Source organism: Pelecanus crispus, chromosome 2 (genome assembly GCF_030463565.1).
Source record: "Pelecanus crispus isolate bPelCri1 chromosome 2, bPelCri1.pri, whole genome shotgun sequence".
In the NCBI taxonomy this organism is placed as follows: Eukaryota; Metazoa; Chordata; class Aves; order Pelecaniformes; family Pelecanidae; genus Pelecanus; species Pelecanus crispus.
This window is the reverse complement of record NC_134644.1, coordinates 83,663,346-83,735,434: the sequence shown is the minus strand read 5'-3', so window position 1 is coordinate 83,735,434 and position 72,089 is coordinate 83,663,346. Positions and strand designations below refer to the sequence as shown.

The 72,089-nt window shown below is 39.8% G+C and overlaps 1 protein-coding gene across 3 annotated transcripts; it reads left to right on the top strand.

Annotated features, from left to right (window-relative positions):
• Window positions 1-20,792: 20,792 nt before the first annotated feature.
• Window positions 20,793-71,847, top strand: LOC104033696 (cadherin-6). Of its 3 annotated transcripts, none has more exons than XM_075706377.1 (11): window positions 20,793-21,023; window positions 47,556-47,850; window positions 49,323-49,442; window positions 51,486-51,653; window positions 53,183-53,370; window positions 54,833-55,086; window positions 60,920-61,056; window positions 65,651-65,772; window positions 66,550-66,667; window positions 66,755-67,006; window positions 71,363-71,847. In XM_075706377.1, exons 1-11 carry the CDS (start codon window positions 20,793-20,795, stop codon window positions 71,845-71,847), a joined length of 2,370 nt encoding a protein of 789 aa, XP_075562492.1. The 3 variants fall into 3 exon arrangements, with proteins under 3 accessions (XP_075562492.1, XP_075562490.1, XP_075562493.1); XM_075706375.1 differs by having other exon boundaries at window positions 71,357-71,847; XM_075706378.1 differs by lacking the exon at window positions 49,323-49,442 and having other exon boundaries at window positions 71,357-71,847.
• The last annotated feature ends 242 nt before the right edge of the window (window positions 71,848-72,089 follow it).

Genomic DNA, 72,089 nt, shown 5'->3' with positions numbered 1-72,089 from the left:
CTTGTCCTATCACTACACGCCCTTGTAAAAAATCCCTCTCCAGCTTTCTTGTAGGCCCCCTTCAGGTACTGGAAGGCTGCTATAAGGTCTCCCTGCAGCCTTCTCTTCTCCAGGCTGAACAACCCCAACTCTCTCAGCCTGTCTTCATAGGAGAGGTGCTCCAGCCCTCTGATCATCTTCGTGGACCTCCTCTGGACTCGCTCCACAGATCCATGTCCTTCTTATGCTGGAGCCCCAGAGCGGAACACAGTATTCCAGGTGGGCTCTCATGAGAGTGAAGTAGAGGGGAAGAATCACCTCCCTCGACCTGCTGGTCACATTTCTTTTGATGCATCCCAGGACACAGCTGGCTTTCTGGGCTGCAAGCGTACATTGCTGGGTCATGTTGAGCTTCTCATCATCAACATCCCCAAGTCCTTCTCCTCAGGGCTGCTCTCTATCCATTCTCTGCCCAGCCTGTATTTGTGCTTGGGATTGCCCCGACCCATGTGCAAGACCTTGCACTTGGCACTTGTTGAACTTCATCAGACACATCCATCTCAAATTTCCCTGGTGTCAACATCATACAGCGAGAAGAGGGTGCCAGATCCCAAGGGCTCTCTGTGCCTTTTGGCACTGCAATTAAATCCCCCAAGTCTGATTCCCATTTCATCCATTTCTGCATGACTGAAGCAAGAGATGTGGTTTGAGGGATAAAAGAACAGGAGATACTTTAGCTAAATCAATGTAGCTAAGTCTTAGTTATACTTTGTTATCTTCAAAGAGAAGACATAATATATAAATTAACTGCATTACAAACAAAAAAAATGTGGAGAATAGGGAAGGGTGGAAGCATACAACTGACAAACCAGTAATTTGGTAACAGGGAGATGAAATACAACAGTTGATTTGTTTATCAGACCATTCTATTAACCTCTAATGCAATATTTCATCTTTTATAATTGAGCTTTCCATTTGGTTATTAGACCTTAATAGCTAAATTAGCATCTTGCAAACCAGGCCAGGAAATACAAGCGAGCACAGGGGTTCGGACACAATTCAGTCCTTCATCCATCTTGCACAGAAGTTGTGCCAGCCCCTGTTTTATGACGCAGATGAAGTCTTCTTCCTACATCCTCTTCTGGCTGCGCTGGTGAAGGACACCACTCCTCCACCTCCAGGCCACCTTCCCAGAGCTGTTCCCATAGACCCGCTTCTGGGATCCCTCCCCACCTCCTTTGTATCAAGATTGTATAGGTTCACTAGAGAACTGCAAGCTACAACAAACTTATTTCAGCTGAAATAGGTTAAGGTGTAGTACAGCTAAGAACCTCCTTTCCTGGCCAGGTGCACAAATTAGTGAGTACCTGGTGACAAAAAGGCTCTTAAGCCACCACAGCTGCAGCTGAGAGAGAACATGTGGACAAGACCTTGCTCCCCCACCTGAGCCCATTTGGTTGTGTAAGGCAGAGCTGCAGCTTATGCTCTATCCATTTAGGCAGGAGCAGGGAAAAGAAACACAATCGGACAGGAGAAAGCAATTGAGCCAAAACTTTCTCTTTGCTACTGGACCAAAGAAAGGCTGGAGAGGAGGCTTAGATGTGGTGGTTAGGGCAGTCAGATGGATGGCCTGGGTGCTATGAATATTAGAGTACGTTACACAGCCTTAGCATAACAAATTCAAAAGGATACAGCTCAGAGAGTCCCACTGGAGCACAGTGGCTGGAGGTGGGAAATGGGCTTGAATTCTGTTCCAATTTGGTGGACACATTTTGATGTCTCAGCTGAGGCTCCTGAGGGGAAATAGGAAAAGGAGGGTCTAGCTCATGAATTGTGCCAAGCGTTAGCTGCCACATTGCCTGCCTGCATCAGATTTGCATAATTTTGTCCTTTCTCAGTAGCAGAAGTGCACGCACCTGGAGGGTTTTGATGGCAGAAGCATGAGTGCCTGGGGAATTCTGGCACCGCCAGGGTCAGCTGGGAGCTGAGAAGAGGTTCAAAGGCTCTAAATACTGAGCTTCAGGGCCCAAATTCTCTGTCCAGGAGACAAGACAGGAGAATTGATCTTACTGATGATTTTATTTCAATGGTTGGACAAATATCACTTCCATAATTTGATAGTTGCTTTCACAGTTCTAAACCCTCTTTGTCCCTCAAATGTCACTAATCCATTAAAAATCTCACATAATAACCACTCTCACTCCATTCCTTTCTCCCATTTTTTACTGTTCCTGATATACTCATCCTTTTAAAGGAGGACAAATTAATAAAGCTTGTTCCCAAAACTCTGCCAATTATGTAAGTGGAGACTGTTATCATCCACATTTGGGAGAAAAAAAGGCATCAAATTACCTATGCTGTCAGCTAATGCCACAGCAGATTATATGTAAAATTTGTTATATTCACACCATTGATTTCCTGCAACAAACTAGGTCACTCCATGGCCATCCTTGTATGTGTAACATAAACATGTTTCATGAGATAGGGAAGGAAGAAGAAAGTACCATTTGCTAATTGGAAATGGATTCAACCCTACTCGAAGTCCATGCAAGAAAGCCTCTGAATTTAAGTAGATACAAGAAAAAGGCAAAACCCAATAAAGAATAAAGTATGATTTTGTGGCCACTAAGAGGCTTTTACTAAAATATTACTGAGTAGTAACAAACAAACATGAAAGCTACAGAAATGCACTTGACATGAATGTCTTTTTTAAAATAAATAGACATGTTTGATTATTTGTAATCCAGTATAATCCACTGTGCAATGTTAAATATTTTAAGAGAATTTTTCTTCCATTTGTTCTCAGCATGGTTGGCCTGAAGCCAAAATGTTTTTATTTTTAAAGGCAACACACTGCTAAGGGTTTTGAATTTCTTTCATGTTGGCTCTTTTTATAGCATTTTGAAATTGATTGTGCATAGCAAATTCACAAATGGCAAAAAAACTATGGCAACATATATCTCTTGTGTAGGTAGACTCCTGGTCTCATTTCCCAGGGTTCTGCAGCAGCAGGAACTCTACAAAGTAGTTGCTAGGAGAAATAAAACAGACCTGTAAGTATGGAAGAACAGTTAAAATCCTGTCTTATACACCTACAAAGCCAAAATACAACCAGTTCCTCTGCACCTCTCCCAGAGGAGGAGAAGGGGGAAGATTTCTTAAAAACACTGAGGATGCCACTGGTGAAAACTGGGCTGAGCCTTAGCCAAGTATAGAGGTCTGGAGAGAGTCTGGGTTGCCTATGGACTAAAACCAGGGCCCAGGCTTTACCATACAATTTTGAATAGACTGTTTAATGGCATTTTGGAGCCAAAAGATGAAGTAAATCAATCTCTAAGAAACTGTTTTCCTCAGTAGAAGGTAACACAGCAATTTTTCTCTGTTAGCTTTTCATTCCCTGGCAGAGAACATGCTTTTGCTCCTCCTGGGGATGCAGCTAGCAGATAGAGTTTGCTACAACTATTCTGTTCCTCCTGGTCCCAACAGGTATTTCTCGCCCCCCGCTTCCTCCATTCTCCTCCCTATGACATGCTGCTGCAGCCCCTTCCATCTGCTGTTCTCAATCTCAGCATGTTTCAGATCTTGAATTTAAACATCCAGAATTAACCATGCCACACTTGAAAGTCTGGGGCCCAGCCCCAACATGTATTAGTTTGGCTTTCCGCTCAGGAGGTATTTTGTCTCAAACAATGAAAACACGTTCTAATTACAGATCGGCTTTCATTGCATTCCAGCTCTGGGGTGGCTAGGACGCAGGTTATATTTCCAGAGATTATTTGGCAAACATCAGACTAGAAACATGCTTTTCTAAATGAAAATGGAGATTCTCCAGCAATCACCCATCTCCAGGAGCTGGGGCTTTAATTAAAGTATCAATTATTGCAAGACTTGTAATGAAATTGCTAGTCAGCTGTGCTGAACATCTCTCATTCCTGCCCTACTCATGCAGCCTTCTGAAGAGGTATCATCCCTTTCTTCCTAAAACTTTCTGCAATGTAAAAAATAAGCTGCATGAGCAGTCCAATTCTCTTGTAAGACATTTGTATAGGCTATAACCTCTTTCAGGGATTTCTTCTTAATTTGTATTCATTCACAACCAGCAGAGAGAATGAAAAGTGTGGCAGGGAGAAACTCATTCCAGGAGTTCTGCAGCACCCTGCAGTTTAGCAAAGGTAATTTGTGTAGTTACAGCTCTTCTTTTATTGAACACATCTGCAGCAGTCATTGGATTGGGATGTTTCCTTTATGCCTCCTTGAGAGCAAGAGCTAGTACATGTCCTGGGTGGAAGGTTGAATTTGAAAAAATGTTCATATAGCCTGTGACCCACTGTGGGAATACAAAAGCCAGACAACTTTAATCCTATCAAAACCACAAAAATACTACAACACACACACAAAAAGAGAAACAATAGAAAGGACTCATGGGTAAACAGCTATTTATTTGTTATGATCTCACCCTAAATATTTTCTCGTTAAGACTTAATGTGGTTTGGTACAGAGGTGAGCTGGGACATGAGGTTGGAGATCAAGCCTATAAATAATAGCAAGTAAGAAAAACAGTTTAAAAAATTGCTCAGAGCTTTTTTCCTTGTCTAAAAAAGAATTTATAGTAGAAGGACATAATCTATGAGGATGAAAATAAAGTAGGATACAACAGCCTTAAAGTGCAATTGGAAGCAATTCAGGAAAAAAAACTAATCATGACTAAAATAAGTGCAGCTGCAAGCAAAAGGCAGAAGAGGACCCACAACCACAAGGCTGATGTTACCCAGCCAAAAGTATGAGGAATAGGGTTAGATACTCAGAGTGCTCATGGGGTACTATCCCCTCACAGTGCCTAAAAGACATGTGATGCCAGCACACATTCCTTTTTAAACGGAAGGGAAAATTCTGTTTGACTGAGCCAAAGTTGTCTACTGCTCCTTTGCCGTCCCTCCCAGGCTCTGAAATGTTCAGAATTAAAATGGTGACCCATTCTACTTCTGATTTCTTCCTGCAGTTTTGCATTTTAACATCCTTCCTGCCACACCTAGAACTGAGTATTTCTTTCCCTGGATATATGTGAACTTAAAAGACAGACATTTAAAAAGTGTAGATTCCACACTGTAGAAGCTTGTCAAAGTTTTGCACAATAGACCAACTGACAATCTTCCTTTCTCCCCCAGCCGCAAGCTGTGCTTACAACCCCCTGTGTCAGAAAAAGCACATTCATCAATTATCTGTCTCTTTCCCATCCCACTCACCAAACAGCTGTAATAAAAAAAAAACCCTTATAAATTACTTCGGAACACAAAGGGAAATCTCTCCATTTTGTAACAACTTTGTTAATTTTAAATGGAATGGGGATTCTTTTTCCCTCATGTTTTATGCTAGCGTATACTTTCTAGGACATCATATTTTGTTATCAATTTACAGCAAGTATTCATCCAGATTACTACAGGGTCCTCCAGCAAATGCAGAAACAAATTGACATTAAGAAGCCACACATTTTCTGTAGGAAGTCACCTTCTGCAAACCTTGCCTGCCCATAAGTATGCATAAAAATGCAGCACCTGGGAAAAAAAGATTGAATTCTTATCCTGGGGGAATGGAGGAGTGAAGTCATACTATTAATAAATCCAAATGTTAGGCTTAACTCAATATGCAGAGTTTAGGCAGGGATGATATATTGTACTCCCCCATTTGAGAAGGAATGGCAAGGCAGGCCAGGCATTGCCATTTTTCCTTGAAGACAACTCATTTTCCTTCATATGCTTATTCAGGACACATGGCTCAGGTGCCTTTTAACTGGGAGCCCGCAGAAGAGCCGCGTCCCAGCCCTTTCCCCACCATGTCAGTTCAAGGGTATGCAACTCCACTGAAGTGAAATGCTCTCCTTCCCTGTTTAGCTTTCAAGAGCAGTGAGGGATGTTGTTTTTTCTTTTTTTGTGATTGACAAAACCAACTCATGTGTCACACCGTATGTTGCAATTGGATACGAATAGGGAGCCATCCATCACTCTCCCAAATTGCCTGTGTTTACTAAAGGGTCTGTTTAAGGAGCTGTTGAAGGAGCCTTAAAAGCATCAGACACCACCAGGAAGGACACGTTCCCCCAGACTTCATCATTTGCACAGGAACTGAACTCCAGCGACTCTGCTCACCTCTGTTATCAGCACAGGGAGCACGTCCAGGGTGGTCTTGGACTGCAGAGATTTGGCAAGATAGAGCCTAAGCAGCAAAGCACAGGCTGCTGTAGTGACTACAGAGCTCCCCAGGACTGCCTAGGCTTTGTCAGGGGTCACTTCAGACCCCAGGGCATACCAGAAAGCAAGGCTGCTTAAAGTCACCCTCATCCCCGTTTCCCTCAGGCCTCCAAATTATGGGCTGCACCTCTGAGGTGCGGCTCTGAATTTCAGTCAGCCTTGGCTGATGAATTGATGCTGTCTATTCTGGCATGGGGCTTGTCCCTGCGGTGCAAAACTGCTGAGAATAGGGGGCTGCTTCAAGAGCAAAACTGATACTGTGACCAAGAGGGCAAGCACAGCCCTCGTGACTGCACACAGTCCCCTGCCTTCGATGCCACTCCAAGCAGACAGCACAGGGAAGGGACTCCCACTCAAATTTCTTGCCGGGCTGGAGCCTAAGAAAATACCTGACCCCTGCAATGCTGGTCAATATGTCAGAGTGCCACCAGCATGACCTTACTATAAATGCAGTGGAAAAAGTACATCTAGGGGGTGTGCCCTGAGTCTTCCTCATCTGGCTGTGTCCCAGGCTCACAGCTGGATAACCAGCTGTGTCCAAACTCTGAAGCACTGCCAAGCTAGGAGCCTCTCTGCTGCCACTCCTTCTCTATCTCCTTGCTGCTACTTCTCATTATTTTCCCTTTTTCCACACTTCTGCTGCATAAAAATTGCCCATCTGACAAAGAGTGTTACAGTCAAAATCTCATTATGGGCACAGGGGAATGCACCTTATATGCAGAGCCAACAATTAGAGTTTATTGTTAGTCTAATTAATGTTTCAACAGTAAAATCAAAATGAATAAAACAGTTATTCTAAGTCCAGTTACAATGATACTAACATTTATAGTCCATATTATCTAATTATTGCTAATTCCCATTAATAGTACAATCCAATTTGTTAGTCACCAACTTCCTGGTATCTACCTCTTTTTGTCATGTCATGCTCACCTTTCTTATGAGTAGCAACAGCATATAATTAGTGCTCTAAGTTCCTCACTGGGAGGATTATGCTGTTGATGGTCAGAGTTTCTTCCTCTTTGGTCCTGGGTCTGCTTGGGGTTTTCACATAATCTGTTCCTATCGCTTTTTTAATTGGTGCCCAACTTTAGTTACAGAATATTCACTTAGGAGTTGCTAGAACAACATACATGGTATAATTTCTTTAGGGTAAAACCATGCAATTTCACAGAGGTAAGCTAACACAAAAAATATGTTGGACATAAGTCACCTTTTGGGCAATTGCTGGTTCAGCTAAAGCAAGCTAGCATAAGCCTGGGACCAGACAAGGCCTGAAGTGACCTGTGTTAAGGTAAAACAAAATCTGCAATTTTTCGGTATCAGTAGCAACATCTTATTTCCTAAGGTGCAGGGCTACAAAAGCTGTGTTCACACTGGTACTGCTGATTCATATGCGCTCTCATACATACCAATTACATCAATGCTTTTGTCAGTAAAACTCTGCTTACCTGATCTTTTTCCAGTTATAGTCAAATGAACTGCAGCCAAGGTGTTAGATGTTATTCCCCCAAAACCCTGAGGTTTTCTTTCAAGCTGAAGCCACTCAGCTCTACTTACATCTGATAGAGTCACACTTTCATTTCAAGGAACAGAGGCCTGTGGTTTTAAGCCTCCATCTTATTCTGGATACTAAAGTCAAGGAAACGCTTTAGCCATTCAGCACTGAAATCAAAGTTCAATTCCCACGGGCAATAGTAGCATTACTATAGCCATTACTAGTATAGGTAGTAGTGTACAGCACACAGGTGCAGGCATAAATATATATTTTTTATATATATATAATTGTATATACATATGTAAGCTCAACACTTGGAATATGGTACTAAGTGACAATATATCACACTTCCGACAAACTTCAGGCATTCATACACAGAAAGGAATGAAAATCTAAAATCATAAATCTTAGATTGCCCATTTAATGAAATGCCGTATTTTTTCATAGACAGCATGAATCTTGGATAATCCCTACTGCTTTATAAGTGCCCATACTTGAAAATAAGCCCTCTTACAACCTACAGTGTAAAATAACCTGCAGTAAATCAGAAGAAAGTGGTACTGGTTAGAGATTATGGGGAAGGAGCAGAGGCAGATAACTCCAGGGCAGACTTCCCCTCATACTGCCTGCATATACCTAAAACCTGCATTGCTGCTAAGTTGCAAGGGCTTTAAATAGGAGAGAGGATCTAATTTCTGGTTTAAAACAGATAAATTATGGATTGGTTATGTAGCTGAAGAAACAACATTTCATTACAAGACGATCAATTCAACAGATAATGTGTACATGGAGCTAATAAACTGCTGGTGTAATTTTGATTTTGTTTTGAAACTTGTCTTCATCCAGCAGGTGAGAAATATCATAAAATTGTAAATGTCTTACAGCTTATTTAAGAAAAGATCATTAAAAACAGAGTTGTCAAGACTGGAGTAGAATTACGTGAAATCTTACAGACTAATGAGAAGGGCACTAATATATATATTTATGAGTTTATCCACATTCAGTTTATAATGATTCCTCAAGTTTTTTAGTGTCCATATTGTCTTCTGTTTTGAATTAGCTCTTAAGAGTAATGGGATAAGAGGCTTAAATGCCATTGACCTGATTGCAGTAAGAGTTAGGTTTCTAAATATCTTTGAAGGTCTGGTCTTTACATTCACTCTGTTTCCATTTTCAGGAATGGTAGTTCTGCAATTCTCACAAAATTACTCTGAGGATAAATACAATAAAGATTATTAAGTGATCGAACTGCTTGGTAATTGAGACTATGCGGGTACCTTAGGTGGATAAACACTCATGTTTGCCTTCAGGGCAATTTGACAATTTTCAGCTTACATCAGTTTGCCCATAATTAGAGGTGAGAAGGAAACAGGAAAGCAGAAAGTGGGAGGACTTTAGGATCAAAGCTAAGTGACCTTGACAGGTAGGAGGCTTTTATCTCTCCAGAAGGAAGCAGCCTAAGCTGACAGTCACTATACACTAGAAGTGCATGTAATATTTAAGATACTGGGGGGGAACATACTATGAGTGCAAATAAGTGCAATTTTGGGGAATGTTTCAGATTTACTTAAATGCAACCTTTGTTGAAAAAGCATGGATTTCTCTAGATATAGTCAGTAAACATTTGGTCACTTCATGTGGTATTTGAGCTCCAGTGTCTTCAGCTGTAGTCATAAAATCAGGCTAACAGAAATTTTGCCACTAAAAAGAATAGCAGCAATTGAAAGAAGCAATAGTAGAACTAAGAAACATTAAAAAAAAAAAAATTAGGAGTGACATACTGGCTCTAATTACATGAAATTCTCATCAGTTTCAACAAGACTGAAGCTAGTTGTTTCTGTTTAGCCCTTTCTGTAAAAACATCGGAGAAGTTTAGTTTTGGCTCAAGAAAATACTTAAGACATATGGAGTAGTCTTTCCACTAATGGAAGAATAGCAGATTTACACCTCTCTGATGTGAAGAGTAGTGCCAGAGATTGTACTGAGTCTGTAGAGACTGTACCAACCTCAGTTGGTCAGGTTTGATTTCTTACTGGAAATACTTTTCTTGAGCATTAACTACTCAGGGGAATACCTTTTAGATGAAAAGGATTTTCTGAAATAAGAAGGAAGTCTCTCTTGTCCAGATTAGTATCTCCTTGTTTTTTTAAATAGAGACATCTGTTTATAGGCATGAAAGCACAAATTAAGCAGATAGTTTCTGCAAACAAATAGTTTCTTTTAATTCTGCTCCTCCCAGACCACTTATCCAGTGTTTTTGATCTTGGCTATCAATCCTGCCAACTCCATGGAATTAATTCAGAATCAAAACCAAAACTCCACTGAGCAAAGGAGGCCAGTTTTGCTGTCTTCAGTGGCTTGCACAGAGCAATGTTCCACCGAATTCTGGACCAAGAACAACCACTTGGCATCACATGTTTTGTATTTTTAGGATTAGCTCCTTCAGTTGTCTAAAACATAATAGCAGAGCTGTCCTAGAAGCTTCTAATCCCCAATTTGCTGCATATGATGATTGCATAGTTATTTAGCATTAACAATATAGTTAAGAGTTGCAGCATGACTTCCGCTCCCTTCCATGGAAAACAATAGCAAAGAGTCTGTCTGGAACAGATTTTAAAAATAAAGCAGCATATTCAAGTCTCCATTACACAAGGGGAAGATTTCAGTAATTCCATTAGAGACCCCACTTCCAAAAATTATGAACTCCATTTATATCCCAAAGAGTTTCCACATATAATTGCAAAGAATTTAACAATACTATGAACATCAATTGTTTTAAGTCAGATTGGAATCTTTCCCTGTTTTTTTTTTTTTTTTTCACTCCTAAGAAATAACATGCTTACAGGGACTGGATCACATACCACTGAAAGGAACTTTCTTACTGGTTTCAATGCCCAGAAAGGTATGCTTTAATAATACAAGCAAAGGGGTTAGTCGCCTGTACAAGTATTTGATGTTCATAGTATATGTATGCAGAGCTGTGTGAACCGAGAGGAAAAAAAAAAAAAAAAGTGATTCAAATTTCCTCAATATTCCTAATTAAACAACTCATTAAGGTTTTTCAAAGAACTAGTGACATAAGTGGCATTATTAAATACTTCAGAAGCTATTCAGTCACAAGTAACATTATTCTTTTATACATTTTCATATTCTGAGAAACATAAAATTACTAGCAAAAACATATTAAAAGGCCCTTTTCAAAGAAGAAAGCCACCTCTCAGATTAGTGATTTGAAAAGCAAGTATGCATGTTTCCTATTCAAGAAACTTCAAGAGTTTCAGAAACATCACTCACTGTTCACAAAACCTCAGTTAAGTAATGAGTCATCGTGGCTGGAAATACACACTGAAGCGGTAAAGTTTATTGTCTCACCTGAAGTCACAGGCAGAGTGTAGATACTTATGGCATGCAGTTGTACGATGAATAAGTATGATTCTGCCTGGACAAGAATGTCCTACTAGTCAGACTGCTAGAACATCGCTGCCATCATGGAGTGGTATTTATTCACCTGGGATGAGCTGCAAGCATGCCTTGCTCCCACTTTAATAGTCATTATCCAGTCCTAGTAACTCTGAAGTCACTCAGTAATGGCCAGTCCCTCTCCCTGCTGCAGCTTTTTATTACGCTAGCCATGAGGATAGCCCAGGAGGACTTACCATGGGTATTTCCACCCTCTGCCATCCAGTCTAGCCCTGCTTGAGAAGATCTCCTAGATCCTTAATAGGATCCCAAGTAGGATCAAGAGATCTGAGAAGGCCAGCAGATCTGCATTAGCTCTCCTGTCTTTTGCTACAGCTTCTTAAGCTGAGCAGTTAATAGGTGTAACATTAAGAGGCTTTTAAAGAAGCTATAGCGTTTTAGTATAGCCAGTTACTATCACGATCAAAGAAATAGTAGATTCTTTCATCAAAAAGAGACATGACCTACTAATCTACAGTTCTTTTAATAGCACATTCGTAATGAAATGAGTCTTAATGGGCATCCCTCTATTTTCCAGTTGATTGCTCCTGTTGGAGCGTATTTGCACAAATGGAGTTCACTTGCCCACAATAAGCTGAGCATTGCATGCTTTTCTGATTTGGTAGCACTCAGCATCCATTTCACAGTGGTAAATGACCATGAACGTCTATGAGAAATAAGAAAGCCCTTGACAATCAAATACAAAGCCAAAGTTTAGCTGTTTCTGTCCTCCCCAGGTCCAGTGCCTTATATCCCACTTCGCGATTGTTTTCGCCTAACTTCAGAGTGGGAAATTAGCATACGTTTCTGTCAAGAAGTGAAGAAAAATACAGTGAGCACTGTGCCTCTAGCAGAGGGAAAGAAGCAAATAGCAGCTGGTGAATGGAAAACTGCTTAAGACAGACAACTGCTTTGCTCTACCACAGATGAAATGGGGCACACTCGGAATGGGGGTAGCGAGGAGAGTCCCTGTAAGGGGGAACTGCAAAAGGCAGGCAGAAGAGATTAGGATCACTAAAATAAAAAAAAAAGACAGTGGCAATCACATGTAGGATTGTGGCTATCCTAGAAATGTGAAGTTACAGACAGTTGTAAATAAAAAATAGAAAAGAACAATCTCTCTTGTACATATGACAAGTGCATAAGCTCTAATATACCTAAATTAGAATCAGATGAACTCTGCTTACCTGTTTGCCCTCAGTTGTACCACTTGCTATAGCAATTCTGTTATCTTAGTCTGTGAGTTTCTTCTGTAGAAAATAAATCAGGATTTTAGCAATTAATATCATGTTTGACAACAATATACACTGCCCAAAGCACAACCAAAACATTCCTGTCAAAGAATTTTCTGTTACTTGTGTCTGTTATTGAACTGCCTAATTACTACTGTCAAAAATAGTCAGTCTTTGACATGAAGATATGCTAGTGCCTGTTGAAAAAGAAACCTTACCTCCTCCTTTCTTTTATTCCTGGCTATGCATGTGGCAGTATAGCCTCTGCCTTCATTATCACTCTGCAATACTTGAGGGAGAACTGCAATGACACTGAAACAGCTGCAAGCCCAGATTTTTCTCTTAAGTTTGGAGAGTATCACTGACACCTTGGCTTTGAGTAATTGCTGATCAGCACAGAAAAGATCTGTTGTCTATGGTTCTGTTTTATTTGGGAGCTTGTGGATAATTTTCCTCTGATAGCATGGAGGTAGGTGCCTAATAAATGGTAGGGTGAGTGTGCATGGAAAAAGCAAAGCAGGATCTCTCACCTACATTAAGAAAAGCAATTTTCAGCGAGAAGCTGACCAGGGTTTTTTTTAATGTGTCTAAAGATTTGGAATAGTTCTCTTACTAGAGATTTTTGCGTGGTGGCATCTCATACCTTTCTCAGAATGGAGTCTTGTTTAGAATAGCTCTATTTTTGCTTTACAATGAAAAGCCTAAAAAGTCACTGATCACTTCTAAGAGCCTGTCTAGGAGACTTTCAAGTACCAGAGTCTAAAAAGAAACAGAATAAGAGGTATTCAAACCATGTAGCTTTTTCAGTGGAGAGACAAAATGCCTTAACTTAAGCACTTCAAGTCACCCAAGAGCCTTTCACTTTCTATTAACTGGGTAGGGAGGCTAGGCTCCTTTTCAGACATCAAATTTCAATGTATAAGTTAGACTGTATTTCCTTTTGATGACACTCCTGCTTTGAAGAACCTGCTAGTTCTCTATCCTTAAATAAATAAATAAAAAGGGTTAGGGAAAACCCCAGCTTTATAAAAGCAACTGCAATTTTGATAGTAGCTTATTGCATGTCTGAAAGCAACAGTAACTTTCACAGCAGGGTGACAACACTGAAGACTTCCATCAAGTACTGCAACAAGGAATAAGGCTTTCCTACAGCATTTTTTTGTGTGTTTGAACACTTTTCATGTGTTCAAGGATATTTTTGGTACTGCTGAAAACCCTTTGGCTATGGTTCCATGCACATCTGCTACTCTCTGCCATTAAGGTATTGATCAGGAATAAAAGACCCATGTACCGGATACGCACAGCAGTAGGAGTGCTACCGATCTGTTCTCCTACTAAATGTAGTTGATTGCTTAACTGTTTTAGTCTTCTCTCCATCAAGGAACAACTTAATATAATTTACAGTATTATTCTGTATTACCGGCTAGTCACATACCTGCCCCGTTTTAGATTATAACGTGGCATTAACTGAATGCTTCCCTCTGCAGGGGGACAATGAAATACCACAGAGGTCTGTACCCATGTCACCTGCAAAAGGCAGAAGCAGCTAGAAGCCTTTCACAAGACCAGCTCCTGCTTCCTCTTAATGCCACACAGAGGTAGCTCACAAAGAGGACAGGACCAGCTAGAGCTGGGTCCTCTCCTTCCTCCATATAGCTGCTTGCAGAGGTGACTAGCATGTGACACCTACATAAGGTTGCTGCTCTTGCAGCAGTTACTGGTCTTGCCTGCACACCCAGGGAATGTCAGATCCTTTTCCAGGTGCTCCAGCTACAGTGTCCACCCTCCAGCATACACCAACATCCAGCCAAGGTGCACATGGTGGTTAAAGCACAGATATTATGTCTTGGAGTGGCACACCATCAGAAAGGAAGAAGAATAACCTTGTGATTAAAGTGCCGCTGTATGACTTAGGAAATCTAAGTCCAGGTTCCAGCCCCACAACAGATATTCTTGAATGACCACAGAAAAGTCACCTAATGCAACCATACAATTGAAACAAAATTTCCTTTTCTGTGCCATTCCTCTGTCTTGTGTGTTGAGACTGTTTATGTACAGTGGATAAAAGATACACTCCCAGTGTGGCTAAATACAGAGACTTAGAGGGGGCATCTCTGAAACAAGATGACACTAAGGAAGGCTCTTTTCAAATGCCAGGTGAAAAAAAATCAAAATATCTGAGAGCAGACAAACAATATCATCAGTTCACTCACCAGCTACTGAATAAAGTCATACAGTCATCTTTTGCCACCGCTATTCATGAACTAAAGAAGGAGATATACTTCTCACTTTCCCTCTTTTGTCAGTGTGTGCCTTTGTGAAAGCTGGTGTTCGTGTGCATTCAGGTCCACTAGGGTTAAAGCAGTTGCGTTGTTCAAAAGGGCCGTGTTAATAGATCCCAATGCAGGATGGAGGTAGTAGTTATCTTAACATTTCTGCTGCATTTAGTTATTTTTATAGCTCTGGACCTCTTTTCCTGCTGAGAGAACTGAATTAAAAAATGACTTTGAAAGACACTATAATCAACCACTGCTGGCTGCAATTACGTTGTGTACTTGATGTCTTCAGAAAGTACCTCTAGTTTAAAGCCACAAATCTTTCAGTTTGAATTCTCTCTTAGCTCTGTTCTGTTTTGTTATTTCATAGGTGTATTTACAGGAATGATCGCTAGAGTATATGGGTTTATATAACAAAGTTATCAGAAAAAGTGAACATCAGAAGACTAAAATTTCATCAGCTATCTTTACGCTGAAAATTGACTTTTTTTTTTTTCTGTTTATGAATGATATTTACAAAGGAATTCCTCATGGACAACGAAGGGAAAAAGGCATTTGGATTTCAGAGCTGTAAAAGCTAATTCACACTTGAGAAGATTATTAGATGGAGACTTTCAGATCTGACTGGTCATAAGAGAGACATAATTGTAAAGTAAGCTCAAACTCAACAACTGCTTTTTAAGTCCAAGTCAATTATGGACAAGTTTGCAGTGTTACAGCTTCTGAGCACATGAAACTTTGCTATTACTGAAAATATCTATCAAGGAATTCTTTGCTATATATGAAAATGTATCAATATGATATATTAAAATATATGAACATGACACTGAAAAGAAATGAATATGATAAATTTGGAAGCCTCTATTTTTTGAAGTTATCTAGAATATTTTCTTTTCTTTGTGCAGCTATTGCTACATTAACCTTCCCCCCCGCCCCATGATGAGAAAGTAATTTTTCTGCAGATCTTCCTTCCAGCCTTAATCCTTTCCTTGCAGTCTTGCCTGTGGGGTAGCAGAACCACATAATCCATGTTTGTGAGCACAGCCCCAAGGACAGCCTAGGGTCCTGACTCCTCTGGGACATTCAAGTACTCTTAGGGGCTTGGACATTGTTTCTTTGGTATGGCTTTGCAACAAGGTAAAAATCCAAGCAAATAATCCCCAGACCCTTACCTAGCATGCCTCATGCCATACCACAGACTATCATGCCTTACACAGCAAACACAGGACTCACTATTTAGCCATATATTCCTCCTCCCCCATCAATGCTTTCCCCACCTTTCATTCCTCAGGCTTTGACAATGAAGTGTTGATGTCTTCCTCTCTCTCAGGCTTGATGGGTTAAACACTTGCACCTGATTGAGCTAGGGGAAGGTCTTTCCAGCAGAACCATGCAAGCAAGGAGAGCGTCTCACTGCATGGTCTTGCCAGGGGACTAGCTACTGACTCTCCTGCACAGGGAAAGTGTGAAGCTGAAGCCTGCGGTCCAGTTACTGTGGCTGGCAGTTTGCTCTGTAGAGTTGTTTGGGATTTAAGCAGGGTCATTTTGCCTGGCAAACTCAATTGGTGCTGGCTGGGTAAGCATCTAGAAGACACGATATCAGAACATTTTAGTGCATTCCCATATCTTCTACAAAATTAAATATAAAAATGTTTTCCCTCTCCTTGCTGATGCCTCTCATGGGAAGGCTCTTTGCTAGTCTGGTTTGTTTAACCACCAACTGGGAAGAGCAGCATAACCCACAGTGCTGAGAGGGAACAGAGGTGGAACCTCTTTGGGGTTCCTCATGTCAAGAACCTGCACCTGATGCTGGTCACTGTGCCAGAAAGGCATCTCCAAGGCAGAAGTCAGTGATTCATAGGAGTGACTCCAATGGATGCATTTTCTCTTTGATTTATAGTTGAAATAATTAAGTATTTCTCTGGAAGGGTGTAAATTTGCACTGAATTCTCACATTGGTGGCATTAAGACATTACCTACATTAACGAGATACTGAGGGAGAGGGTGAATAGAAAGGTTGACTATGAATATCATCACCTAGGGGAAATAATTTCAAAGTAAGTTGATATTTATAGTGATTAAGCAATTGTCTGAGGTTTTGATCCTTCAAAGAGGCATGAACATAAACTTTAAATCTGTGACTTGTCACACTGAAGACAGTTCTGTGACTGCAAGTGACATTACTTTTATGTTAACAATCATCATACCTAAAGTTAGACTGGGGTTTTTTTAAGCTTGGGTATGCAGATTCCTCCTTTTCCCGTAAAAAGCCCAGGTTTGCTATATATTTGAGCTGACAGAGCTAAGCCTGTTGTCTGAGGCTGTTGTACAGTAAAATCATTTTTCACTCTTGACAGCTGATTAACACAGTGAGTTCCCCAACCATCTGACCAGCTGACGGTTGAGAGAAATGCCATGTTTAAAGCGCCTCTTTTGTCTTGTTGCCTGTCTTTGTGCGATGTGAAGAAAACAAAGAAATTTTAGCCCCCATCCCAAGGTCCCATCAGTTATATTTTCACATCTCCATTTCAAAAAAAAAAAACATCCCTGGTGAATGACTTGTTTTCAAAATAAAGAAAGGAGATTGCATGAGAAAAACTATCACATTGCAGAGACCTCTCTGGAGCATGAGACATCGGGACTGGAGCACAAAATGGCATTTAAGAGCCACAGGAGCTCACTCTTTACTAAAAGCTCAGCTCAGAGGATAGTGCTCCTGTCCTTTTTATTCACTCAACTGAATTTACCATTATGACCCATGAAACAGTTATCAGCACCTACAGGGCAAAGACACCCTGGGCTTCAGCTGGTACGTACCCCAATTGCACATTTAAGCCGAGGTCGGTAAAGGTATGTCTCCTCTCTTGCCATTCACAGTGAAGCTGCCGGGACTTAGCTGCTCTGCTGCTTCATGAAGACTACCCAGTCAAGAAGGACATTACAGGATCATGCCCTTATTTCAGCATTTTGGACACATCTCTGCAGAGAAGAGTAAAACGCTGTATTTCACAGCTATGATATCATTCTTGTGAGCTATATTTCAGCATGGGCCACTATAAAACCTCTCCCATGACATCAGAGCTGTGAAATATAGCTGACTTCAAGTGCAGAAAATTCCCCCGCAGGAATAATTGTTTCCTGGCAATTGGCATTTGAAGGACTGATCCTTTAAAAGGCTGGCACAAATTCTCTCCAGGTAATGCTGCTCTAGGCAGCATTGTTCAGGAAACGTTACATGCAGGAGTAGAGGTATGGAGCCCCACTGTGGGATTTGGCCATAGGGGTAATGAAACAAGCACTGGGGGATCCTGTCAAGTGATGATTTTCACTCCCTCATGCCTCAGCAATCCATGCAGGCTTCACTAATAGCAAAATAACAGGTTTGCTCATATGCTGTGCTCCCTACCTTAGACCCTGCTTCCCTGACAAGGCAAGCAACGTGCGCACAGCCAGAGCTACCGTCTCATCCGTCTTTCCACATCCGCACTCCAAGCGCAGATCACAATGGGCATGATGTTACATGGCAGCTCGCCAGGCTGCTGCTGCCCAGGGAAATAATTAACTCACCTGAGCAGGCCCCAACCTCCCCACAAAGGAACCTGGCAAGAAAACAGAAGTCAAAAATATTGTGTGAGACATAATCTCCTCTTTCATATCACATCAGGGAAGATGCCCACCAGAACGGACTCCACTCAGAGCCGGGGGTGAGAGGAGTGGATGTTGGCAGAGCTGTAAAGGACAAGACCCTACACAGGTCAGAAGGGTACCTCAGGAGGATAAGAGAGACTACAAAAACTGGGAAAGAGTGAAAGCCATCTCTGCTCTCTCTAGCCTGGTGTCTAAATCTGCCCATGTTCCCCTCTAGCGACCTGCAATTTTATTTGCTGCTGCTCCATGAATCACACTGAAGGCAGCTGTTGAACACATTGTAAAGCTTAGTCACACTGGCTTTTTCCGTTCTTCCTCTGTGAAGGTCTTCGTGTAGTGGGCAGCAGGTCTGTTTGTTCTTGCTGTTGTATCTCTGTGTGTGTGTGTGTGTGTGTATGTTTACTTGTACGTGTGTAGACGCTTATGTGTCTGTGTCTATCTCACAACACTCAAAGCCTTACAGGGACACAGCTTCCATGATCTGCAGGACAGAGTTGTTTTTACCTACAGAAAGTTCACTGGCATTAATGAGAGCTACCTAAAAACCTTCCTTCTTCTCTGGAGGAAACTACACTGCTTCAGAATTAATTGTACCTTTTCCATTCTTCCTCTTAATGCTAAAAGACTGATTCCTTCTCACCTTCTCACTCCTTCTCCTGCTCAGAAGTTACCTTTTTACAGTATTTTACCTTGTGAAGCAGTAAAACAATATTGTCTGAACAGTCCTGTTCCATTACCCACTATCCATCTAAAAGCTAAGTGGTATTTCTTTATAGAAAATTATTTACTAAGAGGAACTGTAAGAGCCTTGAGGTGGTTTTATACAATTTATTACTAAGAACAATGACAACCAGAAGAGTGGCTAACCCGAGGCATTGTAAATGCTTTAACTCCATCAGAGTAGCTCAAAGGCTAAATTCTGCCTGATTTGCACCTTTAAAAAAACAAACACATAATATAGGGAAAAAAATTGGCCTTTGATATAGAATATGATCCAAGTAGTGTTGTGTGAAATGTTTACAAAATAAAACAAAAAAAAATTTCTCTTTTCAGTTTGGTATAGTCAGACTGTCATTCTACAATCTTTATTTACAATTATTGAGAGCTGCTGTGTTGAATTTTGAGCTGGTTCAGAATGATTTATTGGTTTTTTGATCAGTATATTGAAAAAAATAACTTTTCCAAAGAGCATCTGTGCAAAACCAAATGAAAATTAATAAAATGATCCTTTTCTAAGATTACGGATCTGTTTGGACTAAAAATTTAACAAAGTGTTTATGAAAAATATATGTTGTGGAATGTTTCTCTCAACCAGTTCTGATTTCTTCAGATTATAAAATGTTCCAAATCTGTTCATTAGGCATTTTGCATGACTCGTTACCTGAGATACATAGTTTAATTTCTTCTTCCTGAATAGAAGCTTTCAACTTTCTTAAAAGCAGAACTGTCCACAGAACACTGCGATACTGTAGGTATAGCATTTTTCATGATCATGCAATCTTCAGAGATAGGGATCATTTTCATTATTATTTGGTAGGTGCACAGATATTTAGTACTAATAATTATAGGAAGCAGAAGCTAGTAAGAACCCACAGGTAGAGATGAACTAGCTGATTTTTTTTTATTATTATTATTTTTAGAAGTCATTAATTAAAGCATTTATAACTATGTATTTAAAGATCTAAAACTCAGTACAAAACTGTGGCAGTAGGTAACTGCTAAAACCAAAATGTCCGTTTAAGTTCCTACACAGTATCAAACAGGTCTAGTATGTGGGAGATATTGACACATATGCACATTTATTTCACTAACCTGTTTACCTGACCCTTCCTAAATGAAGTCAAAATCAAAACTCCTTAAATGTGGGGGAAAAATCCTGGAGTTATCTAAGTCCAGGCTCTTCAGCTCATAACTATAGCAACAAAATGCCTCCTGGGAAGACAGTGTACACTCTTACTAGCCCTTCTTCAATGTAATAACACAATCTAATCATGATCCCCAGCCAGAAACTCATCAGTTACACCCCAAAGTCCAGGTAATAAAAAAAGAAATGCCCAGTTTGCCTTAGTTGATGAATGGAAGTAAATGAAGTTAAAGGGGGGGGGGGAACAAAAAAACAAAAAACCCACAAACCCAAACATCAGGACTCCTTCCTTCTGCTCAGTATAGATTCACTCAGATTATTTGAAGGACCACTTGCAACATTTTGAACCAGAAACAGCTGAGCTTTTCAATAATCACTATTATTATTCTACTTTTTGGACATATTTGCTGTAGTGATGAATGTTAAGTACCTTTGAAAATGCTCAAAAAGTTATTATTTTTCTTTTCAGAGATCCTTTGAGACTGCAAAGACTATTTAAAGAAGGAAGACAGCATGAGATTGGATTCAGTGCAGTAAAGTAGGTTAGTTTGAGCACAAGAAAAAAAGTCATTATTTAGACCTCCTTCTGTTGCCATGATGAGAACTTACCATTGCTTCTGGCTGCTGTTTTGGGCTGGTCAGCCCCACCAAAGTTTCTTAACTCCATTATCCAAAAGGACTAGTGGCTTTCCAGAAAAGGAAAAGGTTTTGGTACTGTCTGGAAACAGCAGACGAGACCTCCACCGTTCCAAAAGGAGCTGGATGTGGAATCAGTTCTTTTTATTGGAGGAATACACAGGAACTGACTACCAATATGTTGGCAAGGTAAGATTCTTTCAAAGGCATCTATGTTATGATTTGAGAAGCACTGGAAAGGGAGCAATAACAAGTAGGTAAGAACAATGCCTGCTACAACTTTGAGTTTGCCTTCCTGTCTGCCCAGCATCTGCTGAGGAGTAATTCAGCAGAAAGGTTAGTACACTTCAGTTTCAAATTGTAATCAACAACAGGAAGTTCCTCATTTAACCAGCAACTCCCATGGCCAATCATGCACAATTACATTAAAGATTTTCCTTTTAATTTTTTTCTGGAAATAATGCAGATTAATTATAGGGCTGTCTAGGCCAGATTTTTAGCTTTAAAATGTAATATGCATTCTTTCCCTCATGTTCATTAATTTTGTTAGAGTCAAACTATAGAAACCAGAAGAGGTTTCGGTCCAAGATATTTAGGATTCACACTACCCATATTTTGGTGAGAATTCTCTCTACCCAGCAAAGGGCAACCATTTCCTTTTTTATTCCTCCCTGCATACAACAATGCTGCAGCCATGAGGTTTTGTGGTGCCACTGAGGATTCTGTGACATGACCATAATACAAGCCATGCTGTTACAAAGAGTTGAAGTACACTGTGCTTATACACTAAGAAGCAGAAGGCAGCTGAAAATTTCTAATCTCAAAACATGCTGACAGTTAGAAAAAGGTCTGTAAAAAAAAAAATAAATAAATCACAACTTAACTCTGAGAATATCCACGTCCCTGAGCAGCAGACCCCCCATGCAGGTAACAACCTGTATGTGAATTGTAGAGCTAATGCACCTGTGATAAGTCTAGAGACAGTCTACACTGCCCAAGGTACCATAGTGTATAGGAGTCTCTCTTGCAGAATGCAGAAGGCAGAAACTATGCTATTGATGATGACATTCAAAGCAGAAACAATACAGCTTAGTTTTCCAAACTAAAATGGGATTGTGTCTGATCTATTTTGATCTCTCAAGCCACTTAGCAAAGGCTGCAGATCACAGGGGTTTGACATTTTATCTCCCTCTGCAAGATTCTGAGTATTCCCAGGAGAGATGGTGTCAGCTGTCAGTCAAAGTTGGATGCGACACTCCTTTCCTGCTAAATGGCTGCAAGGCATGATTCAAATGAAGAGCTACTCAGCTGGTGTAATACTCATAGAGCTCTGACCAGGATAATCAGCATTCATGAAGGGTACCATTGAGCCCGATCTACAGGAAAAAGCCAAAGGCAGGGAGTCCTCGGAGAGGAGAAATAGAGAAGGAAGATAAGAGGGTAAGAAAAAAAGCCAGAAGAGAGTAAGAGGAAAGAACTATAAAGACAGAGGTGGAAGGAGAGGAAACTTTACAAAGAGGAATCAAGATAGAGGAGTGGAAAGGGACATCAAGTCGGGGTAGAGGATAGCAGTTGGGAGAAAAAGGTTACCTAAAGAGAGCACAAATAAAAACAGAAGATGAGACAGTGAAGGGGAAAAAAAAAAAAAAAAAAAAAAAAACCCAAAAACCCCAACAGGTAAGAAACATGGAGTCAGGGGAAAAAAAAAGAAAACAAATTGAAAGACAGAAGTCCTCCACACACTCTTCTATTTCACAGTCTACTCAGAGGCATCAAGGTAATGGGGATCTCTTTCTCCAAAGAGAAAGCATGTGCTGCTGGGGCAACTCCTACAGCCTGTCATTTTCAATGTGAATTTTGACATTAAACCTGCTCAGCCCCAAGTCTCCCATTATTTCTACTGCAGAATTAGAGTAGAATCTATTAGCTTCAGAGGGACTGATGGGGGAGTGAATATTCTTGCAGGATGAGTTTGCTGAGAGACAGTTAACAAATGGTCTAGTTGGACCAGAAAACCAAGAAAGTTTGGACTGGAGTCATTGAGAGAGAAAAGAATGTGGATGCTATTTTTTAAAAGTTGTCCTTCTGCCTATTGGTACTTTAATTCACTTAGAATCATAGAATCATAGAATCATCTAGGTTGGAAAAGACCTTTAAGATCATCCAGTCCAACCATTAACCTACACTACCAAGCCCACTCTAGACTAATCAAGGGTAGACCAGACTAAACCATATCCCGAAGTGCCACATCTACCCGTTTTTTAAACGCCTCCAGGGATGGTGACTCCACCACCTCTCTGGGCAGCCTGTTCCAATGCCTGACCACCCTTTCCGTAAAGAAATTTTTCCTAATTTCCAGTCTAAACCTCCCCTGGCGCAGCTTAAGCCCATTTCCTCTTGTCCTATCGCTAGCTACTTGGGAGAAGAGACCAACACCCACCTCACTACAACCTCCTTTCAGGTAGTTGTAGAGAGCGATAAGGTCTCCCCTCAGCCTCCTCTTTTCCAGGCTAAACAACCCCAGTTCCCTCAGCCGCTCCTCATAAGACTTGTTCTCCAGACCCTTCACCAGCTTCGTTGCCCGCCTCTGGACACGCTCCAGCACCTCAATGTCTTTCTTGTAGTGAGGGGCCCAAAACTGGACACAGTATTCCAGGTGCGGCCTCACCAGCGCCGAGTACAGGGGGACAATCACCTCCCTGCTCCTGCTGGCCACAGCATTCCTGATACAAGCCAGGATGCTGTTGGCCTTCTTGGCCACCTGGGCACACTTGCTGGCTCATGTTCAGCCGGCTATCTACTAACACCCCCAGGTCCTTTTCGGCCAGGCAGCTTTCCAGCCACTCCTCCCCAAGCCTGTAGCGTTGCATGGGGTTGTTGTGACCGAAGTGCAGGACCCGGCACTTGGCCTTGTTGAACCTCATACAGTTGGCCACGGCCCATCGATCCAGTCTGTCCAGGTCCCTCTGCAGGGCCATCCTACCCTCGAGCAGATCGACACTCCCACCCAATTTGGTGTCGTCTGCAAACTTACTGAGGGTGCACTCGATCCCCTCATCCAGATCATTGATAAAGATATTGAACAAGACTGGCCCTAAAACAGAGCCCTGGGGAACACCACTCGTGACCGGCCGCCAACTGGACTTAACACCATTTATCACAACTCTCTGGGCTCGGCCACCCAACCAGTTCTTTACCCAGCGAAGAGTATGCCTGTCTAAGCCGTGAGCTGCCAGCTTCCCGAGGAGGATATTATGCGAGACGGTGTCAAAAGCTTTGCTAAAGTCGAGGTAGATGACATCCACAGCCTTTCCATCATCTACCAGGCGGGTCACCAGGTCATAGAAGGAGATCAGGTTGGTCAAGCAGGACCTGCCTTTTGTGAACCCATGCTGGCTGGGCCTGATCCCCTGGTTGACCTGTACTTGCCTGTGGAGTTCGCTCAAGATGAACCTCTCCATAATCTTCCCCGGCACCGAGGTCAGGCTGACAGGCCTGTAGTTCCCCGGGTCCTCCTTCCGGCCCTTCTTGTAGATGGGCGTCACATTGGCAAGCCTCCAGTCATCAGGGACCTCCCCTGTTAACCAGGACTGTTGATAGATGATGGAAAGTGGCTTGGCAAGCTCCTCTGCCAGCTCCCTCAGTACTCTCGGGTGGATCCCATCCGGCCCCATAGACTTGTGAGCGTCCAGGTGGCATAGCAGGTCATTAACTGCTTCCTCCTGGACTATGAGGGCTCCATTCTGGTCCCTACCCCTATCCTCTTGCTCAAGGGCCTGAGTACCCTGGGGATGACCGGTCTGGCTGTTGAACACAGAGGCAAAGAAGGCGTTAAGTACTTCAGCCTTTTCCTTGTCCTCGGTGACAATGTTCCCCCCCACATCCAGCAAAGAATGGAGATCCTCCTTGGCTCTCCTTTTATTGCTGATGTACTTATAAAAGCATTTTTTATTGTCTTTTACAGCACTGGCTAGATTGAGTTCTAGCTGGGCTTTTGCCTTTCTAATTTCCTCCCTGCAGGACCTAACAAGATCCCTGTACTCCTCCTGAGCTGCCCGCCCCTTCTGCCAAAGGCGGTAGACTCTCCTTTTTTCCCTGAGTCCCCACAAAAGCTCCCTATTCAGCCAGGCCGGTCGATTTCCCCTCCGGTTGGTCTTACGACACACGGGGACAGCCCGTTCCTGCGCCCTAAAGACTTCCTTCTTGAAGAGGGCCCAGCCTTCCTGGACCCCTTTGCCCTTCAGGACCGCCTCCCAAGGGACTTTCCCAACCAGGGTCCTGAAGAGGGCAAAGTCTGCCCTCCGGAAGTCCATGGTAATAGTTTTGGTGCCCCTCCGCTTAGCATCACCCAAAATTGAGAACTTTATCATGTCGTGGTCGCTAAGCCCGAGACGGCCTCCGACCTCGACATTTCCCACAAGCCCTTCTCTGTTGGTAAACAGCAGGTCAAGCAGGGCACCTCCTATTTACTATTACTATTACCTCCTATTTACTATTACAAAGCATAGAAACGACACATAATGTATAAATGTCATTGATTCTGTGTCCCTGGGCTGTTCACAAGTGGCCTTTCACATGTCTTTCAAATGCCAAAACTGCTCACACCCTTGTAATTGAACAATTAGCCAAGAGGCATGGAAGAGCAGCCATTTCTTAATAGACAAAGTTGAGTATTGGTGTGAGGATAAATGATAGAAACAGCTGAATGTCTCCAAATTGAGGTAACCAGGCAATTTAACTGAGCAATTAAACTTGATCGGTATCTGCAAATGAGGATAATAAACATGTTTATGAAGCATATTTTTTCTCAGAGGACTGAATATTAACCTTAAATATGAACCAAAAATCTTAAGAATATTTAGTTATAGTCTTTTTATTCTATTATATCATAAAGAAATGTGAACAGGAAAATCTTTTAAAACAATAGCAATGTATGTATGTAAAGGGGAATTGTGCTTATGTCTTACTGTATAAGCAGTAAGACCTGCATCTTCTGGGTTTTTTTGTGTTTAGTGGTTAAAGCTGGTGGGCATTAACATCATAATTATTAAAAAAGGATTCCATATAAGCCACAAGAAAAAAAAATCTTACTCAAGCTGGTTTTACTTTTGTCTTTTCATTTATTAACACCTGTTTAATTCAAACATCTACATCAAAATTTGAGATATAAGAAGTCTGTTGTGAAAGATTCTAACAGCATTGTTTCTATAAACTGCCCAAATTACAGTTGTAAAATCCTGTAACTGTTTATACTACAAAAACCACATTTATACCATAATAGTTTCAGAGAGAAGGGGAAGAAAAGTGAATGCATTCAGGTTTGAGATAATAAAAAAGAAAGGTAGTCTCTCGGTAGATAGAGCTCAAGGCAATACTGAAGACAACGCTGAAGCATCATCCAAGTCACAGGCCAGAGCACTACTGTGCTCCATACCCCGTATACTCCTTATCCAATGAACCCAAATGCTTTCCATCCTTTAGAACATAATTGCCTAAGCACATACAAAACAAAGTAGCCCTTTTTTGGTACCCATGGGTACTGTCAGCTCTTAAAAAGCGCTCCCCAGTTTTGTGTGCTACAGACTTTACTGTCAGCCCAAAAATGCTGCTGTATCACACTGGACTAGAATATGCGTCTGCCAACAAGAAGTTCCCAGTATTATCAATACAAACTGATTGTATGCTGTGGCTCTGACAGCAGATCCACCACTTTATTATCCAGTTCTTGTATTCCTGAATTCATTCCTGTATAATTAATGAAAAAAAGCCTTTTTAAAAGAGTAGAAATTCACACCTCCAGTCTTGGTTACTCTCAGGCGTAATAATATGAGGAACTTGCAGAAAAGTTCTAGACTGGAATTATTCATTGCACTGCTGAATAACTTGTGAATTACAGCTATTCATTGAAGTGTGATTGATGGGCATAGTGACATTTTAACCTGAAGATATCTTTTCTTCTGGTTCAGAAATTATGGCACTTGGCAGGGACTCAATCCCAAAATAAAAGTATTACATGAGCATCAAAGTAGACAAGTGCCCAGCACTACTACTTAGCCAAAATCTGCAATATTTGAGTTGGGTTTTAAAAGAGATCTCGTTGTACCTGTGGCTGCTTGGGAAAATTTTAAAGGGCTGGGGTGAATGCCTCTCTAAATCACAAGTAAATGATGAAGTGGTAGAGCAGCTGTATATAGAATATATGCTATGTTCCCTAGAGGTCTTCAGATATGCATGGGCAAAAGGGTGAAAAAAATCTGCCCTGTTCCAAGATCATACTCGAAGGTATAGTTACCATTTGTATGCACTTGATGTCTTTGCACAGCTGTCCCACTGGCTACATAAAATCATTGTACTGGCATCCATCACTGAGTGGTCTTGTTAGAGCACAAACCTACAAATCATTGTTACGTAAAGGGATAGGATGCCTCTTTCTTTTAGGCTAAAGAAAGATCTGAACTCATTAACCCAGAAACAGCTTCTGGCAGCCCGCAGTGGAAAGGAGCAACTTGCTTTCCTAATAACAACAGGCGCAACTGTGGAACAGTTTTGTCACACTCTGTCTGTCTGGCACTAAAAGGAAACTTCCAGACATACTTTTCATTTTTGCTGTGTCTTATTGATGTTCATATAGTTCAAGCAGTATGCTCGCCTGGAAGCTATCTGATGTTACTACCTGTACAACCCATCATAAACAATCATCCTCTGCTGACAACTCCATTTTTCAAGGAAGATAAAGTCAAAGTCCTGTTGCCACGTGGCTTGGCAAAGCAGAAAGGATACTGCATTACTCTAGGCAAAACCAGAATCCTTTTTTTTGGTGTTGAAAGAACCACTGGGAAAGATAAGTTCCCCTCTGTCAGGAACGGTTTAAGGTACCGTTGATCCTGCTTTGGAGGAGGAGGGGATGAACTAAATGGTATCATAATATAGTTTCAGTACTGTTTTTCTTTCTTTTCCCTGATTTTACTTCCAGCTACAACTATTCTGAAGGCAAGCAGAACCATTCTTTGCAGTGTATTTCACCAGAAGCAAATCAAACAAAAGGTAGAATCTCTCCAAACCATTGCAAGCAGTGGGACCAAGTCACATACTGAGACAACAATATCTGGCTGTGAGCATGCACAAGGGCCTATTTAAACAAGTAAAATTATTGCCATGTAATACAGTCCATGCATTTTCAGCATTTGAGGCAGTAATGGGTCACATTACTCCAACAGTTAAAAGGTATATCTTAATTTGATGACATGATAACTAGCAAGACAAACCTTCACTGTCTCCCAGATCTTTAGTATGCTAGCATTCTGTACTTATCATCAAAACTTTTGTTCCCCCCAAAAAACAAGATGTGAAAAGTCAAACTAAAATGACTCTTCCCATCTGCACTTTTAACATCCTTTATGCAGTTCTATTGGCACACACTTGCTCAGTATTTGTTTTCTTTACCTTGTAACTTGCATTATGATATACACCCGATGCTTTCAGTTTCCTGTTCCAAACACAATGACTATTGGTTATCTTTATGAGGCCTAAAATTACAAGTTCCACTTGTGACTTCTATTTATTCAGGGAGCGTACTCAAAACAGTTTTCAGTTTATTTTGACACTCAGAATATCCTTTCTCTGGGTCTAGATTCTGCACTCTGCTTCCAGGAGAACTGACAGCCCAAGAGCCAGGCTTTAAGTCTCTGAATGACGTCTCAGTCCTCAACAATTCCTGGGCTTGAAGTGGCTCACAGCAAAACTGAAGACAGCTGTCTGTCATCCCTAGGTTGCACCAGTCAATCTGAGATGCTCTGTGAGTTGCAGTGCTGCCCACGGTGTACACAAGGCTCTGGGCTGGACCCCTGTCCCTGGCAAGTCCTCAGTGGTCTTCTTTCACAGCTGAATGTGCACATGAAATTTGACTTTACACTGTGCCTCTCAGAGGACCTCCATACCCTTCACCATGCAGAAGGAGGAGGACTAAAGTTTTGCACCTTTCCAGATTTAGGCTCCTTCCGGCACGCCATCTGAGTGAGGGTGCTGTGGTCCTCAGGGAGCACTAATGGCTGTCTGCACCACTCTCTGCAGAGGAATTTCTCTCTTAGCAGGGCATAGGGCTTTTGTGGGCCATTTATGGCACTCCTCCCCTTGCTCCTGACAAGAAAGTCACAGGGTCCTTTACGTGTAGCAATATTAGTTAATAGCAACAATATGTTTAACTCTGTGGTGAAAGAAGCATTAAGACCAGCCTTTTACACATGAATAAACTGATGTAGGGGGAGGTTAAATGACCTTATACACAGCTAAAAGTCAGAAATTTCTAAACTGAGATTTAAAAAAAAAAAATAAAAATCAGATTTCTTAGCCCCTTTCCCCCCCTGTTTAAATGATTATGTCACCTGCCTCCCGCTTCAATAGGCTGAATACTTGTCATTCTCTTAAAAGGTAGAACAAATGCCGTGGCGCATCTGCACTTCCTTTATTCCTCATCCATCATTCATATTTTATGTTCCACCACTTGACTTTCCCAACTGCCCTTCATTCTTATATTGAATTGCACACACATACACATACTTGTCTTATATTCCTCTTTGAAAGATTTACTGTCGCTGATAGAAGTTCTCTGTACTGTCGGTCTCTGTGGAATAGAGATAACTCTGAAATGAGGGACAGTTGAGAGGTTAGAGGCCCAGGACGACAATCCAGAAACAGCTTGCAGATTTTTAAACTGTCTTATGGGGGCTAAGAAAGGAGATAATGAGAAATGGGTGGGATGGGCAAGAATGTTATTCAGAAAATGAAAAGGCAGGAAATATAGCATGGTTAATGTTTACAATCATCATAATTGTGAATCTACTTGGCATCATCCTTGTATCCAAATGTATTACACGATATAAGAGCCTTACAACCATCTGTTTCAAACATACCGCATCTCCTACATTATGGTACATGATGGTACTTACAGTGTAATGGTACATAACCTCCTCCCTTTCTTCCTATTCCACCTAAAGCAAGAAAATCCTGGGACCCTCAAGCCAATACTTCTGTTAAACCTTATTTTTCATTTTTTGTGCTCTGAAATAAACAATTTTGTTTTCCATATGCTAATGACCTGCTCATACCAGTGTTTGCACTTTGGGCCACATCTTTTCACAGATCATCCTGTCCTACTCTTGTCAGCAATCTGCATGTCTTCCTGAATTGTGTGCCCCTAGACTTCTAGCTATAGAAAAACAGCTGAACACATTAATCTCCCTCTCCAAGGAGAGACTGCAGGTGAAGTCCATGCTTTATATTGAGTTACTTAGATCAGTGGTCTTTGGAGCTGTGATTACCATTTCCTTATTAGTTTGTATAGCACAGTAAAGTCCTCACTATAAAGCTGCAATGTCATGAATATAGAACTTGCAGGCTAGCGACAGCTAAAAAAAATCCCTCTTTCAGGCTCAAGACAAAGAGCCGCTGTTATTCCACCATTTGTTGTTTACAGTTGGCTCACCAAAAATATTAAACCATAAAGCTTAGAGAAATGTCTTTATTAAATGAGACTCATATTGTCTGTGACTCCCTTTTCTTTTGCTGCCGTTTCCCTCACTGGTGAACATAGGTTCACAGTAGGGCAGCAGCAGATTGAGAGCTGTGGCCAGTCAGTGTAGCATTTCAAAACACAAACTGAAAATGTGTTGTGATGTGAATACCTACTGTTGATCCGTATGCGCTAATGCAGACTGTGGCTTGCTTTCACCATTAATGGCGTGAAACAAACCTCAGCATGCACTTGCAACTACTTCAGGATTCAGTGAAGCTTGTAGTTATCATGAAAGTCTGAGGTGGCAGATGAAGGGAAGGGAAGAATCACCCTCTGGAAGGAAAGGAGAAAGGAAAAATATCAATTCTTTCTCTCTTCTAATTTCACAAAAAACCCAGAACTACAAAGGCTGTAAAGAAGTAAAACACTGAGTGAGCTGGAAGTTAAAAACATACATTAAAAGAGAAGGGGAAAACAGATCAGCAAATGTTTATGCTAGAACTATCATTCCCACTGTTTTCGTTTCAGAGTTGTTTATTTTGGAGTTTTATCATCCAAAGAAGACTGCAGTCCTTCTATCCCCAACTTGTATATGCCATGTTGTACAGAGCAGGGCTCCAGAAGAGCTCAGCTGGAATGGCCTCTCTGTATAGGAACATTGTCTATCTGACACTATTTCTGACTTCGTCTCTTTGTGAAACAACAAGCGATATTTCACCATTAGATGTCTATTGGAGCAAAGAAGGTTTCACTGTCCTGCACAGGGTCACATAATGATCATTCAGTCATCTTTAACATGTTTGTAAGCTTTGCCCATACTAGGTCTTCATGTTGGAAGGCAACACCAAGTCAAGTCATTTGTATAACTCTTGTGTTTAGCATCCTGTTATCATTAATGGAAGGTTAAGTTCTCCCTAAAAGACAGACCCAAACAATATAACTGTACCTTTGGCTCTATGACATGTTTCCTCCTACCTAGCAGCCCTCGCAATCAAGCTGATTGGGGCACTGGCAGAGGATTTAAAGGGCATGCCAACAGAGGTGTCAGAGCATTCATAGTTTCTTTCCACTCTGTGCTCTTTCTGTGGTTTTACACATTTCAGGTCAGTTGCTTAAAGCAGAGTTAATGCTGCTTACAACTGCTAAAATTCCTCATAGAATGTCCTGTACACATAGGGAATAACAACTGCCAAGGGGGTTGTGGGCAGAGTTAAAGCCCTGTGGATGAAAACTCTTACATGTATATTCATGGTAATTGTAAACTGCTGTGAGCCTGAGCCTCATGCTACTTCCAAGTAACAAAGCCTGTCAGGATCTACACCATTCATCTGATAAACCCACCTCATGCAAACATCTATTATTTTACCTACAGAAAATATTTTATGAAAAATTCCTTTTAGATTATTTAGACTGATAGGATCACACCAATTATATGTGCTTCAGAGAGAATTCTTTTTTTTCATGAATACTAGATATAATTGGGAGAGCATAGACACAAGTATTCTCACCAAAAGAGTTCCAGGCTCTCCAGTCAAAATGAACCCGCATTCCTAGAAAGCCAATGTTGGATCTTGAACTATTACCTGAAGCCTGGGACTGAATATCACTCCTGCCAGATAGAATCACAGAATAATTAAGGCTGGAAGAAACTTTTAGAGGCTATCTAAATGTGTAACTCCCTCCTCAAAGCAGGTCGAATTAGAGCAGGTTGCTCAGGGCAGCATCTGGTCAAGTTTTGTGTATTTCCAAGGATGGAGATTCTACAACTTCTCTGGGCACTTCTCTCAGTGCTTAACCATCTCTCTTTTCTGTTTGTTTTTTTTTTTTTTTTCCTTCCTAATATCTAATCAGAATTTCCCTCATTGCAACTTGTGTCTATTGCCTCTCATCCTATCACTGCTTTCTCTAGCTCTGCCTTCTCTACACCCCTCCGGTTAGGTAACTGTAAACAACAATAAGCTTTCTCTTCTTAATTCTAAATAAAAACATTTTTCTTTCCTCATTCATCATACGCTGCAGCCCCCCTAACCCTCTTGGTGACCATTCTGTAAACTCACTGCAATATGTTAATATCTTTCTTGTACAGGGCAGGGGCAAAACTAGATGCAGTACTCCAGTTTTGTTCTCACAAATGGAATGGAGGAGAATAATCAATGTCCTCAATCAACAGGCCATACTTTTGCTAAAGCAAACCCATTGGCTTTCTTCTCAGCAAGGACACACTGCTGATTCATGTTCAATTTCTTGTCTACCAGAATGCCCAGATACTTCACTCCAAAACTGTTTTCTGTCCAGCCTGTGCTGCTGCAAGGGATTATTCCAGCATAGATGCAGGACTTTGCATTTGCCTGTGCTGAACTTAATGGGTTTTTCATCAGTCCATTTCTCCAGGCTATTGAGGTCCCTCCAGATAGCAGCTCTACCTTCTCAATACTGAGAGTGCTTCACCCAAGCAACCTGCATTTTTTTATGATTTGCAAAGCTGCTGAGGTTGCATTCCATCATTTGAGTCATTAATAAAGACATTAAGCAGCATCAACCACCAGTATCAACCCCTGGGGAACATCACTAGTAATCAGCCACCAGTCAGACTTCATACCACAGATCACAACCCTTTGAGCTTGGCTATCCAGGCAGTTTTCCACCCACCTTATTGACATTTTTCCAGTCCATATCTCACTGATTTGTGTGTCAGGATACTATGGGAGACTGTGTCATAGGCCTTGCTAAAGTAATGCAATATCCACTGCTCCCTACTTGTCCACAGTGCCATCCATGCTGTCATAGAAGGCAATCTGGTTAGTTAAGCATGATTTTCCACTACTAAATCCATGTTAGTTCTTCCAAATCACCTTCTTTTTCTTCATGTACCTGGATTTAGCTTCCAAGTGGATTTGCTTTATGACCTTGCCTGGAACTGAGGGATGGCTGGCCAGTCTCTAGTTCCCAGATCCTTCTTCTTGCCCTTCTTTAGAATGGGTGTGACTTCCCCTATTTTCAGAATTTAAGAACCTTCCCCAATCACTATGACTTTTCAGACATTTTAGAAAGAAAACATTTCATCACCATCTTTAGATGCTTCCAAGTTGTCCCACAGAACCGAGTTTGTCCAATTTACTTAAAAGGCTCCTAATTTATTGGTTTTTGTCTGCTGTGGATAATGTTTTACTCCACCGGAATTTTCTGCTAGGGTCAGGGATCTTTGGGGCCTGTGGGCAAATTGCACTTTTGCATCCCTGAGCAGTTCTTCTTTATTCATGAGTAATAGTTTCAACACAATGCATCCTCTGGTCAACTCACCAGTCACCTAGGACAAGAAATTGTCTTATGACACTCTGCAGAAACCTGAGTTGCTTGCACACAGACATATTGACCTTCCAGCAAACATCAAAATGATTGAAGTCCCCCGTGAGTACTATGGCCTGCAATCATAGGGTTTCCTCCATCTGTCTAAAGAAGGCTTCATCTACTTCATCTCTTTGAGCAGGCAGTCTGTAGCAGATGCCCACCATGATGTCTTGTGTTGTCTGTCCTCTTCTCCACAAGATCTTGACTGATCTGCCACCTGTTCCAAAGGAAAGCTCCATCTACCTGAGCTGATCTTTTGCTAATCCACCTCTCTGATTTCCTGGCCTGGGCTTTCTAAAGGGCCTACATCCTTCTGTTGCAGCATTCAAGTCATGTGAGCTATCCCTTCACATCCTGACCGATGCACTTTGAGGAATACTCATTTGAAAGAAGAATCTACTCAATGGCAGCCTTGGCTAAGGTTTCCCATAAATATATTCCTAGTTGAGCGACCTCCCTCAAGAGGGTCCTATTGAGATTTAAATGTGTAGCCCTTTAGAATGTATCTGCTGTCTCACACAAATCCTTAATTATCTGTTTACATGCCACAACCTTTTGTTTAGAAACAAAGTTGGGGAAAATGACAGCATGGAGATATTTTTCCTTTCTCCTTCTTGTGAACTGTAGAACTAGGTGATCCAGGTATGCAAACATAATAAAGATTCAACTAAACCTGTGGATATGAATTAATTTCCTTCTTGTTAAGATTTCATCTGAATCTGAATGTGGGTTCACATTTGTTTTAGTGTTTGCCTATATCCTCCCTTCTCCGTCCCCCTACTTTCCTCCCTGCCACACACACTTTTATATAGCATATAAAATTCACACACATATTTCAGGATTTGATTGTCAGCATCAAGTGCTCAGAATATCAAAGGGTCACCTTTGTCAGTAAGCAAAGGATGAGCATTTGCTTTCAAGCGCATCCATCAGGGAGTAGTCAGAAGCTGTTACTTGCTGAAGAAGCCTGATGTTTTATTCAACTGTATCCCAGTAAAAACATTACTGGATATTAGGCCAAGGGGTTTTTTTTGTTTTGCTTTGTTTTGGTTTGTTTTTTCCTAGTTCATCTTTAAGATACATTCTCCCCTACCACCACAGAAGAATAGAAGTTTGCACTGAATTAGAAATGTACTTGGTCATATACCTTAATTAAGGTGCTGTATTTGCCTACCATATAATTTTGAAGCATTTTTGAACATTCATGATTCCAAAGAAAGCATTTTCTCAGTGATGAAATAGATAATTATGACCACTGATAAAGAGTAAACAACTGTCCCTGTGTAAATTCCCTGAGAAATCAAAGGCAATCAAAGCTGGGCATATAATACAGACTGATTTCACTAACCATACATATCACATAATTTAGAGATTAAGGGACATTATTAATTGTAGAAGTACATGTTTGTTAAATGTACTGTTTTCTGAAAAAAATATTTTTTCCTTATCTCAGATTACCTGCTGTCATCTCTACTATGTGACTTCCCTTTTAGATTGAGTAATGCAGTACAGGACAGAAGTCCCATTATAGTCAGTTGAAGACCTTCTAATTAACTGAAAAATATTTAGCTCAAACCCACAAAAGTATTCTGCCATAAAATGGCTGGGTCCACAAAACAACTCATATGATTTTTTTTTTTCCTATGTAATTTTTAAAAGATGAGATATATACATCTGGGCCTTTTGGCTCAGTGAGTATCTTTTCTTGCAAAAAAGGAAAATGGGACATAGTTTATATATTGATTAGTAAGCTTAAACAGTGGAGGTACATTAACTATGCTGTAGATACCTTTTCCTGTGCACATACCTGTCTTTTAGATATACAAGGATATCAGAACATTGGAACTATTTTGCTTTGACTTGGAAAAAAGCTATAACAAAAGTTGGTGCTCTTGAATTGTATGCATAATTCGCATTGAAAAATGGGGGTTTAGGGGCGAGATTTCCCAGGGAGACATACATCCCATTAGGGACTCATTGTATTCCCATTGAAAGTCATTACAAGTTAGGCACTTAATTTTCCTTAACCCCACAGATCACCTGGTAGAAATGAAAGCACATATATTCCTTTTCACTTAACCACAAAGTCTTAAGATACCTCGAAATGTTATTTGAGCTAATACAGCCAGCCCCAGAGTATAGAAACTCCCCTATCTACCCCATCCCTTGGCTAACCTGTGGTGTCAGTGACCTTCAGCTGGTGGATAATAACACCTGAGAGCAATTAGGTTTTCTAGCATTGCAGCTGGATTAGGAATAGGCCATCCCCCCACCCTCTAAATGCAGCAGGCTGTGGCAAAGCTACAGTATTGCTAATCTTTACTCCAGTTAAACAATCCTCAGTCTTTCCACAAACTAACACAGAATTAATTACACCCAAGGCTTTCAAATCATGTTATAATAATTCCACACAGAACGGGATGTTGTTAACAACCCAGATTTTACTGCAGGTAGCATGTAGAAGTATCAAAAAGTGATCTGTCTAGGATCAGACAGGAAGACTGTGACAGACACTATTAAAACCTGCCAGTCCTGTATTTGCAGCTACAAGCCTATCTTTCCCTTGCATATCTTGAGTTTTGTCAGAGACACACTTAAATGTGCTTTACTCCTTGTTTGTATTTTTTTTTTTAAACCAAGGAAGTCGTCAGTGATGCCTCAAACTAATTTTCCCATCTAGTCTTTAAGACTCACATTTGAGTCCAATGACTGACTATTCAGTTATGGTGGTAACTTTGCAGTGATGAGAAAGTCTGTCTCCTAAAACAAAATGACTTGTACAGCTCTTTACGGCTTTCAAGGATTCAAAGGTTTGAATTTTCATTCCTCATCACTGAAGTGTATACACTAGGTAAGAAAATAACTTTTAATCTCTCCTAATCTTCTGCTCAGATATTCATGTAAGAGAGTTTTCTTAGTATCTGAGCTAGGGTATGACAAGTCTGGGGGTGGTTAAGTCCTTTGTGCTTTTTAGTAAGCAAATGCTGATGCCTCAATTAAAACCATTCCTCATGTCTACCAGGTACTGTTGCTACCACACAGTTTAAAAACACTGGCAAAAAGGGATGATGTCAGTATGACAAAGAAATGCCAGATGCTGAAATAGATGGACCAAAAAGCATAAACCAGTTTTTTTTAAACTGCCTTGGCCTTCCTTAAGAGCAACCAGATCTCCATGCTTTTGTCAGGGTAATTGCAGAAGTCTGTACAATGCTCTTTTGTTACCATCACTACTGTTTAGCTGGAGAGGGCTCTTTAATCTTTCAGACAAAGCCATAATGAATCCCAACTGCTGTAAGTAAAGCTGGGGAAATTCAGTTTACAACCAAGGATTTTTATTTTTTTTAAGTGAGAGGTCAGTTATTACTCAGAGGCAGAATTGTTTTGAGTTCCTGAGTCGAAAAGGAAGATTGGCTATCTTTCTTACTGTTACACAGTAGTTCAAAGAAAAGCAAGAATTTTGATAAAAGAACATGAAATTCAAGGGCCCATATGTATAGAGATCAGCCTTGACACCACCTTATAAATTAAAGACCTGTTTGTCTTTGTAAAGGCAAACTTTGTAAATTCCTGCTCTAATTGTGCTTAGAGATAATAGGAAGAGGAACAAATAAAACTGCATTACCACAGAAGAGCTGAGCAACACTCAGCTCAGGAAAACATGGAGACACCTTTACCTAGTTTTCAGCTTTGCTAAGTGTTCATTAAGGTCTGATAATGAGTTGCCCCTAGAGAGAAGGGCCAGCAGAATAAGGGACCTTTCCAGTTCAACGTACTGCAATGCAGGACAAAAGCTCTTGTGCCATTGCCTCTGTTTAATCACAATGCAGAGCAGCAGCAGTTGGGGAACCCAAGAGGGAAAAGAGTTGATAGGCCCTAGGAAACGTTGAAAGGATTGACAGTTTCCAATTGATTTTTTGCAAAGCTGATTAGCTGTGGCTGCATGTTTGCACTTCAGGTTAGAAAACCCATTTGTGATTTTGAAGGGTGTGTAATAAAGGTGTGAGTCACCAGAGTATGGATGTTTATTCTTAGCTTCATACATTTAAAATAGAGCAACAGGTTCCCAGCTACTGTTTGGGCAGTCTACTCCATAAACCAAGGATCACAACATCAGCCAAACTGTTGTCGCTGTCTATCTCAGGCCATGTGGCTTCCATACAGCCCTCACAAAAAGAGAATGAAAGGAGCTTTCCAGCCTGCCTGGAGGCTCCAAAGTGAGAGCACTTTGCCTCTCGTCCCTGGTCTAATGACAAATTCCTATCCCAGTGCCCTTTATTTCTTAATCCTTCTTTTTACTCCAGTGTCCTGTACTCTTCTATAATGCCTTTTCTATGTTGTGTTTGTATGTTTTGAAATCAGATGCCACCATCTTTTATTCTCAGTTTGCCTTTTGAGTACCTGGTTGCTTCTGAATCTTGAAATGTTCTTAGTGCTTTTTGGTCCTTTCATTTCCTCAAGTTGTTCAGCAGCACAAAACTGTTTTTCAGCTTCTCCTAGTGTCATTCATTTACAGGGAATAGATTGGCACTCCTACTTTTAAGAGTGAATGAGAAAGATCACTGACATTTTGGGACTCTCAAGAAACAGAAAGATAGCATCAACCTGGTGGTTTTTTTCCTAGGTGTTTTTTTATTCCTCCTATAGTTCTTGATATCAGGACAATCTTTTTTGCAGATGATACTGATGTTACTGAACACTTCTATCTGACAGCTAGCTTTTTTTCCCATTTGCAGTGGGTGCAATTTTAGCTTTTTTTTTTTTTTTTTTTTTTTTAATTACCCTGAGGGTTAGAGCTAAGAACCAGTACTCAGGTCAAGGGAGGGCCTCTTAGAGGGCATTATTGTTTTACCCTTTCCCTGGTATACTCTGAGGTGGCTATCTTAATAAAATATTTCATTTGCATTTTAATAGTCCAAGTATTGGATCCCTGTATCATTCACCTTTTTTTTTTATTTTTTTACTGAGTTTTTCTTCTAATATACCTGATTCCATGCAATCAGGGCTGATATGGTTTCCTTTTAAAAAAGCAGCAGAGATGCATTTTATGTAAAAACATAATCTGTTACGTATTATTATATCAGTAAGATGAGCCAGGGTTTAAAGTATTTCTGGTTCCGCTATACAACCTCTTATAAAGAAAACCCAAAAAAGTAAGCACAGTTCAAATAGGACATAGGATATTTTCCAATAACTCAAAGAAACCAACACCCCAAAATGCAGAAATCTTGTATAACCTCAGTAATTCTTCAGTGCTCTATTTCATCAATTTACTACAGATTTAATGTTTGTGTACCTGATTTCAGTACTGAATCTTATCCTTTATTGCCAACCAGAATATCCTACAGGAAGAAAAGGATGCTCTTCAAAATGGAAGGAATAGAAACAAGATAAAACCGCAATGTTCTTGAAATAGGACTTATTAAAAAAAATCCAATACACAATGAATGTTTATAAATTACAAACAGAAAGAGAAGGAGAAAAATCTGAGCATTTTAGTTAGTCATGGGATGACAGGAAGAAGCTAGTTTGATATGACAATGAAAATGGCAAATGTTTGTACTCATTCTAATAGAGATAGGAATATATTAATATCATTGTTCAAAGACCTGTGTCCATTCATACAGAAGGAAGGCCAATCAAAATGCAGCAATTACAGAAAAATCACTAGGATCATCAACCCTTCATATTTGGGCTTCTCTTCACTGGCTCTTTTTGGAATCCACTTGACTTGAAAATGAGAGACTGGGGTTGTAAACAGGATTCCAACTGAGGACTCAGAAGTGCCTCTTTTGCAAGCGAAGACTGTATATAAGCTGGTAACCTAGCAAAGAATAATAACGGGAGCATATGGAATTATTATCTATAAATGCTGGTTGAGGAAGAATGTTTATACGTGGGAGGAGGTTCTTAGAAAAAACAATGCTGGCACAAGAACAGCATGTCTAATCTGGAAAACAAGATTCTTTCTAATCACCAGAGGGGCTATTTCTTCAAATGGGAACTGTACCTGTTGGACCTTTTTCTTCTCTAGGCATAGTGGGAAGCAAGCAAGTTAAAACTGCATTAACAAACTGAAACACTCAGGAATCAGTCACACTGAGCCATATTCAGGTTTACTGTATTAACTATAGTATAGTAACTGTACTTACTACAGTAAATTAATCACTTACTACAGTTAACAAATTTAAGTTTTCTCTAAACTGTGACATCTGTAAGGTCAAGAAAGCGATGAACAATGAAGACTGCTGATTGCTTAGGACAGCAGATCTTGGGTTAGTGAGGAGATACAAAAAAGTGGGAATCTACTTTAAATGTCTGCTGTAACAGCCCCTGTGTGGGAGTGCTGTTTCTGACAGCTGTACATCTGGAATCATGGTGCTGTCATCTGGTAAGGCTGGGTCTGTTTGCATTTCTTTTTTAATCTTGTCAAATATTTTTTGGTTGTTTTATTTTCTTTGAAAATGACAGTGCTCGAATCTTACTTCAAACTCCGGCTCTCCAGCTCTTTTGAGGCTCTAGAGTATAAATCCTCCTATAATCTTCAAAAGTATATATAAAGTATATATAAGAATGGAAAGGAATCACCTCTTCTAGTTTCTCTAAACACCAAGAAAAGTTGGAAGCACTGTAACATCTTTCTCCCATTGTTTTCCAAATTCTTTCTTAGCATCTATCCTCCCATTTTTAACAGAAATTCAAGATGCATTTTTGAAATAGTGGTCCCTAAGGGTAGGTACCTAAGTCTTGACATAACCTTCCAGATATCTGGCCTGAGCAGATAACTAGCTTCAGCGCTCTAGCCTCTATTTCCCTTCATTGGCCTCCTATTAATAATTTTTAAGCCCATTAACCGCTTTCAATTAAATTTCTAGAGGAATAAAGGTGTCAAAACCATTAATTTCCTACACAGTTTGGAAGACCAGTAGCTGCATAAGGCAAATAAACCTGCATTGTGCCTTGACTGTTTGGTCAGCTGGCTGTCCCATAAATACACATATAAGCCACCACCAACCACAGCCCATGCTGACTCTTCTCCAGCCAGTATTTAAGGAACACAAGAAGTAGCAGTATTTTGCAGTCAAGAGCTTTTGAGGACACAGGCTGGAGCAGGAAGTATAAAATAGCATGCAGTGGGCTAAGTGGTATGAGGGAGAGCAGGATGCTTTGCCTTAGGGGTGAGTCAGAAAGAGGTTATGTGGAGCATGGAAGGAACGAGAGTTTAGCACAATCGAGGCCATAAGAACATGGCACACATGTCCATAGGAAACCTGTCATTTCTGGTAATGTTGGATCTTGCTGTGGATCTTGTGGAATATCTTTTTAGAAGAAAGGGTCTTTTACGGCTTGAAATAAATTGTGTAGGTATTTGCCCTGATGATACACGATATAGTGTGTGTATATGTAGGTATATGGAACACATACATAGTGTTTTGGGGGTATTTTTTGTGCATTAGGAATGAGTCTGTACTTAAACTTCAGCAAAATATACATAAATACTTATTACCTAATGTGCAAAAACAATGCCATTTCCTTTTAACACAGAGTCACCAAGTGGAGTAAAAACTTTGGTGCTGATTATTTATTTGATGATTTTAATGGTGTTGATTGTGATATTAATTGAGGAGGTTGCTTGATGCTATAGGGATACAGAGCACCAGAAGAGACCGGGAAGAGTGCAAGGTTGTTATTATTCTGAAATAGAAACTGTGTGTAATATTATAGTATTAGCAGTTTCATTTTGAGTGCTTTAATTTTTCTGAATGCTATAGCATTGCACTGTGTAACCTCAAGCAATATATGTGGCTGAATTTGTTCATTACTAAACAGAACTCTGCTGCTTGGATCTATTCAGTTTGGAGTGAAATCATGTGCTATGAATACTGCTGAGAGTAAACCCATGATTCTCTTTGTTAGTTACCTACCAACTGCCTACTTACTATTTTAATAATTGCTGTCTATTTCATTATTGTGTTGGGAGACAAAAAATGTGACCACAGCAACTCCAGAATAATCAGTTCCTCTTATAAAAACAAAGAAATAATAAGACACAACAGGCAGCTTATTTCTGAGTAATTGTAGGTTGATGTACATCCCAAGGTCAATTGACTTTGGTCTTTGCAGAGGTCCTGTAACCGCTCTGAAATTCAGCAAGTAGGGTGTTACATTCACAACAGTAAACAGAACTTGGTCTGTGGGATGGATGGGAAACCATCTTACCCACCAAGATTGCCAAGTATCATAACCAGCAATATGACATTAGTGGGAGCTAAACTACAATTTACAGCCGTCTTGCATAACCTAAAGCCACTTCATAAATGAGATTAGCTATGCTGTTTAAATCAGTATTATAGAGTGAGGTAGAAGAGGGATGTTATTTCATTCTGGAGAATATCCATGGCCTGAAATTTCAATTTTTTGGAATTTAATTACCACAGCTATAAAAAGTACATTTTCAGTACAACCTTGTTACAAATATGCATGCTAGAAAGCCGCTTCTCTCTAATGTATTCCATTTAAATACACAAAAAAGTTAGCACTTAGCCTTAACCTATTAAAATACATGGAATCTCACTTTCATTATACAGTTTTGGTACTGCTGTTTCATACAGTTTCGTATCCAGGTGAACTTAGCATGGTTCGAAAAGGGCCCTGAGGCACCGCCAGCCCTGACTGTCCCTGCCCAGCCCCAGGGCTCACCGCACCTGCCCGCGGCCCAGAGCCCCATGTCAGCCCCCAGGGCCGTCAGGCCCTGACCCAGCAACACCGCAGCAGGGCCCGTCTCCAGCTCCCCACAGCCCTGCCCTGCCCGGCCATGGGCCCTGCCGAGCCGGGCCCACCTGCAGGCCCATGTCCTGGCCCGGCCTTGGCCCATCCCCGTCCCCAGGGAGGTGCCCGATGCCCAGGGCTGCCCCGGTGCCCCCCGGCTGCCCTGATCCTGGCCGGGGTGCTGGGATGGGCCCTGGCTGCCAGGCCCTGCCATCACCCACCCGGCGAGCTGCCAGCCCTCACCTCCGTTCAAACACGCTAACACTGCTTCTTTTGGAAGTGCTGCCAACATTTTGGAGTATAGCTCATGACTTTATAATACCAGAGACAGGCAATAATGAATTGTACAACTTAACGCTAACTGGATCTGCTGTTTTCATGCCATATCAGCTTGCAGTCTTATTGCAAAAGCACATGAAAGCTGCCCTTAAATTCTTCCCACATCCTTTGCTGAAGTAATTCCTGTGTGTGTAGCATAGGTCCAACTCAATTTTTAAAACCTTGGTAAAATTTTCCTGGAGTGTTGTTTTAAAGTAAAGCAATACTATCTATTGGAGATGAATACAAATGCTGTAAATATATTCATTCCAGAAATTAAAAAAAAAAAAAACCCAAAAAAAACCCCCACAAATGCTCACGGTACAAATGCTCATGGTACAATTACTTTGAGCGCAGCTTCCACTTGCCTTTTTCTTTTTGTCATGCTGAAGACACCCCATTGCCACTGCGCTTGGCACTTTTGGAGGGCTCTGCCAGAGATACTACGGAGAAGGAGGCTACTCCAGATTGTGGCTAATTTGAAAATAAAAATGACAACTCTCCTTTTAAATTAATTATGTATGTGACAAGCAGAATGTCAAATACAGGCAGCTAATGCTGCAGTCCAGCATGTACTTTAAAAGCTTCTTCCTGAAGATATGAAACTTTCCCTGGTTTCAGGCAGCTGTATTTGAATGTTTGGGGGCAGGACATTTTGGGGGGGGGTGGGGCAGAAGAAAGACAGAGGCTGGACAGTTTTTATCTGACTATAAGTCATTAAAAGCAAACCAGATGGTTCACTTAACGGTGGTATTAAAGTAAAATGAGTAAAAGTATGCCTAGGGCACAGTAAAATCTTTAATTTGTTTCTCATCCTCAGCCTTAGCCAGTGATTGATGGATAATTTCACAAAAGTGTCCAGATTAGATTCTGAATTAATCAATTTATTGTAATATTAATACAGTGCAATTGCTGATGCATTTACTTTTTATTGCATAGACTTACTTCTTCACAGTTTTGCTTACCTTTGGGGTATTGCTCAGTTCAGTCACCACTGAGTTCCTATGGAAATAAAAAATCTACCTTTATGTGGAGTCCTAAAAATCTTTGGCTGAAATAACTTTGTCTTGAGGAATGGTAATATGATACAGCCCAGATGACATGAGCACAGTGTCCCAAGACGTTTTATTCTACCCCATGACTATCTGCCATGGCCCATTTATCTGACCAACTTTATGCAGAGGATAACAGACACTCTTTTGCAACACAGGTTAGCACACAGATTGAAGCTATAATATCTTGCATTGGCTAGGATTGGTCCTGCTAAAAGCATCTGCAGTATAGTTTATACACATATCTCATCACAGCAAACTTCCTTTGCAGTGAGGTGTCTGGGTAGTGAAAAATAACTTCAACTTAAAAGGAAAGTGGGGTTTGTTATTACTACTCATTTCAACCTCATAACCTAACAATGGTGTTAAGTTTTATATACAGAACCATCAACTGTGTTTTTAAGTGCATTTCACCTCCAGGCCCTTCTTTTGGCCTCAACTTGCACCATTTGTTTCTCCTTTAATTTTATTCCCAATTTATTTTTTTTTTACCCTGGTTATAGTAGCAAGTTCCCCCTTCATATAGGTCACACAGACAAAATATTGCTTCCAAGATAAACTGACACTTAAGAAAAAATAAAACAGATGACTGTCTTTACCTGGATAAAACTTTTCTACCACGCAAGCGGTCAAGGACAGATAATGCAATATAAAATACTATATCAGTTTTTTGGATCTTTTCCTCACAAGTGAATGTTACAAATTTGTCGTCTATGAGAAACTTTTCTAGAGATCTGCTTGCTTTTTCCAATATATAAAACCAAATTTTTTTTCTGAAAAGAAGGGAACAAAATCCAAACTATTTTGACCCAGCTATTAAGCAGTTGATGCTGATGTTGTGATATAAGCCTGTTTCACAAAAACCCTGATGACAGGCAGTTAGAGAACTATCCTAGTTTACTGCAATCAAACAGATTGTAATCGTACCTTTTGAGACCCTTCATGAACCAGATTCTTGAGGCCACACATGGTGACACACTGTAAGTTCACTGTTGGTTTGAAGAGCAGGCACTCAGCCAGCCTTTGCTCTATGTAATATACACCGGTACGTAGGACATGACCTCTCCCAAGGTCTCGCTCTCACAGTAAATAATCCACATACAGCATGGCCAACTGAACACTTCATTTGTTCTGTCATATCTTAAGAAAGTTGTAAAACTAAAGGTATTGAAGTTGGAAAAGATCTTGTCAGAGGGAATGTTTATTTCCAAAAGTTAATGCTTTTGCTGAAGGGCTAGAGATTGAACCTTTGATGAAGATCATCTCATTCTCAATATTGATGAGTCATTACACTGAGATATACTTTGTCTTCATATACAAAGTCACAGTCAATCTTACACAGGTAGATTAATTGTGGAGGAGGAGTGGAAATTTCATAAAATATGGACTTGAAAAAAATCACACAAGTTTCCATTTTTAGCTCCTTAGGTGGTCTGGGCTAGGTAAAGAATATTATGGAAGATGATTCCCAGTGGCTCCAACACCTTTTCTAGTTTGACCTGTCTTTGCTACCTTGTTCATTGAAACCAGGTTTAATTAAAATGATGATAAAAATAAGTTTGGGAGTTCAGCCTGTAACAAGTCTCATAACAACACTATTCCATGGTTCATATGAATTAATGATAGTCTGTTACCAAGGGCTGTTTTTGTCCCAGTATGATACAGACAATGTTAAAGAGACTTTCAAGGCAAACAAAAGTTGAATTTTGATGGGAAACAATCACAAAAAATACACAGGTTTAAAGACAAAATTCTTTTCATGCCTTTTCTGTTACAGGTTGTCTTTGAGGAAAATTATACTTAAATATCCCATTGAAATTACTTCCCACAGTAGACTTCTAGTCTGACTTCTTAACAAGCAAGTCTAACAGATATTCGTCAGAGGCTGCAGTTATATCTAGTAAATCATATAATTCCTGTAGGCCCTATGGCTGAGTATATTGGCCAATTGAATGGGACTCAAGAGACCTGAACTCTATTCTAGGTTCCGAGACTAGCCTTCTGAGAAACTTCAAATTTCTATTCTTTGTTATCAAAAAAACAGAGCAAATGGTATTAACTGCTTTTGTGAAGGGTTTTGAAATCTGCTTATGAAAAATGCTGCATACAAGCTACTTACTGGTATTTTTATTATCAAGAGAAAGGACTCTGTGCAAAATCACATGGAATGCTCGTTTTCTTCCTGAAGGAGAAAATTAAATAGAGTGCCTCAGCACATCTGCTAATGATTAAACATGCTACGGTTCTGACATTTTGTATTATTGGACACTTTTGGATGTGTGGTGACAAAGAGTTTTGCCCTTAAAGGCAGACTTGTTGCATGGAGCATGCTTTCTGTAGGGACCATAGGCATAAGCGCACATGGTGGAGCACTGTGCCACCAAGTGGGTTGTCATTAGGCCGCCAGCATAGCACTGATCTGGGCAGAAAGTTGGAGGAAGCCCAAAACACTGACCATACGGTCCGGCTGGAGGCTGCCCTTCCAGCATGGTAGGGGCATAGCCAGGCATTGGTAAAGTCTGTGTGAAGATTATATATATTCTTTCAACCTACAAATCTTTCTCTTCTACAAAGCATGCCATCCAGCAATGCTAAGTATTTTGCTGCATAGTCAACTAGGTATTTTTTTTTCTAACTTGTATGCAGGAAAAGAGAAGCAAAGAGCTGGCTGAGCAAATCCAGCTCTCCTGACTAATAAACATATCTTTTCTATGAAATCAGCAATTTCCAGGAATCTGCTACCTAATAGATTCACTTTTTCCCATTAATTTCTTCACCTATGCCCTGACTTTAGAAGCCATTTTAATGTTTTAATTTTTTAATTTTTATTTTCTCTAATGTAACAACAAAATAAATTGTGGTTGATTAGCCTTGGTTTTAAGGCCAGGAGGGATAAATAAGTCTTTATCAAAAGAACAGACATAAGAGCATGATTTAATTGGTCATACCTTGTGTGTGTGCTAAGCAGCATTTCAAGAGACGCGGAAATTGCCTGGGGAAAAAAAGGTGATTGTTTGGGCAGCTAATGCTTTGTATGCTAATTATCATCACTCTCTTCTTTCCCCTGCCTCCACCATGTGTCAGCTTGGTCCCTGTCCCTTTGGATAACGCAACTCATCACTTCATTCCCAGTACTGGAATGGTCTAGTATGCCTGCCTGCCTCCGCTCTTGGTTTGCCACATGTGTGAATGGATGTATTTATCTGCTATTTGTGTATGTATTTAGTATGCTATTATGTTGTGCAGTGTGTGGTGTATTACATAACATCCTAAGGGCTTAAGAGCAGAGCATCCAGAATTTAAATTCAAGAAGTGGCTGCCCTGATCACTTTTCAATTCTTTGCTTACTGCAATACCTTGAATCCAGTGTTTTTCCACTGTAGGATCTCACTGTCCTATGTATTCCTAGAATTCCAGACTAGCATTTAGACCTGATTGATGTATGCTTAGCTTGGGAGAGTGATCTGCAGCTTCAGTTCATGGTTTTTCTCAGGCAATTTCTTACAATATTGCAGACCATTTCAATTCCAACATCAAGACACAACTCTTAACAATTCACTGCTTCTACTGTGGTATTATCTCATTTTCCAACAGCAGTGTAGAGCCTTTTGGCTGGGTATTAATAATAGTAAAGCATGTATCATGGTATCAGTTAAAGTATCTAGAATTGTGTCCCAATTATTTATTTTCCTTTCTTTTTTTTTATTCCCATTTCACCACCAGCTGCATTCAGACCAGGATAAAGGAGATGGATCACTTAAATACATCCTTTCTGGAGATGGAGCAGGAGACCTCTTCATTATCAATGAAAACACTGGTGACATCCAGGCCACAAAGAGACTAGACAGGGAAGAAAAGCCTGTATATATACTCCGTGCCCAGGCTATAAACAGGAGGACTGGAAGACCAGTGGAACCAGAATCTGAGTTCATCATTAAGATCCATGATATCAATGACAATGAGCCAATGTTTACAAAGGATGTTTACAATGCCAGCATTCCCGAAATGTCAGATGTTGGTAGGTGCTAACTAATAATTGATTTCAGTGTCTGGTCTGGGTTCTTTCTGTGGACTTCATGGAGGGCCCAAAGTTTACAGGCACTGCATACAGACATCTGCTGTTTGAGTCTGAAAGCACCTCAGCCATTTAAAAAAAAAAAAAAATATCTAACTCTAGGGAAATAGTGACAACGGTTTGCTAGAATCAGAGGTGTCAGCTGAGTGAAACCCACTCCCTCTGTTGTACCACAAAAAATGCAAGTTAATACAATCTAGTTTAGCTCACAGGGAAAGTGAGCTGAGCTAAGCTGTGTGACATGACACCTGAAAGATTTTAATATGCTTTGTTAACATGATTTAGTATGGAAAACCATGGTCACCTAAGTGTTTCTGTACCACCCCTGTTTCTGTACAGCAACTCTTCTTTAGTTCAGGAGGGTAAAAAAAATGGAAAAGCACAGGTGCAGAAATGGTTGTACTCACTTGAGGAGCAAATACTGTCACCTGAGTCAACTCATCACTGATTCTGAGCTATGCCATTAACTTCCTATGACCTTTGTTGTTCTTTTCATGCAAAAGAAAAAAGCTCCAAACTCCATTGAAGTCCATTGAAATCTTTCAATGTATCAAACCATAAGAATCAATCAAGAAAAGAAAAGAACTTCCTTGAAATATGATTTTAAGATTGGATCTTTTCAAGAGAAGTTGACAAGTTTTGCTTCTTTATCTCTGATTCTTAGGGAGGTCATTTTAATTTCTTTGTCAGAGAGTGATGGATGGTTAAACTGCAAGAAACACATTTCTAATCTGAAATAATATCCAGGGAGAGAAGCATTAATTAATCATAATCAAAAATGAGATTAAAATAAAGCTCAAGCAATAGGAAAATAAAGACTTTGGGGCATACTCTCTCCTCTCGTTCATGGGACTTGTCACATGGATGAAACCTTGTCTGGTGTACAGAGAACCTAATATTGACATTTTAATATGTGAAGTGAATACTTTATTCACAAATCTGTTTTAAATGCCAAAACCTAAGCTCATTTTTTATGTTTGTTAACACTTTGCCTAGGATTCAACACCATTTCTTTCTCTAGAAGACATATGAAAAAACAGATTTACATTCCTCTGTCAAACACCTTACAAGCATGAGTAAATTTGCAAATGTATATTCTTGACCTAGATTCAAATTCTGAATGCCTTCATTATCTGGGGAAGGGTGCGTTTCTGGTTTCTTCATAAGAAATATTATGAAGGATCGACATATCCTATCAAAAACTGTGTATTTTAACGAACTGAGAATAAGGCAACTATCATTTTGGTTTTGAATCTACATCCTTTTTGAACAGAGAAACTTCTACAAAATAAGGATCTCTCTAACTTTTGCCACAAGTTTGACCTGAACTTGAACTATGTTTTTTCTATATCATAAACTGTCTTCGCCATGAAAAAAAATGGTGGATTTTTATTTTCTTTAATTTATCATTGCAGGTACCTTTGTTGTGCAAGTTACTGCCACTGATGCTGATGATCCTACATATGGGAACAGTGCAAAAGTTGTCTACAGCATTCTCCAGGGACAACCATATTTCTCAGTTGAATCTGAGACAGGTCAGGGGACCTTATCTGTCATTCTCTGACAATGTCTGTAATATAAAATGACATACTAAGCCAAGCTGGGACATATTAGACAAAAGCTTCAAAGAGATTACATCTTACTCAGTGCAAAATCTGACAAACTTAATAGAGCGATACATCTGTAAACATGACACCTACATTATTTTAATCTTACCAGCAAAGTCTAATAAATACAATTAGTACTGGATGTGAACCAGTTTTCAATCACTTTTAACAAGCAGTGGGTACAGAGACTGCCATGGATGCTTAAATTAAACCAAATAGGTTGGCTTTTAGAAGCAAACGAGAAACAGGTGGGTGTAGAAAAAAGTGCTTAATCCTCATAGATCTTCATAATGGCTAAATTAAGACTGAGGGTTTGTTCAGGTGGGTTTTTTTTTCCTCCTGCTTCTTCAAAACTTGTTTAAAGTAATTATAATTTCTGTACATCTGCAACATATCACTTTAATGCTAATTTTATGAAAGAAATCTTAATTAAGAATAATGACAGAAGAGGTAAAATTGGCTGTTGCGCTACACTAGAAGATCACAAATAGAATCTGAAAGTTCTGGGTTCTGTTTTTGGAATACGTTTAAATTATACAATGTGACTGGAATTCTTTATGGGCTGAGTAACAGACAGCTTTGGAACCTGTGCATGTAAAACGTATGAGTTCTGGCTGACTCAGTTTGTTGTATCATTGACTGTCTGACCACATAGATAATCTCTTCTCAAGATTTATAACAAAATTCTCCAATGAGAACCAAAGGACCTGAACAAACTTCTTAAAGGGGAACATCCATTATGATAGGTTGCTGGAAGCTAGAGAAATTAGTTCTCCTTAGCATCCTTACAGGAAAGGAATGGATTGTCCCAGACAATTAGTCATGTTTCAGCATTGTTTCTTAAATAAATTTGAGAGACTCGGGCAGGGAAAAGGAGGGAGAGATTAGATATCTCAAAGAAAAACCTGAGATGAAAAAATGTACATAATTCTGAAAAGAGGGAGATCCAAGATCAAAGGGAGCTTCCCTTCAAGCATAAGGTATTAGATACTACAAGCAAGGATTTTTGTACTGATGCACTCATTCTGACTTGGACAGTACACTGTGCCCTTTTATCTAGAGTTATAATAAGGATAATGTAGCTGGGAGTCCACCAGTAATAATCTTTTAGCAAGAGGACTGTATGGGGCACAGAGGGGAGGAAAGGTAAACCACAGGCTTGATCTTCCTGCCATGGAAATCAATTGCAAAACTCCTAGAGTGAAATAAGTCTCTGTCAAAACTGCTGTGAATTTTGCCATGGGTTTCAGTACTTGAATTTCACCCCTTTTGCCTACAAAGGAGTCAGTTCTTAGCCTTAAGAGATCCAGTGAGAATGCAAACATTTTCCTTCTTGGTAAATCTGAATGATTGAATTTCAATAGGAGTTGGCCTCATAACTGATATTTGTGCCTTTGAAGAAAGAAGTGACTGGCAAAATCATTTCAATCAATGCATAAATAGAAATATATATACTTGGGCATGCTTGGATGCTCGTAATTTGCTTAATTAATTTCTCCTCATCCATTTAATGTTGTTGTATTGCCTCTTTAATGATGTCTTGCTGAAGTTATCTTTTTTTTTTTTTTAACCATATCTGTCAAAATAAAAATATTGACAGAACAGGAGAGAAAAGATGAAGCACATTATAATGAACAAAGAGCCTTTTTCCAGTTCAGTGAGAGACTTTAGCATGGAACTGAAAGGGGCTAAATGGTTATGTAAAATAACACTGCTCACAAATATCTAGAACATCTTTCTGGGGATGCCACTAATATTGTGTCTGTCACATAGGCAGCAGCCTGAGATATGATATGACAAGTCTGTAATTTAATGTGCCATCTCATAACAGTAAATATTTGTACTGGGCAAAGTTTACTTATTACACAGAGATTGTTTTGTTCTTTAGGCTGTGGGGTTTTTTAATATGAATTTCCATCAAAGTCAGTACTTTACTTGTGAATTCCCCCTCTTTAATTTTCATGTTTTCAGGCATTATTAAAACTGCTTTACTAAACATGGACCGTGAAAACAGGGAGCAATACCAAGTGGTCATCCAGGCTAAGGACATGGGAGGCCAGATGGGCGGATTATCAGGAACCACCACCGTGAACATCACATTGACTGACGTAAATGACAATCCACCTCGCTTCCCCCAGAGTATGGAATATTTACATTCTATGTCTTTACAGTAAAATGGACAAAAATTGGTATTTTTTTTTAAACTCGGATATAGTTTCTGCTGTCATGAACTTACTGAGTATCAGACTGCCTTTAAGAAAGAAAAAGACAACACACGAACAAGCAATAGGATCATGCTAAGGTTAATTGCAATAACTGGGAAACATATCTTTAATATTTTCATTCCAGTTGCAGTAGATAGTCTGAGAGGCAAAATAATGTACAGAAACATTATTTTTCCTACCTATTAAATAGCTTTAACTGATATAATCTATATTTCTTGATCAATATTATTTCTATTAGACCTTGTCATTGACTGCATTTTAAGATATCTGTTCTAATCTAACATATTTAAGTTTTGAATCATATTTATTTAAGTACGTAAAATGAGCCCAAGAGCAATTCTATCAAAATGAATGCTTACACCCAGGAAGCATTTGCCTCAATGCATTTTCCTATATTCTTTGCATACAGAAACAAAAGCACGTACATAAACATACCAGATATTTCTGCCTATTTTCCTTCCCCGGTCTCAGATCATTTGGTAGATAACTGTGTGATATTTAAGGGAATCACTTGAGCCAGATCTCTTAGAAAGTAATTTCTATTAAAGACCACTCATGGCCATAAGTGATTCAAAGTCATTCAGCTTTCATCCGCTTCTCTTTCCCTCTCTTTCATTCCTTCTCTCTTTCTTTCTTTTCTTCCTTTTTTCTTTTTCTTCCTTTTTGCTTTGTCTAACCACTGCCCTGTGTGTGATGTGTGTGTATCACAGTGTCAGTGTGTGTCAAAGTCAAGCACAGCTGTTAGAGAAAATAATTGCAGATACTATCAGACAAATCGGCAAGCTTTGGCAGTTAAGTCACTGGGAAAGTTATTGGAAGCAACTTGTCATTTAAGTTCAAAGTCTGTTCTTAGCTATGGGCAAAGCGTTTCCATTTAAATTAGAGCAACTTAAGAGAAAATATAGCACTCCGCCTCCAATGAATTAATTATACATCTCTGAACATAAGTGTCTTCAATATAAAAGCCAAAGATACAGCTTCATAATGCCAACATTCCCCAAGTAAAGCTTTTTCAGAGGAGAATTCAGTGTAGCACATTATTAATGGGCATTCGGCTGGATTTGGTTTTAGTGGTACTAAGCTGCATTGGCCTCTGGCAGTTCTTAATATTTGTCTTTTGGCCTCAAGACATGTTTCATATATAATTTTGATATGGCCAACAGAGACCCTGATACTGTCTAGAAATGGACGTATGTTGCTAAAGATACATGTATGTAGGAAAACAAAATGCCCGTCCTTCATACTAGAAAATAGATAGAAAAATAAGTTACTTTTATCCACATGAAAGTAAGGCAGAAGCTGAAGGCTGTTGCCCCAGGAAGGCCTGAAGACACAGCGACTGCTAACTCATCTATACATGCCCAGCATGGACAGTGGGCTGAGAGGTGGTGTCCAAAGTACCATGAGCTTGACTGACAAAATTTCCTTCTCTGTCTGCTGTAGGCACATACCAATTCAGAGCTCCTGAGTCTATGCCACCTGACTCACCAGTTGGCAGAATAAAAGCTAATGATGCTGACGTGGATGAAAATGCAGAGATCGAATACAGCATCACTGAGGGGGATGGATATGACATGTTTGGAATTACCACAGACAAGGACACACAGGAAGGAATTATAACTGTCAAAAAGGTACACATCTTAACACACTTAATCCCAGCCTCTGAAATACCGGTCAAAACTTTATCTAGCATATATTTGTTTTCCATTTTCAGTGAAACATGTGTTGTTTATTAATTTGAATGCTATCTGTTAGGAATCTGTACATTACCTATGTAAAGATTCTTTTATACAAGTAATTGGGGTCCTTCCTCTTACACCCTCCTTTACTAAACCAATGTACATACTTTGAAGGACCTGAGACAGTGAATAACCTAGGGAGTGGAATACGACTGAGAAAAAATTCTACAGTCTGAACATACCCACATAATAACTCAAGGAAGCACCACCATCCAACTGCGATTTTCCCCCTATGATGCTTACAGGATTTGCTCACTTACTAGAAGGTGCTGTATTAAGACCAAAGAAATAATCAGTATCACATTGCCTATTTTGCACTACCTGAACGTTTTGAATTGTATAGTGATAATGTATTAAAGGACATAGAAAATTTTCTTTTGACTCACATTTTGTAAAAATATAATTAATAAGTCCATGAGCATGCTTTTGCTTTAGAAAAAGCATCACAGCTCCTTGCTGGATCACAATGGACATCATCTACTAGGTTGCACATTGGCTGTCAGAAAAGGTTTGAGAAATATTGTTTGCAGTGAGTTATCAGGCAAGCTTGATAAGGTTACAGATATCATCCTCCATCAGTTCAAATTCAGTCATCACTAGATAGACATTGTGTAGATTTTCCGAACATGCACTTGCTTGTTGATATCAGTACGACACCTGTCATTACTTGTTTTTTAGGAGATGCCTTCCAGGGGCTGATTATGATATCAGCCTAACTCTGTTTGCATTTCTGTCTGTTGCTGACAGAAACTGTGAATCTTCTACAACATGATGGAAAAACGGGGTGACTACTCTCTCCCCACATTTCTCTAAGTACTGTAACAAAGAGTTGCTAAATGCTGCTGCTTCGTACTTTTAACAGAGTGTGATATAGTCATAGCCTATCATAAAATCATGTTTTCCTTGATGGGTGGTCCTGGTTGTCCAGACACTAGATGTCACAGTCTTTTGCTTCAGTGATGGAGTGCCAATATTTAAACAAGCAGCTCCTAGAAAATCTTCCCCCCCTTAGTGTGTGGTGCTTAGGGGCAAAGAATAGACAAGAAAACACCAAAATGCAAAAAATGACAGAATAAAAGGCATGAGGAGTTAAGACTATTTGAGAAGGAAAGGCTAATTGATGTTTAGGAGTTCCAAGGCATAGAATTCCCTGAAAAAGTGGCTTTTTTCTATACCATATCATCAGTAGCATAGAGACCTGTCTTTCTCCTTTCTGCTGGCATTTTAATTCCAGTTCAGTCTCCTGTTCTTTAGCACTGGCCTCTCCATGACATCCCTCCCATTCATTTGGCTCATCTGGCTGCAAGCCACAGCAATCCCCACAGTCCTCTCAAACCTTTTTTCCTCTTCCCAGGCACTGGATTTCGAAAATAAAAACCTGTATATTCTGAAAGTAGAAGCTACCAATACTCACGTGGACCCTCGATTCCTCTACCTGGGGCCATTCAAGGACTCAGCTACAGTCAGAATTCAGGTGGAGGATGTAGATGAACCCCCCGTATTCAGCAGACCAGCATATATAATGGAAGTGAAAGAAGATGTTCCAATAAACAGTGTAATAGGAACAGTAACTGCTCAGGATCCAGATGCTGCCAAGAACCCTGTCAAGTAAGCATAGACTATTCCAGCTTGTGCATTTTTACAGCTTTCTTTTGGCCTTTTTCGTGTCAGCACACAATCGCTTTTAACAATGAAATTGTTCAGGTATGATTAAATATGGAGTATTGTAGATGGTAAATGATCTCTCACACTTGAGCATATCTAGGCATGTGTGACTGTTTGCATGGCCGTTGCATCTTGAATTACATCCTATCCTCTTCTGTAACTAATGTTTGTGGTTATTTCTACCATGGAAGAATTTACTGCAAAAAGAACACTAAGAAGAAGCCAGTGTTCTCCTTCCGCCTTTAACATTTTCCGATGTAGTGCGGTGCATTCTCTTGGCTATATGACAGGGGGGTGATTCAGCAGCCCTTTCTTCTCCCATCCATCCAGACCTGCTTAACAGAGGCCACATTTGCATTCTCTAAACTGCAAGTAGAAATGCCTTAAAAGCAGCTCATGTGCACACACAGACTCTCATCTCACTTGAATCAGTGTAAGGTTAATAAGATAAGAATCAGTCTCATGGACTTCATAAATTACGCTTGCCATGACTCAATAAACTAGCCTTAGAGGAAGTGGAGGCAATGTTAAGGTTGGAGTAGCTAAACCTAAGCTTTCTTTTATTGTAAATTAACAGGTACATTGTTTTGTAATATTAAAAAACATACTGGATTACTTAAGTCATATTGGATAGAGTATAAAAGAACTTTTAAATAGTTTTGTGCTTTAATTAAATTTCATTGCTACTGACAAGGCAGTAAAAGGAGGAAATGAAAAATACAGCAATATTAAATCCAGGTCAATTTTCAGCATGTCTCTGGATTGGGCACCTTGGAAATGCAATAGTAGTCTTAAGATCAAAGTAGAACAATGCAGATTTAATAAAAATCCAATCTGTCAATACTTTGCACTTCTACAAACAACTATCTTTCATCAAGATATCTTACAATGTTTATGAAGCATGAGTAAGTTTTAAGCTCTCAGCTCATCTTGTGAGAGGGATAAATATTATCATCTTAATTTCCTAGATGAAGATACTAAATCTAAAACTTTTCTGGCAGAAACCCTCTCTGTCTTCGTTTTACATACAATGCCCTGCACATGAATTCTTGTTCAAGACTAAGCCTTCAAATTTTAATTAAGGTTTGCTTTCATTTATATCATGACTTGCAACAATTATATGGAGATCTGGACTAGCAGAGCATAGTAACTTAAAGAGCAACATGTTTTGCTGACTTTGGTGAAGCCCAGGGACAGAATGAACAGCTTCTATAGCATGTCTTCACAGGCATGCTAGCATGAAGATGAAAATTTGGTTGGGGTGACACCCAGGCCCCTTGCAGTCTTCATATGAACCTGCTTTTTCGTATCTAATGGCACTGGAGAGTGACAGGAATGCTTCGCTCTTTCCCTCTACTTCCCTGTGGTGATAACTACAACCACTTGTATTTCACACCAGCACCAGCTCCTAATTATAAGTGATTTACGGTGGATAGGGATTATGCTGTTCATTGTTGAGTACTGCCTACTGGCTCTTTTCTATTAATTGAAAGTGTGTGCTAAAACTTACCTATCTTTCAAAGGGCAGTTCTTTAATACAGTATAGGTACTTTGCTTATTAAAGTATCAGATAATTATTGAGTAAAATTTAGCAGAGGTGTCAAAATTGATGCACTGCAGCAGAAAATTTGTCTCCTTTATACTTTAATAGCATGCAACAATCAAGGTGAAAGGAGAAGAAAAAGAAAAATGAGGAAGAGGTTAGAGTAATAGAAATAAACACAGCAAGAAGAAACATGAAAATCAGTAAGAGGTGAAGAAAATCAGCAGAGAGCAGTAGACTGAGATGTTAGCTTGCAGTAAATGTAATTTTATAGTGCTAATATCTTGGGTATCTCCTAGAATTTAGGGGCATGGGTTGAGTCTGCATCTTTTTGACAAGGTGATTTTTTTTTTCCATCATGCAATAGAGATGCTAAATCCGATTTCCACTCTGAGCTTCGGGGAAGATGCAATTAGACTGTATATATATGACTTGTCACTTGCTTGTCAATTTTTCTTGATGGTTAGATATAAAATTTTTAGACACTTGATATTACAATGAAAACCTTCCATTTTCTCCTCTACTCGAGTGAAGATTTCTCTTTTTAAACAAACTGAGCCCTAACTCTGTTAGATGAAAGCCCCTTTGATCTTCCATTAAAGGAAACCTTCACAATATCATTATGAAAATGCATTATGAAAAATTTACACACACATTCCTTCCTGACCCACAAATCTTCCTGACTTGCGGTTACATTAGACAGCAAGCTGCTGAACATCAGAAGACAATGAAGCAATAGCAAAATACGAAGCGGATATCTGCCCTGGTTGTAAGAGTGCATAATCGTTCATGACCTGTGTATTGGCAGAGCTACATCTCATCAGTCCAGCCCTTATAAATAAGCTTTGCTGTGACATATTTCTTAATACAAAAATACAACAATAGATGTTTGGCTATAGTTGAATATGCATCCATGCATAGTAACATTAATACACTCCTGAGGAGCACTCCACTGTCCAGCTGTGTTATAAAAAAAAGTTTTGCATTCTGCTTGTGTTTGATCTAAACAGAAATATTACGACCCACTGCATACTGAAAAAAATAATGCTGCAACTGGCACTGCTGTATTGTACATCAGATCTTTTTAAATTGCTAGTTGAGTTTTTTTGCTATAGTAACTCCTCAGAGGCATAATGAAGTTCATCAGTCACTGGAACTGTCTCCCTGCTGTGATTTGATTTACTAAAGTATCCCAGATGAAAATGATCTGCAAACAAATGTAAGGCTTAATTTTGTTTGTGTATTTTACTGACAACATATTTGCATGTGTTAGATTCTCTCTTTCACCCTCCCCTTCTTCCTGTTATGTACAAGGAGAGACTGGAATCAGCATAGATACCTTTTAACTTCCTAGCTTGTCAATTCCTCAGGGTTTGAAAGGGATGAAGTCCTGAAATCTGACAAATACACACCAGTAATTTCATTAAATAAATGTAAAAATGAGTTTGATGTTGTCTGCTTAATTCTTACTAGGTTATGATCCATAAGTCAGAATCACCACCGAATCAACATAATTAACAGTCCTTGATCAAAAGACACTGGATGATACAAACCGAGAAACAGAAGTGACAGTCTAGCTTATTAAAACCATCCTTCTAGACCAGGGTTAATGGTATAATTAGAATATACTTTAACTGCATTGACCTTGTGTGTATTTTCTTTTGGATATGAAGAAATAAAAATAACATTTCATTAAAAAGCTGTTCTCTGGTTGGTTTGGTTTTTTGTTTTTTTGTTTTTTTGTGAGTTTAACTTTCCACTGTACAAATTACTGAATATACATATGGTTATATAAGGTCTTATATTTTAAAACTCTTAATATCTTGAAGAAGAAGTCCTCAATGTTACAGCTCTGGTAATCTTAGAAAAAGTCCAGAACAATTTCTTTTTTCTTTTTTATTTCTTCTGGATACTGTACCACAGATTGAATTTGTGAAATCTTACAAAGTAAAGATAGTGATTACAATATGCCAAGGCATTAAAATGTGCTAAGGCAGTAAGATATTTTAAGTCCATTCATAATATGAAGCATGAGTGAAAGCATAATTGAAGAGAAAAACCCAATGAACGGACAACTCATGCCTAAAGCTAGTTGCTTACTTAAATATCTTGCTGAATAAGAGCCTGAAACACACTATTACAGTTGGCTGGAACAGCTAATCTATGGAAAATCCTGATATTTAATTTCAAATAGGAATGCAAAACCTAGATTTACTGCAAAATGGAAATACCAAAGTATTTCATCTGAAAGATATGGAAATGAGCTACAGAATATCTGAAAAATAATTGAATTCACAAAATACCAACATAATATCATATAAAAGCCTGAATGAATGAAAGTTAAAATGAAATGTTTACCATATCAAATACTTACTTTGTCAAAATAGAAGAGAGTCAGACCGGTTTGTATAAACTTGTTTCTATCAAACATTTCAGCTAAGTCAACAAATTCACATGTACTATTTAGATTTGGACAAAACAACACAGCTTGCTGGAGCTGTCCCATCAGTCAGCACCACATATTACATACCTTCTCACATACTCTTTTTCAAGCTGATGGTAACATTACAATGCTGCATAAAGGAACTAGTTTAGTGACACCACGGCTGACTTCATGCAGCTGAAATTGCAGTACTGTTAGTCAAGTGACAGCAATGAATAAAAACTAAATAAACTCCTGAAAAACTAGCGAGGTGTGCCTATGAAGTCCTACCAAAAAAAGTTAACTTTTTGTGCAAGTATCTTTGAATCCCAATTGGTTGTTTCCATAGGAATTTAATGTGGAAAAAGAAAAGCAATTTAGTGCAAATAATTAATCCTTGCTATAGTTTTGTTTGGGAAGGTAGGCTACACTAAAATTTTCATTTTATAAGACGACCAGTCTAATTTGCTGTGAATATTACATCCCCTTTTTCTACTTGCAAAGGAGAAAAAAAAATGCAGTTACAAGATAATTAGCAAGATACTTCATTTTAAACCTTTGTCAGAACCACATGTTTCAACTGGCCTCTTCTATTTCCTCCTTCTTCCATGCAAGATCTTCCTCAGAAGTTAAGAGGCACTGCACAGCTACTGGGAAATCTATGCAGAATAAGGGACGTGTCATGCAGCTGCTCCTTGGGCAGAGCAGGGAACGGAAATTTTTCTACAGCCTCTGCATTGCCCTCAATTCTGTAGTGGCAGTAAACTCTGCCAGTCATTCTCCTGGCCCAGTTTTCATCTGACTGCATACCAGCTCAGCCGTATCTTTATCCTTGTCTGGACACAAGGGACAGCAGTAGCTGCCTTGTCTCCATCGACATGGCCTGCAAGGAGACCAAGGGAGCACACTGAGCTTCCTCAGGCTCTGTCCTGGATTGTACATCAGCACACATTCCGGCTTGGAACAAGAGCAGAATAATGCAATTGGATTCTTGCTTTAGCAACATCAGAGACGTATTTCTCCCAAAACCTCTGCAATGTATGCAAGAATTTTCTCTTCATGAGACATGAAACCAAGTCGCAGCATTTGGATCAGGGTGGTAGCACCCTCTCCCGTGGAGAGCTCCGCTTTTAAAGTTGGATTCAGTTCAGCAGAAAAAGCAAAAGGTCAGATTGAAAATTTGAATCCATATTTAGATTCTGAGCTCCTCCAGAGCTTGATAGCATTCATTTTCACATCTAGATACCATCAAGCAGGGCTGAGCATGTTAGTTTTAATGAATTACAGCAAACTTTTATGTGATATGTACTATGGAATAATGAATCTCTGTTCCATGCCGATTTGTTTTTGGGGGACAGTCTTTTTAAATGCTGGGAAGTGAAAGGCAGAAACGCACCCCAGCTGTCAAATTTTACATCAGAAATTATTTGGAACAGTTGAGTTATCAAACCATAAAAAGAGGGCTTTATAATGGGAAAGCCAACTCAGCCTTAAAGTAAACTTCATATCTTTCAGGACACAGACTTCACATTTCTTACTAAAAACAAAGCTTTGATGATTCTCAGAGGTATGTAAATTCCACAGTAATTCATTTATTCAGTGACAATGCTCCACCTTCTAAATCAAATGTGTCATTATCCAGTAGCTCAGAACTAGCTCTTTGTGTGAGTATATAAAGAGTCTGAAGCCTGCACTGAGAACAAAAGGCAACCCCATTTACTAGCTGTTTGATGTCTAGTCTTAGAAAATGGTTTAAGAACACAGAAATTAAAAGGAAAGCATTCTTCTAACCCCTGTCTCTGTATTTGCAGGTACTCCGTAGATCGACACACTGATATGGACAGAGTATTCAACATCAATTCAGGAAATGGTTCGATATTTACTTCAAAACCCCTTGACCGGGAAACACTGCTATGGCACAACATTACAGTAATAGCAGCAGAGATCAGTAAGTCAAACCTAAATACCACTGCTGTCCCTGATGTAATGAATTTAGCCTTCTAGCTGAGCGTGTGAAAAGCACAGCTGGACAGATGTCAGGTTATATGGATAGTCCACTCAATACTAATGAAGAAATAGAAACTCTGCAAGAGGTGGTCTGCAGTTTTGTATTTACTAGAGACACAGTTCATGAAGAGGTAACTTAGCTGAGCAGGGAGGAAAGGTAACAAATCTGTGTTTTCTAATCAGTAACAGCCATTTTTAATTTTGAACATGATTGTTGGATTCTGAAATTGGCATGCAGCAAGCAAGATGGTTTAAAGCCAAACTGTATTCCATGGCTGAATTTGGTCTGATCCAGACCGAATATAGCACAGGCTGGATGTTTTCAAGTAAGACTAAGGTGGCTGGGCTGAGCTAGGTGTTCAGATCTTAACCAGTTTTAAGGGTTTCCATTTTTAACTTCTTTCACATCCTTTGAAATTACGAGCTATAGTTACAAATCAGTCTGTCAGTTAAGGATTGCTCAGAAGAAGTAATCTCGTGATAATACTAGTCATGTTGATTTTAGGAGTGGAAATGCCAGGGATCTAGATAAGGACATGTATGCTAGGTGGCCTTAAAAACAGTCCTCTTTATTTTAATACATTAACTATAAGCACGTGACGTGCTCAAATACTAGGGAATGTAATTCTATTCACTTTTGCAGAGTCACAGTGCCTATGAGTGTGAAGCGTGGTGGAATGGTAGATAGATCTAATATAGCCACCAGGTCTACGAGCATCACAAAGTCTTTGTGCAACTCAGAGGTTAAATGGCTTTGTTTTTTAAAACATAACCTGAGACAATATAAGGTCTACTTTCTTATATTGTGCGTATGTGTATATGACTCACAGTCAGCTGCTGAATGGTGAGAAGAGTGTAACTAAGGAGTACTTGGCTCCAGCTTTCTTTATTCTGTAGGTCTTTTTAAAACAGAACACTGACGTGAAACAATACTGTTGAGGCAAGCAGATGGGGTTATGTAAAAGAGGAGTGGGCTAGAGTCTACAGGAATTAAGTTTCTTAATAGTTTTCTCCCTCTCTTGAAAGTTTGCACTTTTAATGTTCGGCATGTGGTTTCAGCATACCAAACACTGACTTCTGGCTGATTGTTAGTCAGGTGTTTGCATTTCCGTTAAGGCTTTGAAGGAGTAATCTAGGGTCAAGAGTTGTACACTACAGACTGAGCTCCTGGGTAGAGGAGGAGGGGAAAAATGAACACCTAAAAAGGAAAGAATAGCAAGAATATTTAGGAAGCACACTTACATTGTTCCTTGCGGAGCTGAAATAATACACAGTATAGAAAATTGCATACTGTCTGAAAACCAATTTAGCATCTATATGAAATAGTCATTTAGTTCCTTGCCTCCTCCCCTAAGGACGGACCTTCTACTGGGCCAAACCCTCTCAACTAAACCTTTTGAGTCTGACATGAGCTTCTGTCTTAATTATCATTCCTCTTTAGTCCGAATCCTTCCAGGCTGCAGCAAGCTACTTCCCAGGCTGTGCTTCACTGAGCCTAGACCAAATTTGGCATAACTGGGGTAGATGCCTTCCAAAGGCAATTTTCTTGGTTGAAATGCAGCTACTGTTTAAACAAGCCTTGGTCTGATCCAGGCTACCTCACAAATTTTAGTCTCAAGAGACTAGACTGGAAAGTACGACTGCTTAATGCTCCTAGCTAAAACCAGTAATTTCTAGCAAGGCTATCTAAAGTCCCATTCCACTAAATTCCAGCTAATCACTGATTGCTCTCAGTGACATAGCGTCACATCAAACTCCAGGTATATTTCACTGAAGTAATCTAAAAGAAATATCCAGTAAAGTTACAGGCAGGATGCACATTCAGATGGATGGGTGCTTCCTTTGATATAAAAAAGTAAAGAAAAACAATTATAGTCATACAGGGAAACACCTTTAAGTGATAAGTGTTCTGGATTTCATTTTACAGTAGAAAAAAATGAAAATGCGGATGTGGTTTTACCTTTAATTATCTAGAATTGTCAGTGAGTATAGATAGCTCCATTGTTTAACATTCTTTTTCACCAGTATGAGCTGCAGTTGCTCAGCAGCCTGGAGAATCATGCTGTGAATGTTGCAACCAAATAGTTGGTGAAACACCGGGTCAGTACATCTGCCATAGTCAGCAGGCAAACTAGCAATAAAACTCAGTACACAGGGCTACTGATTAACAGCTGCAGAATTACAGCTGATTTACCAGAGAGAATTGCCAGAGTATTTTTAAATATTCTTTACTTAACTCTTAAAGGTAAATCAAACATTGGCAGGACTTTGAGACCGTATTCAGAAAAAAAAAAAAAACTTTAACAGTTTGGTTGCTGGCTCAACAGAAGCATACCACTATAGAGATGAATAGATTTAAGCAGTTCATTGAGTCTGTGGATCTTTTTTTGGAGATGGAGTAATTAAAGGATATTGCAAACAAATTAACGTACATCAAATAATTTGCAAAAATAATTTGAAAGACGACAGAAAAAGAATTAAAGATGTATACATATATTTCAACTTACATTTCCATTAAATCTGAAAAAAGGCCCATGTCCCTAGAGCACAGAGTTTTTATGAAGCTTCTATTTATTACAGTATCATTTTAAATTCTGAGAATCTTAAGCACCTAGAAATAAAATGAAAATATCTAGTTCATGGTTCAAAAAGCAGGAAGGAAAACAATTGTAATTCTTGAGAGGAGAATAAACACATTTGCCAATATATTTGAATGTATTTGTTAGAAAGGTATGCCCTTATAAAAGAGTCTTGCCAATAGTCCTGCAACTTCAAATGAGTACCTTTGATTTCTGCCTATTATAAAAATTCAACATTTGTATTGATGTATTTTAGCATAGAATTCAGCCTAGTCTATATTATACATAAAGTGTTATTTTATACATTGAATGAATTTAGCGCAATGGTTCATATTAGAAAGTGGTTTATGCTTAATGGAATCATATTAACTTCAATGGGACTGTGGAGCTTTAAAGCACAATATTTTGTGCAAATGACTGAGCTCTGTAACACAAATATACAGTGCCAATTTTGGAGAAGGCATTTTCAAATTTATAAAAGTATGATAAACACAGTAATAGGACTTTTATTAAAGCCTAATTCAACAAGCTACTATAATGAATGCTTGTAGAAGCATACAGAGTCTTAGATCTGCTATATTTTATTGCACTATTTTTTTCACTTGAATCATAGGTTAAAATGCATTAATAAACTATATTAACATGGGTAGGAAATTAATGTAGCAAAACTCAGTGTGAGCCCTCATGAAAGGGAGGGGGAAGGTATTTATTTTAAATGAAAACATTTTCAGTGACACCCAATTCCCTCACAGATTTCACTCTCACATTCCCACACCCACATACTCCCAGGCACTGAGGTGGGTATGTCTGGGCGACCCGGCCTAGATCATTTTTTGTGTGATATGGAGCACAAAGGACACAGATCAAGTCCTGGCAATGTCTCTTGGTTTCCTTTTGATTGGTGATGACAAATTGGTTTGGGGTCAGGTCTTATACCTTTTAGGAGTCGGTGGTTGTTATGATGCGACTTTTTGCCTCACAGTCTTGCCTATTTCACCATTCATGGCTTCTAGGCAAGGTTGCTGCCTGTTGCCTTTCTTCCTTAGTTTGTGTAGCTTCAAGACTAAAACCTGTCTCCCCCCAACAGGAAAAGGAATGGTCCAACAGGACCAATAGTCCAACAGGAATAGGAACAGTTTATACAACGTGGTGCATTTCCAAATGTTTTCATTTTTATCTGGAAAGATGACAATATTTTCATGAGTATTTTATGCTCAGGAATATCCTTGTCAAATTCAAGCTCTTGGCACTATACAGTACTTATAGGGAAAAAAACATTTTTACATATGGGGATCTGCAGATTCGATACAGTGCTTATGTTCTTCAGCTGGTACATTTTAGTGTTAACTCCAGAATATCAGCCAAATCAATTCACAACAGATTAGAAAATATCTGTGATCACAGCCGCAGTTACTATTTATATAACATAATGGTAATCATGGTAGCTTAAGGAACTGTGTCACAAGATTTGTAGGGGACAGAATGTTATATATAACAGGTGGAGAGGAAAAAAACCACCCAATCCCATCTTCATGACTCTTCAGTCTTCCTGTTTCAGAGTTAAGGAAGGGAACATGTTCTAGAAACTTTGTTCCCAACAAACTGTATCAGTTAGGTTAATAACTAGATTTCATTTAATTCCAGTATTATATTTATATATATCTATCTATCTATCACACACATATTCATAATCGTACTTGGAGTGTTCAAAGGAATTTGTAAATCCTGGACTCCTACCCAATCTTATCTGTATAGCTTACACAGATTCAGAGTACTGATAACACAGCACAATTTTGTGGAACTCACCCCGTAACACATTCCCCAGAATATAAATGGAGTGTTGTGAGTGAGAAGAATTGAGGCAATGAGTCCCTAAGTCTGTCCTTCCCTTCTCCTGCACTGAGTCAGTAGCTGGGCTAAATAAAATCTCTATTCTTTCTGGTTTTATCATTTCAGACAACCCAAAACAAAGCAGCCGTGTCCCAGTGTTCATTAAGGTTTTGGATGTAAATGACAATGCTCCAGAGTTTGCCATGTTTTACGAGACCTTCGTCTGTGAAAATGCAAAGGCAGAACAGGTGTGTTGTCTGTTTGTACTAAGAAAATATTCCAAATTAATTGAGTTTTTGCTACTACTCTTATATCACCTCATCAATAGGTATACTTTACATTGCATCAAACTGTCAGTTTTGCAAAACAAAACTAAACAGTGGCTGCACAGTATCTGATTACACTTAGTATTCTGGCAGCTAATGTGACAGTATGTTTTACACTGTTCTTTTCTGTACTGCACCTTGTTATCCCTGATTCATTTTCATTCTGTGATTCTAGCTCTATTCAGGCACCTCCACTGTCTCCTTCAAAAACAGTTTCAGCTCTGTAACTGTTACAGGTCCTGTCTGTGATATTATTTCCTGCCAGATAACTCTCATTCTACCAGTCCTATTACTAAATTGTTCAAAGTAGCAGATAATTTGGAAGATTCAGCCAAACAATTCCTGTGACACGAGATTTGGGTAGATAAATATACAGTCAGCTTGGACTGTCTCACCTTTCACCTCTATTGCCTGTCACATGCAAATGTTTCCTACCTGTCCGGAGTGGCATCAACGTGATTTTCCTGCCGACTTTGAAATTCATTGCTACTAGCTGATGGTATGGGATACAATAGCATGGTGATCCTAAACAGCATCAGCAGCACATGGATCACTTTTCTTAAGCTTGCCATAGCAGCATCAACTGCCCTAAAGCAGAAGAAAAGAATGAATACATTAAGATTGCTTTACAATCCTAGCGTACATAAATAAGGGTAAGGTCAACTGACTTTGAAAATATTTTTGTTCTTATTGTTTCAGCTGATACAAACACTAAGTGCTGTTGATAAAGATGATTCTTACAGTGGACATCAGTTTTCATTCTCCTTAGCTCCCGAGGCAGCCAGCAGCTCAAACTTTACACTACAGGACAACAGAGGTGAATTTCTAGGAAGAATTTTCTTTATTATCTCATCCTTGCTTTCAGTCTTCAGATGAAGATCTAATGCGTGCTTTGTGTTTCCAGACAACACAGCGGGGATTTTCACCCGAAAAACCAGATACAACCGACATGAAATAAGTACCTACTTCTTGCCAGTGGTAATATCAGACAATGACTACCCTATCCAGAGCAGCACTGAAACGGTGACTATTCGAGTATGTGCTTGCGACCATCGAGGAAAGATGCTGTCCTGTAATGCCGAAGCCTTGATTCATCCTACTGGTCTTAGCACTGGGGCTCTTATTGCCATTCTTCTCTGTATCATTATATTACTCAGTAAGTAGCTCAGAGGCATTTTCTTCCTTTCATGGTTATTTTGCATTGCTACAACTGATTATACCAAGGCTAGGACAAGAGCAAAGCAAAGACATCCTTGTTGTATCCTGCATTTGTATTATTGTATTTCCCTCTCTGAGGGCTGCTACAGATATGGTGTATAGAACACATCCTACCTAACCTTAGTTATCTAAAAGTTAGCAATGTCCAAGCAAGAGGAGACAGCTGGACTCCACCCTTTGGTCAATGGAAAGAGGCAGGCACCTGTAGAGACACCTTCATCCCACCCCCTTATTGGTACCTGAGGTAGACCAGACTAATCACCCTCTGCAGGTGTTCGTCTCTTTCTGTTGACCACAGAAGGAGGCCAGATAACTTAGTTTTAAACAGTTAAATTCCTGTGTCTAAACTGAAGAGAAACAAGTCTCAGTGCTTCTGTTCTGCTGGAAAAGGATGCTGAAATGGGGTGGCTACTAAAGCATGCTCTTAAAAGCTGCAGGGTCCTCCCTTTCAGGCACCCATGAATATGAAGAGGTTGGAACCTGAGTATGGAGGATGTACAGATCTCTGGCTACAGCACCTACAGGTGGTCAACAACTATTTTTTATGAAAATAAGGAGAGTTTGCAACATCTCTCACATTCCTCTCACCCAGGTTCCACCCCTCTTGTACAGCAGCGGTGATTGGTCCCTCAGCCATTAGCCGTAGTCTGTTCATCTGGGGAGAACTGTACAATACAACACAGGCAGTTCTCAGGGACACGTTATTAGTCACCTTTAGTATCTGGCCAGGAAAGAAGGGAGTCAGATCAATTTTATATCAGTAGGGTCAAGCAGGGGAGAAAAGCAGGATTCCACTTTTTTCTACCGTACTCGTATCTTCCTTGGACATGGGCATCGCCACTGCAGAATCACCCTGATCTTTACTATCAACAAAATTTCCCTCTCCAGTGATGAGTCAAAGACCCTGTTGTGATTGTCAGGCTTTAATAATATGGTCATAGCTTGCCCAAATAAGCACTATCCCATTTTCAGAAAAGATTCACACAATAACAATCTTATCCTTAATTCGCCATTAAATTCAGTTTTCAAAACATGGTATCATTGCCTCTAAGGGCTGAGATCACTTTGTATCAAGTTCCTTACCAGAAAAAGAAATCTAATGCTGCAGGTAGTCTTGCACTCGTTAGTACAACTGTGCTCATTAATATCAATCTGACATTAAACGATTTCCTGTTTTATGTCAATCGAAAATAATTGATTCTCTGTGCTAAGCAGCACTTTATGTCAATTACTGCTCACGCCACCATGCACCATAAGCAGATTTTCAATTAACTCAGCTATATAATTTTCTATTTTCAGGCTGGTTGCAGGGTTTGCCTGTGCAACCACTACTGAGTGAAAAACAATACTCTGGGCAGACCTGAACCACAACTTAAAGTTTAGCAGCAACAAAAAGTGCCTGTAAATTGCTAGGCTTATCTGCAGTTTGAGTAAGTCTAGCGGCTTATCAGGAGGCCTCAGATACTGCTGAACACTGACATGCAAATAAAGGTGATGTACTTTAACATATAACTTCTAATGGATTTTTTTGCCTGCAAGTTCAGCACAAAATAAGAAAACCCAAGTATCAGAGATGTGACATAATTATCAGTCTCATCCTTGCATATTCTGTGTAACACCTGTTTTGTTAATGAGATACTTCAGGAACCCTTCCATGTAAAAACTATCGTTCCTATGCTTTCTCAGATCGTCCTACCTGTCGCTATTCCAGAAGCCCATTCAAAATCAACACTGTGTTTTTCAGGTTCTCAAAAATTTTCCCCAGCTGTATCTGTTCTCTCACATAGACCTTTCCCCAATCCTCCCACATAGTGTCACAGCTTTATGCTTTTAAGGAAGAGAATTCTTTCTTTGCTGCATTTTTGCACAGCCGCACAAAGAAGCATCACTCAGATTAGGACCCTTACATGACACCATAGGTAGATCCTCATCATTAGGGTGAGAGCCTGAAGCTTTCACCACCTGAACCAGCCCTCCTAATTCCTTCAGTTTCAACACATCACTTATTTCAACTCACATTAACAGATGTTCTCCCTTACTCACACTATTCCTGTGGTAAAGACACAGCAGGAGTTAGAGCATTTTCCTACTTTATCCTATCTTCTTGGGATCCTTCTATAGCCAATGGAGAGAAAGGGTATGAGACTCTTCCACAAAATGCTTGAGCACACTTACAGGTAGTGTCTTGCTCTAAGCAATCCTGCAGAGGAGCCCATCATTTGAAAAAAAAATCTTTTTCTCTGTTGAAGGAAGCTAAGAAAGACAAGTTTCAGTGGGCTAAAACTTTGGTTTGGGGATGTCCTTCATCCTTGGCATTGCCCTTAGCAGGGTTACAAATGAGTAAGGGACTGCCAAAAAAAAGTCTTTAACAGTTACTGTGCTTTGACTCACACACCATTTTAGAAACAGAGCTGACATGAAAGATAATTTTGAACCACCTTATAGAATCATAGAATGCTTTGGGTTGGAAGGGACCTTGAGAGGTCATCGAGCCCAACCCCCCTGCAGTGAGCAGGGATTGAACCTGTGACCTTGGCATCATTAGCACCACACTCTAACCAACTGAGCTAACCCTTATAATCTCATATCAATGAGTTTTAGCATTTTCTGATTTGCTTTGCTTTGTTATGTAAGAACTATAAAGACAGCAAGATGTGTCTTTCCTCAGAGTTTGCACGGCAAAGCTGAAATACTGAGCACTGCAGACCTCAGACTACAAAAGCAACAGTGTTAGTGGTAATACATCCCGGCTCCTTGCTGCTGTTTATTTGTAAATATTCAGTCATTTACCAGCTGTCCTGGTTTCGGCTGGGATAGAGTGAATTTTCTTCCTAGCAGCAGGCATAGTGCTGTGTTTTGGATTTAGTAGGAGAAGAATGTTGATAACATGCTGATGTTTTTAGTTGTTGCTGAGTACTGCTTATGCCAGTCAAGGACTTTTTTCAGCTTCCCATGCTCTGCCAGGCGCACAAGAAACTGGGAGGGGGCACAGCCAGAATAGTTGATCCAAACTGACCAAAGGGCTATTCCATACCATATGACGTCATGCTCAGTATATAAACTGGGGGGGGTTGGCCGGGGAGCAGCGATCGCTGCTCGGGAACTGTCTGGGTATCGGTCGGTGGGTGGTGAGCAATTGCATTGTGCATCACTTGCTTCGTGTATCATTATTATTATTATCATTATTATACTGTTACTATTATCATTACTATTTTACTTTACTTCAATTATTAAACTGTTCTTATCTCAACCCAGGAGTGTTTCTCACTCTTACTCCTCCGATTCTCTCCCCCATCCCATCGGGGTAGGGGGAGTGAGCGAGCGGCTGCGTGGTACTGAGTTGCTGGCTGGGGCTAAACCACGACACCAGCTTAAGGTAGAATCCAGCTAAGAAATCTGAAATTAGCTTCTAAAGGAAATAATGTGTTGAACATATCCCCTCCCACCCTCTGTGCCCACTTCTCCAACAGTACTGGGGATCATTCTTGAGTAAAAATATTTCAATTTGGATCAGGGCCTCGGAAAGAGATCCTGCCATCCAAATAAATGAGAGAGAGATATACACACACACACACACACACACACACTTTAGAATGAAAGGCATAAAACTATCTTTTTGGGAAATCTCATGCATTTGGCAGATTAAATAATACCATTACCATATCTCATCAGTCTAAGATTTAAGCCATGTCCTTTTTTAAGGTGATGTACATTGTAGAAACAGGCCAGGGAAGTTAATAAAACTTGGACTTCGTGCTGGCTGAAAATCCACTCTATATTCCAAGCTTTTTTCCAGAGGAGGATAGATTTACTTATCTTGAAATGGAGCTTTGCTAACCTATCATCATAGCGCAGTACGTACTAGCCATGTCCATAGCACAAGTTGCACCTCATCCCAGGGGCTCAAGGTAAATAACACCCGATGTTACTTATTTCGGAGAAAGGATTTCTCCCTTCCCAACTCTCATGAAACTAGTTCTGTTCTCAAGGCAACAAAATTGCTGTATGACTCTCAGTAAAAATGTGCCTCCTGACAAAAAGATACTTCACTTATCTTCTTACAAGCTTGACGTCTCCTTTCTTCTAGTGCATATCCATGCCATTTCATCTCCCAAGGTACTCACAGGGAGAGCAAGCAGAGTCTGAAAACCTGACGTGCACATTTGCAGTTTTGCAAAACATCTTTTAAAACTTTGAATTGGAGCAGAGGCACAGCATTTCTTCTGGGTTTTAATGGAGTTAGCGATTAACCTTTCCCTTTCTCTTCCCCTGTTATTTTTGTTTCCAGTTACAGTGGTGCTGTTTGCAGCACTGAGACGGCAGCGGAAAAAAGAGCCTTTGATTATTTCCAAAGAAGACATCAGAGACAACATTGTCAGTTATAATGATGAAGGTGGTGGAGAGGAGGACACCCAGGCATTTGATATCGGCACGCTGAGGAATCCCGAAGCCATAGACGATAATAAATTACGGAGAGACATTGTGCCGGAAACACTTTTTATGCCACGGCGGACTGCAACAGCACGAGATAACACGGATGTCAGAGATTTCATTAACCAAAGGTTAAAGGAAAATGATACAGATCCAACGGCACCCCCGTATGACTCGTTAGCAACCTACGCATACGAAGGTAATGGTTCTGTGGCCGAGTCCCTCAGCTCCTTGGAGTCGGTGACTACAGACGGAGATCAGGACTACGATTACCTCAGTGACTGGGGGCCTCGGTTTAAAAAGCTGGCAGATATGTATGGCGCAATGGACAGTGACAAAGACTCTTAATATGTTGCCTTTTTTTTTTTCTCTTTTTTTTTTCTCCCTTCCTCATTTTCAGAAACAGCATTGAGATATGTGAAGTGGCTATTTCTTTATATTTCTCCACAGCTGTGTGAAAGGGTTCTCTGTTCTACACGTTCAAATTGTTTAATGACTGCAGCCTGTGTGGATCAGCCGTCAGAAAACTTTTTCTAGTATCATTTTATGAGCTTCCAAGAGGCAAAATTCTTATTTTTTAGTGCATCCGG

Bases quoted from the DNA above. Each gene is read 5' to 3' on its own strand.
- LOC104033696 (XM_075706375.1), top strand. From the start codon at position 20,793: ATGATGAGAACTTACCATTGCTTCTGGCTGCTGTTTTGGGCTGGTCAG. The intron at 65,773-66,549 runs GTGTGTTGTCTG...TTATTGTTTCAG, and splicing joins AAAATGCAAAGGCAGAACAG to CTGATACAAACACTAAGTGC. The intron at 67,007-71,356 runs GTAAGTAGCTCA...TTTTGTTTCCAG, and splicing joins CTGTATCATTATATTACTCA to TTACAGTGGTGCTGTTTGCA.